General features: G+C 46.8%; 1 protein-coding gene across 1 annotated transcript; it reads left to right on the top strand.

Moving 5' to 3' along the window:
• Window positions 1–37440: 37440 nt before the first annotated feature.
• On the top strand, window positions 37441–62067 carry LOC144166430 (peptidase M20 domain-containing protein 2-like). The gene is made up of 6 exons (XM_077695956.1): window positions 37441–37736; window positions 39319–39464; window positions 52673–52822; window positions 60284–60425; window positions 61028–61270; window positions 61736–62067. The coding sequence occupies exons 1-6, from the start codon at window positions 37508–37510 to the stop codon at window positions 62065–62067; spliced, it is 1242 nt and encodes a 413-aa protein (XP_077552082.1). The 5' UTR covers window positions 37441–37507.
• The last annotated feature ends 10022 nt before the right edge of the window (window positions 62068–72089 follow it).

The raw sequence follows: 72089 nt of genomic DNA, 5'->3' as shown, positions 1-72089 counted from the left end.
CAACTCCACCAAGCTTCCTGAATCCCTGAAACTTGGCTATGTAGTCCATCGAGTCCGTCCATACATCCGAAACCCACGCCGGTGCTTTAAGTGCCAGAGGTTTGGTCACACACTGCAGAGCTGTCGGGGCAAAGAGACGTGCGCCAAGTGCGCGAGTACTGATCATCACGCGAACTCCTGCGCAGCGCAGGAAGTAAAGTGTGTCAATTGTGCAGGGCCACACCTTGCGTACTCACGGAAATTCCAGAAATTCCAAAATGAAAAAGAAATAATGTCTATCAAGGTAAAAGAAGGTCTGTCAATTCAAGAAGCGCGAAGACGCTTCTCGTTTGTACAAAAAGACACTTTCGCCGAGGTGGCGCGCCGGGGGGCCGGGCCGCCTCGGGCATCGGTAGGGACGCAGTTTAGCTCTGCTGACCTGGCCCTTGCCCAGTCTCCCCCCGTGCAGCAGCCAGCACAGCCACAGCCGACTGCACGCGCTCCGGCCCCCGAGGCTGTGCAACCACCGGCCCTCTCTGCTCCGGCTGAGGAGGCCATGGACGTTGTTCCCTCCACCTCGTCCCTTTCAGGGCCCCAAAGGGGCTCTGGAAGACACTCAACATCTCTCCTACCTGTGCCCTCTAAAGGTACTGGGAAGAACGCATCCAAGATCCCTGCAAGGAGTGAACCTCCTGCAAGGAAACCACCTGACAAAAAGTAAAAAAAAAGTAATTGTACCTCATCCAAAAAACTAAAATGCCGGTTCCCTTCATCCACTGGAACTGTAGAGGTTTAATTCACAACATTGACGACATACACAAGTTGTTAGATGAATATGAGCCCCAAGTGGTGGCATTGCAGGAGACAAATTTAACAAAAAGACACGATAAAATTCTTCGCAGTTATCACCTCCTCAGAAAGGACAGAGAAGAGAGCACCCGCGCTTCAGGGGGTGTGGCTTTGGTTGTGGCACAGGGCACAATTCTAAAGTCAATACAACTTGACACTACACTGGAGGCCGTTGCAGCACAAGTTTATGTCAACAAACTGGTCACTGTTGTCTCACTTTATCTGCCACCATCTGATAATGTGTCATTACAGGAACTTAATGATCTTATTGAGCAACTGCCTGCACCATTTGTTATTATGGGGGACTTTAATGCCCATCACTGCCTATGGGGAGGTGACAAAATCGACAGTCGGGGAAAACAAATCGAACAGTGGTTGATGAATAACAGTCTTTTTGTGTTCAATAATGGAGACAAGACATATTTTTCTGCGGGTACGGGAAACTTTTCTGCGATAGACCTTTTGTGTTGGGTCGCCAGAGCTCGAGATGGACTTTGAGTGGAGTGTAGTGAACGATCCACACGGAAGTGACCACTTTCCCGCCTTGTTGCGAGACGTGCAGCCACTTCCAGCCGTCAAAAACTGTCCACCCCGATGGAGGCTCGAGAGAGCAGACTGGGGAAAATTTAAGGATCTGGTCAGTTTTGAGGGAGTTGACATGAGCAGTATGTCCATAGATGAAGCAAATGCCTACATTTGCGAGGAACTTGTTAAAGCTGCTAAAGTAGCCGTCCCAGAATCATCTGGCCGAATCCATAAGCAGCCAAAGCCGTGGTGGAATGATGCCTGTCGCGAAGCCCGGAAAAAGCAAAACAAGGCCTGGGGTGTGTTCAGACGGTACCCTACCATGGACAACTGCTTGAGCTTTAAGGCTGCCCGAGCTGCTGCCAGAAAAATCAGAAAAGAAGCAAAAAGAAACTCATGGCAAAACTTTGTAAGCACAATAAACACTACCACTCCCGCAAAAAAAGTCTGGGACCATGTACGCAAAGTCAGAGGCATCTACAGACGGTTTACGGTACCACTTTTTTCTACCGACGGTGGGAACGATTTGTTGCAAACGCAAGCGGATGTTTTAGGTGCCCACTTTTCAGAGGTTTCTAGCGATACAAATTACACACAAGAGTTCATGAGAAATAAGGCTAGTGCTGAAAAGCTCAGGATTAAAAATACTAGCAACAACACTGAAGACTATAACCAAGAATTTACATTGTACGAACTTAAAAGAGCACTAGCTCAGTGCAAGGCTACTTCTGTTGGCCCTGACCTCATTCACTACGCTTTTCTACAACACCTAAATGATAGCTGCTTAGAAGTGCTTCTGAAGTTCTTTAATAAAATCTGGAAAACGGGTAGGCTGCGCAAAGCATGGAAAAAGGCTGTGGTAATTCCGTTACTGAAAGATGGCAAGCCACCCGACTGTCCATCAAGCTACCGACCCATAACGTTGACCAGTTGTCTGTGCAAGACATTCGAGCGGATAGTCAATTTTAGATTGGTCTTTGTTCTCGAACGTTCAGGTTAGTTAGACAGGTTTCAATGTGGTTTGCGGCAGTTTCGGTCTACAACTGACCACCTTGTTCGGCTTGAAACAATGATACGAGATGCTTTCGTTAACAACCAGTTTTGCCTTGCTGTCTTTTTTGATATGGCTAAGGTGTATGATACCACTTGGCGGTATGGAATTCTGCAGGATATGGCAGCAATGGGAATCAGAGGGCGAATGTTTTCATGTGTACAAGATTTTCTTCAAGAACGAACCTTTACTGTGAGACTGGGCAATGCAGTCTCCCGTTCTTTCAGCCAGGAAAATGGAGTACCTCAGGGCAGTGTGCTAAGTGCGACACTCTTCGCCATTAAAATAAATTCCTTGGCAAAGGTTATTCCTCGACCGGTTATGTACTCCCTTTACGTCGATGACCTGCAGATTGCCTTTTCATCATGTAACCAATCAGTCTGTGAAAGACAAATCCAGACTACGGTCAATCGGTTGCAACGATGGGCAGATGAAAACGGTTTTCGCTTTTCTCCTGAGAAGTGTGCATGTGTGTGCTTCGCGCAGAAACGAGGTATTCATGCCAAGCCTGAAATAAAAATCAGGGATATGCTCGTTCCAGTACACAGTGAGCACAAATTCTTGGGCATCATTTATGACTCCAAATTAACGTTTGGGGCTCACATAAAGACACTCAAAATGACCTGCATGAGGACACTTAACATTTTGAAAATTTTGTCGCACAAGTCATGGGGGGCCGACCGCGCATGTTTGCTCAGAATTTATGGCTCACTTGTACGGTCTCGTCTTGATTACGGCTGTATTGTTTATGGGTCAGCTCGCCAATCTGTTCTCACCTCACTCGATCCAGTGCACAACTTGGGCCTCAGACTTGCCTCGGGTGCATATCGTACCTCCCCTGTTGATAGTCTTTACGTTGAGTGCAATGAGTGGCCTCTGCAGTACCGTCGAGCCTAAGTGGAGTATATGCAGCCAAAATAGCATGCATAAATGACCATCCTTGTGCCGAAGAATTGTTTGAAAATAAGATCAAGAAGCTCTATGAGAACAAACCAAGAGTGGTCCGCCCTCTTGCCCTCCGTTTGGAGGAGTACATGACTCTGTACTCTTTCAAGATATGCCCGCCAACTCTTCTGAGTTTATCGGATGCTTTAGCCCCTTGGGACTATAGTGCTGTCAAATGTGACCTGTCGCTGTTAAAATACGACAAGAAAGATTTTCCACACCAGTTTTTGCGCCAAGAATTTCTTGCACTTAAGGATAAATATACTAGCTATTGCCACTACTTTACTGATGGTTCAAAAACTGCTGGTCATACTGGTTATGCTTTTGTAAACTCGTCGGCAGTTACTGTAGCTGAGAGGATAGCTGATGAGGGCAGTGTCTTCACTTCAGAGGTTTTTGGTATAACCTCAGCTATTGAAGACGTAATAGCAAATGGACTACAAAAAGTGGCGATTTTTACAGATTCCTTAAGCGCCATACGTGCTTTGACCTCCCTTGTCCCTTCAGAAAATGCGGCTGTAGGTATGTTAAAAAATCGACTGTGCCGCCTTACATCGGCAGGGGTTAGTGTCGTCTTTTGTTGGATACCAAGCCACATTGGCATTCCAGAAAATGAAACTGTCGATAGAGCAGCATACGATACTAAGCATTGTGCAATAACGAAGTCCAAGGTTCCTTACCAGGACCTTCGGAACACCATACGAAAGTCCATTACAATGTACTGGCAAACTGAATGGGACAGACAGACTGAAAATAAGTTACACCTAGTGAAACCATACCTATCTGAATGGAAAAGTTGCAGACACAGAAATCGTTTTTATGAGGTTATTTTATGCCGACTGCGAATAGGTAACACTGTGCTCACACACGGCTTCCTGATCCAGAAAGAACAGAAACCCGTGTGTGACCACTGTGGAGATCCTCTTACTGTACTCCATGTTTTAATAAGCTGCCCACACCTTGAAGCAGCACGCATTAGACATTTCCAAGCATTATACACCTTTTGCATCCCTTTACACCCCGCGCTTTTACTTAGTGATGAACCGTTGGTGGATTTTAGTAACGTTTTCAAATTTTTTGAGGACGCCGGCCTTCTACACCGGTTTTAGCTATGTGCATCTTTGAGTCCTTTTAAAATGTTTTTAATCTTCACAACACCTTGAATAACATCTTTTAACCGTTGCATAACAATTCTACCCTGCGTCTGGCGCATTATAACCGGAGGTTGCTGTGCCAAAAAACCACAACTTCTTCTTCTTCGTCAAAGCCGTCGATGGACAACTGGACGTCGGACGCCGCTTTCCTCGAGTTTCTGGTGCGTCGGGGCGTTGTATCTCGGCTTGTGCGTGTTGACGGTCGGGGACCATGCGTCGTCATTCTCGTCATCTTCTCAGCGGCAGGCTCTGTCGTTTCGGGTACGCGTCGCGTCGTGTCGTCGTCGGGTTCGGGAGTCACGTCCGGGTTAGATCGAGTCGTTGGGCTGCAGGTACGGTGTTCGGTGCGGCCATGCGTCGTTGGAGGGTTTTCGTTTTTTCGCCGTTCTGCAACTTCACCTCCAGAAGTTGCTGCTTTTAGTTTCCCCCGCGTGGGCTGGGGGACCTTCCACGTGAGAAGTCAGCGGTGTTATGGCAGTTTGGCGACTGGTACCGGTAGGGCGACGGCGAGCGGTTGAAGCGGGCAGGTCCTCGGTTCGTGTTGGACAGGTATTCGTCGATCTCAGTAGGGCGCTGGCCGGGTCGGGGGCATGGTGCGTCGACGGAGAAACCACGCAGTCCGAGTCTCCTGTAGGGGCAGCGACGGTAGATGTGGTCGGCCTCTCCGCAATGGTAGCACAGAAGACGGTTATCGGGAGTTCGCCATACGTCCGTCTTCCTCGGCATCTGGTTTCGGGCTACCGGGGGTCGGGCGGGTGACAGTGGGCGGCGGTACAGCGGGGCCTCTTGACGGCGTGTTGGAGCAGGGCGGGGTCGACGAACAGCCGCGGAGTATGTCATAGCTTGTGGCTCTCGGGGTACCTCGGATGGCGTAGAAGTTCCCAACGCTTGTTGCACTTCTTCTCTAATCACGTCGGTGAGGGAAGCGATTTGGGGCTGCGGCGGCGCTGGGAGAAGTTTCCGCAGCTCCTCTCTCACTATTGCGCGGATAGTCTCGCGTAGGCTGTCGGCCGGGATCCGCGTGCTGCCAAAGTCGTTCGCATTGGCCGCGCCAACAAACTTGCGGTCATTCTGCTTAGCACGCATTTCGAGAGCTTTCTCAATGGTGCTGGCTTCGGTCACGAATTCGGCGACGGTTTTGGGCGGATTTCGGACAAGTCCAGCAAACAGTTCCTCCTTCACTCCGCGCAATAAGAAGCGCAACTTCTTTTCTTCCGTCATTTCGGGGTCCGCGCGGCGAAATAGTTGCTTCATCTCCTCAACGAAGATCACGACCCCTTCGTTGGGGTGTTGTGTCCGAGTTTCAAGCAAAAGCGCAGCTGGCTCTTTTCTCACAACGGTAGTGAATGTCTTAAGGAACTCCCTTTTGAAGTGAGTCCAGTCGGTCAAAGAACTCTCTTGGTTCTCGAACCAAGTTCGAGCAGCATCTTCTAAGTAAAAGAAGACATGCCGGAAAGTTTCTTCGTCGTCCCACCTGTTGAAGATGCGGACGCGCTCCAGCTTCTCCAACCATTCTTCGGGGTCTTCAGCGGGGGCTCCCCGGAACGATGGCGGTTCCCGGGGCTGCTGCAGGACGATTGGCGACGTTGTTTCTTGCACCATGGTGTTGGTTGCAGCGTTCCTTTTCTTCTTTGTCTTCTCCGGTAGTAGACCGGACTCGGGTGGTAAATCTTGCAGGCGGAGGCTGGCTCTTGTTGGACTGGCTTGGCGGCTTCCCGAGGTTGTAGTGGGCATGAAGGGTGCGTACCCAGCACCTCCACCAGATGTCACGAAGACAAGGACGATGCAGTTGTCTTGAATGAGAGACACGTTTATTGGAGCGAACTTGTGCTCCCCTAACAACTCAAAAGAATACAGAGGCGGCGAAGCAGCGGGCAACAAAGTGACTTGCGTCGGCGAGCGTCGCAGATCGAATGCCCCGGCGTCTGCTCTGCAGGCTTTTTATCTTTCGGCGCGCGTGGTTCTCGAACCGTCGATTCACATCGAGAACATTGTAGATCCAAGAAGATTATCCCAGGCTGTTCACGTTAGATCGGAATGTTCTCCCTATCAGAACAGATAACACATGCGGCAAAGAAAGAAAGAATGGAACACGCGCTTCCCTGGGCACAGAGATAACACAGACCGGCGCCGCCGGGCGGTAAAAGCAAAACACAAATAAACAAACCCAACGCGGCAATATTTGGCAAAGCGGACGTTGCATAAATGATCGCCTCAGGGAGCACGATTTATCAATCAAGAAAGGCACTGGATCACACTTGCCCATGCATTGCCGTGATTGTGGTTGTACGCCGCGCCAAAAAGAAACCATTATCATTGACAGAAGCCATGACACTGTGGTGCGTGAGCTTTCAGAATCGTACTTCATACAAAAAAAATCGCAAGGGGTGCATCAGTGAACCATCATTATCACTTTATAGCAATGAATTTCGTTTTTTTAGACAGCAAGCGGTTGGCGTGCTCTGAGTATTGTGGTGTTGCTATCGATTTTACTATCTGCTTTTATGTGTTTTTTCTGTCTTGGAGAAGCCTATATAAGGCAACTTCTTTTCCTGCAAATAAATAGTTGTGAGTTGCGCATCGTCCGTCTTCCTTCGTCTGTGTATGTCTATTAAGCGCAAGTTTCGTGATACATGAAGTAGAGACTGTTCGGACATTCCATGTCGCCCATTAGCTGCCCGAGTGAGCATGCGACCGACCTGGGTGGCATGGACATCGAGCAGGCGAATGGTTTTGTAGTTGAGACTGTTCGCTTGAATGGTCATCCCCGATATCCGAATAACGACAACCTGAGGTATGGGCGTTCCCGTGTTGGAGAGTAACTGAATGCTCTGATGGGGTGGAGGGATGTGACGGCCTGGGTGGATAACTAGAAGCTCGGACTTCTGCGAGGAGCACCTTAGCCTCTTGCTGTTTGGCATAGCGTTCCACTTGTTCTAATTCCGGCTTGAAGGGCGCCCTGGATGTGTGGCCCCGCACACACGCACTGCTTCCGCAGAGGGCTGCGATTACTTCCTTGAATGTCACCAAGGCGGAGAAGGCTGTGTTTAGCCTCCCAAGCACAATTCCACAGCATAAGGATTTGGGTGGGCGCGGCGAGAATTTGTGTAGTCCTCAGCCACTGATTTCAATTTTAAGGTGCTTTTAGAAGCGCTGGTTAAGCTTTGTTTTTCATTGCAGCGATTCTAAGGCAGATCTCCGCCGCTCACGGTGATTCTGCCTCACATTACAGCGGACGAGAATACGGCATATTTGGTAACAAGCATCTGCTCCGAGAACGCGTCCTCCTACATTGTGTAAACACAAACCTCAAAAGATAAAGAATTTAAAGCGAAGGTTTCTATATCTCACCCATGGCGCCCAAAACCGTAAACGCACTGCAGGAAAGCCGATTTTACACAGTGGTTACCACAAAGCGATCATGATGATAAGGGAAGCTCAAGAAAAAGCTTTCGGGGGTCCGTATGGAACCTGGGTTCCTCACGTTATGCAGCCGATGTCTATACTATTGGGCCATTGGAGTTTAAACGTTGCCTACGACTTCGGTAGCATATGGGAGTAAGCTTGGCGTTCTAACCATCTTTTTCTAAACAAAGGGGCTTTGATTTTAGCTTGATCTGATGACGTCTTCTCACCGTCACGTGACTGTACCCTCAGTTTATCAATTTATTTATTTATTTACATACCTACTTCGCCCGGTGGGCATTATAGTAGGGAGCAGAGATAATCGATAACAAATACGAGATTGCACACTCTTTAAAAGGTGAAAAGGAAAAAAAATCAATTGCAAGACATTGCGGGTGATTGTTTTTCAATGTTGTTTTTGCTTTTGTGCGCCGGCGATATTGAAACTAATCCAGGGCCTGGAACTCGCTCCAGCAGCTTGCTAGCACCTGAGTCCTTGCCCACAGATCCGTCCGAGCAAATGGAAGTGGTGTTTCGCATCCTCAAAGACATACAGGCGCGTTCAGTAGAGTCATCTAAAAATCACAGCGAAGTGGTCTCCGAGCTTAAAGAAATCAAATCAAGTCAGAAAAAAATCGAGGACAAGATCGGTGCAATCGAGAAACGCTTGGACACGCTCGAAGAAAAAACGAAGGCAGTCGATCACTTCGAACAGGATATGACTACTATTCAAAGTTCTGTTGAAACATTGGGCACCCAACATGAGCTATTACAAGCTCGTCTCGATGACCTTGAAGATCGATCACGACGCAATAACCTAATTTTTCATGGTCTACCGGATTCAAAAGAAACATGGGAACAATCAGAACAGCACATTACAGAAATACTGTCTAGTGCAGCTATTAACGTGGCAGATAACGACGTTGAGCGCGCCCATCGTCTCGGTATTTACAAAGAAAACAAATGTCGCCCCATGATAGTGAAGTTTTCTCACTACAAAACTAAAGACAAAATTCTTTCTGTTCGTACTAAATTAAAAGAGCTAAACGTCGCCGTCACCGAAGATTTCTCTCCTGCTACGCGTCAGGCTCGAGGAAAGCTCGTGGCGTTTGCCAAAAGCCAACCCGGTTCACCGCATTTCAAGCTACACCATAGTAAGCTTATAATTAACAAAAAGCACTACACGTACGACCCTTCCAGCGATAGCATTAACGAAGTAGGTCCGCAAGAAAAACCTAATCAGGTGAACTGCGATTCAGCGTCACCACGTGCCCTAACATAGGAACGCGCGAGGGGAAGTGGAATAAAATCATCAAAAGTGTCCGTGCTTTTCACGAACATTCGGAGCATTATTAACAAACGGGATGCTTTATCATCTGTCATTGACACTTGTAACGCTGACATCATCGTACTAACTGAAACTTGGTTGCACCCACAAGTTCGTGATCACGAAATTCCACAACAAAGTCGTTTTTTGTTCCATCGATGTGACCGCACGTTACGGCGAGGCGGTGGCGTTTTGTTGGGTGTCTCCAAAGATTTTTCGTCGCAGCGCATCCACGTTATCAGTAATCTCGAGATTGTGTGCGCCCTTGTTGAAATAGGGTCCCGAAAGTTCATATTTGTGCCTGTTATCGACCCCCTACTGACTCATCTGATTTTGCAAACGAGCTACATGATGTTTTAAACATACTTATCTCCCGGTATCCCACGTCACCCCTGTTTTTGTTGGGGGATTTTAACTTGCCGAATGTACAATGGGCTGATGAACAACCTATTATTTTTCCATTCTCTACTTTCGCTCAAGAATTCCTAGATATGTGCTCTCTTTTTTCGCTAACTCAGTTAATTAAGGAACCAACAAGGATAACGAACGGAACAGCTAACACTCTTGATCTAGTACTTACAAACATGCCTGACCTGGTTTCTAACCTTGCACACTTACCAGGTTTGAGCGATCATTCCTTACTTACGTTCGATCTAAATTCATTACGTCCGAAAACAATGAAACAAAGTAAACCTGTCCGTAACTATAACCGTGCGAACTTCGAGGCCATTAACAACGAACTATGCGAATTTCTTGACACCTTCTTAGAAGATTTTGCAGATGAAACTGTGGAAAATAACTGGAGCCTATTTACGAAAAAAGTTAGCGAGCTCACGAACAAGTACATTCCTATTCACTTCATCACTTCAAGTCGTAACGCTCCATGGTATACAAATAACCTTAAACGTTTATCTAACAAGAAAAAACGTCTGTACAGATCCGCTAAACTTTCAAGGAATGATGCGCGTTGGGCGGCTTATAAAGTGGCTAATGATAACTATGTTGCTGCACTAAGATCAGCGAAAGAAACCTTTTTGCGTACCGTATTACCCAATATGCTAGTTACTGACACTAAAAAGTTTTGGCGTACTATCAATCCTCGTGATAACGATATCATTCACCTAACCGACAGCGATGGTGTTGCTATTTCTCCAGAGGCATGTGCTAACACTTTTAATGAAACCTTTGTGCGTAATTTTTCTTTGCCCGATAATGTTTGCTTACCCCGTACTGAAATTTTCAACTACCCCGATATGTTTCCAATATTTATAGAACCAAGTGGAGTAGCCAAGGTAATTAAATCGCTCAAACTTTCTTCCGCTCCTGGTTGTGACGATATCAGCCCTAAATTCTTGCAGAACACTTGCGCCTATTCATCCATCATTTTAACAAAGATTTTTCAGCAATCACTTGACAGCGGTTGTTTGCCTGCCGACTGGATGGTGGGGAAGGTGGTTCCGCTTCATAAATCAGGAAACAAAAACTCACCGCTTAATTACCGACCCATTTCACTTACTAGCATCCCTTGTAAAATACTTGAACATGTTCTTTTTTCCCACCTTGTTAATTTCTTAGAATCAAATTCATTTTTTACGCGATCACAGCATGGTTTTCGCAAAAGTTACTCATGTGAAACACAGTTGGTATCTTTCACACATAAGCTTCATGCCATACTTGATCGATCATCATCTGCTGATTGCATATATCTTGACTTCTCGAAAGCATTTGACAAGGTGTGCCATAAACTACTACTACACAAGTTACGTCAGCTTAACATTGAAACGAAACTTCTTGCATGGCTCGAGATGTTTCTCACTAATCGATCGCAGTTTGTTTCGATTAACAACCAAAATTCTAATAACACTGCTGTACAATCAGGTGTACCACAAGGTTCTGTTCTCGGCCCTCTGCTTTTTTTAATATACATTAACGATTTGACGTCGTGTGTTTCATCTAACATGAATTTGTTTGCCGACGATTGCGTAGTGTTCCGGGAAATAACTTGTGATGATGACCTAACTAACCTTCAAACTGACCTAAATTCTATTTCAGCTTGGTGCTTAAAGTGGCGGATGGAGCTTAACGTTAATATGTGTAAGTTCATGCGCGTATCGAGGAAAAATAACACATGACCTGTTTGCTATCTTGATGGCATCGCCCTAGACTCTGTTTCTTCTTATAAGTATCTCGGTGTTAACATCACTAACAATCTTACCTGGCCCGTTCACATAGAATATATTATTAACAATGCAAATCGCATGCTCGGTTACCTCAGACGTAATTTTTCAAAGGCACCATCATCCCTTAAATTACTGTTGTACAAAACGCTTATCCGGTCTAAATTAGAATACGCCTGTTCAGTTTGGGATCCTTCCTTTCACAATCTCATTAACAGACTTGAAATGGTTCAAAATAATTCTGCACGTTACATTTTGTCGAACTTTAACCGAACTGCTAGTGTAACTGCAATGAAATCTACCCTTAACCTTCCATCCCTAGCAGTTCGACGTAAAATTTTCCGACTTTCTTTGTTCCATAAAATATTTCATCACCAACACCTGCATGATGAACTCATTTTGCCTCCATTGTACGTTTCTTCTCGCATTGACCATACTCACAAGGTCGGCATAGCATCGAGCCGAACGAACGCATTTTCCCAGTCGTTTATTCCCCGGACATCATTAGAATGGAATCGCCTTCCCTCACCAATAGCAACCATTGTTAACCATACGCTTTTCAAAAATGCCATAGTCCACATTGTATGAACCATTTATTGTTGTGTGCATTTATGTTTGCTTGCTGCGTTTTTTTTTTTGCTTCTGCCTAATTTTGTGTAAAGATGTATTTTTATTGTATTACCTTTGCTGCTTCTTGTTGTTCTACTCATGATTGTAACCACTCCCCTCTATAATGCCATTGGCCTTGAGGGTATTGCTAATAAATAAATAAATAAATACAAGGTTTAAATTAGTAAGCTACACACTTCAGACCGTGAGTACAATACTAAGCATACATGTGGTACATTCGGAGCGCTAAAGAACAAAGTTTGGCCTAGGTAACCGGATACATCAATTAACATTATTCATTGTTCATTGTTGCCCTGTGTCAAAAGAAACTGTCCGAAAAGATCGCCTTCAGGGATAATCGTGACCACCAGACCACCCGCGGAAATTTTGCAGTCACGTACTGCCTCTGGTAGCTCGCTGAGTGCTTGGAAAGCGCCGCGACCAACTCCGCCTATTAAAGTAGTACTTACACGAAGTTTTCTTGTTACGTTTTTTTGCTGCTATGGGTGCCTACCAGCCAGATAATCATAGACTGGCACATTAGATGGTAGATCGAAGGGCAAGTAATTACTACTGCTTTCTTTATCCGTGTCGTAGTTTTGGTTGCGATGAAACAAACACCGTAGTGGCCGCAATGACAGGAGGGCGCTCTTGACGTCACTGTTCTCGTCACACCACGGCCGGTGTAAGCACGCGAGCTCGAATATCCAGACCGACCCGCCGCGGTGGCTCAGTGGCTAAAGCGTTGCGCTGCTGAGCACGAGGTCACGGGTTCGATTCCGGACTGCGGCGGCCAGCTTTTCTGATGGAGGCGAAAAAAAAAAGAATGCCCGTGTGTACGAGATTTCGGCACACTTTAAAGATCCCCAGGTGGTCAAAATAATTCTGAAGCCCTACACTACGGCGCGCTTCATCGCCTGCGTTGCGTCGGCGCGCTAAACCGTACAATGAATCGCGTATCCAGACCGGCCGTGGTCACCCGCGCCCGCCCGAAGCATGACGCCAATCCCAAACACTGTAACGTGTTGCACAAAGCAGAGCAACGTGCCAACAGCAGCAAATCGCCTTGGCTATGTCACGGTAATTTTGACGTCGGCACTTTGGTTCGAAGCGTTCAAAGTGTCATGCTGATTCCAATGTGAAAAGATATTCGTCCTGAGCTGTCTTCTTCGTGCCAACATTAAAATTCATTTAAAACTTTTTTACGGCACGGTTACAGCTTATACTTCCTGGGGGTATCTCCATATGCAAATAAAACGTTTTACACAGTTATTCGAGCTGTGAAAGTTCGTGTCAGTACTCCTTCAATGCAAAAATATTACTAGTTAACTCGGTACGTGGAAAATATGATTATCTGGGACACAAGTCCCACACAAATGCCTGACAGCTGCAGAAGAAAGACCAGTATAGTTGAGCAGAAAAGGAAGTAAAATTTGGGTCCCGGTGCGTTTGGAATCAGAGACCTCCAGAATGCGAAATGAGCGCGCGTACCCAACACCGCTCAAGTGCGGAAAACATAGTGGACTCAAGGCGGACCTAGGGGAATAGTATAGCAGCCTTTGACACCGCAAAAGTGTGTTGGAGACCTAACGCGAGGCACACATGACTACGTTGAACACATTTATTACAAAAGCGCCAGTTGAGCAAGCAATTACAGAATTCGAATTTAACAGGAGAGTATTTTAACACGAATCAAACATATTTTTTTTCGCATACGTGACATCTCTCCTGTCAGAATGAAGAAGCGGTTATAAATCGTCGTGTTCGAACTACCACAAGTGTCTGGAACTGTAATTGGAGAAAGTCCTCGTTGACGGAGACGCCATAGCTTACTGTGGCTAGACGAGCATACGCATAGCGTGCTAACAGACAATTGGCACACGGTGGTTTTAATCCTGTATCTCGGGTATTCAAAGCATAGAGCTCAGTCGACCCATTTGTATTTCAGTATCCTTGTAGGTGGAAAACGTAAAATGGAAGATGTGCTACCAGAGATGCTAAAGTCGTTCCAACAACCGCAAATCCCATTTTACGATGTTTTGCTAGATTTCGAAAAGTCTGTGCAAAAGCAGAGAGTAGACACGGCTCCCATAAAAATATCGATAAATAGGAATATTTTATATAGAACACTAGTAAGGAATAAGTTATGAAGAAGAGAACACCGCTCTTAATCGCTTCACACACCCGACAGCTGGATATATGATGCAAACAGGCTAACGTAGCATTCTCCCCCTGTATTCTTGAAATGTGGACATTACAAAAGGGCAAGATAAAGAAAATGGGGTTCGGTCGGCACCAGAATCCCGGGACGCTCGCCGCCGAGTCTGTACACAAGCAGCCGCGTCGGCGTATTGCCTCGAAAGCGCGTCATCCCTATTTCATATTTGCCGCGCTTTCGAGGCGCTTTTTCAAAGAAAGTGCTACGAGTTGTGCCGCGCCTCCGCCAGATGGCGCCACGGGTCCCGCGACCAAGAGAAGACGCAGTGAAACATCCCCCTCGCGAGGGGCACGATCAAATGCAGAGCATTTCCGGGGGCGCACGACGTTAAGTAGTTTGCGTTACGTTAATGTTGTTGCACTTGTGGAAACTGCTGACGAGAGAGCGCTCGTCAGCAGTAATTTGAATGAGTCAACGATATAAGGCGCGTTCGTAGCGTCCCATTTTGTGTCGGCTTTGTGGCGCAGTGGGTAGCGCACCATGTACATTGCGTTCCGCACGCAGGGTCGAGGGATCGAAACCGGGCGCCGGATAGTATTTTTTTTATATAGTAGGGAGGGGTGCGGTGCGGACTACGGACGTCAACGCGGGAGACATCGTGAGTTACCGAAATGCTCTGCATTTAATATAGATACTGAAGGATAAGAGCATTGTTTTGTGGAGAGGCTAGGTGGCACACAGCAGAAGAGGGCACCTGTCGATGTTCTTTTGCGAGAGGATCAGCATAAGGGATATGTTAACGACCGAAAAAAACAGACTGTATTGGTAAGACTGCAATTAACAGTATCCGGCCGCGCGGGTGCGGTACGGAATACAGAAACGAAATAAGCCACGGTTCTTTGCATTTCTAGAATTTCCTAAGCACTCTACGACACTCAGAAAAAGCCTCCTTCCGTAGCCCCATGGTTTTATTTTTCTTTCTTGCTTTCGAAGTTGCAGACGTCCCGGTTTACTTAGCAAATGCGTTTGCTTAATCAAACCTTTTTATTGAATGTTAGCCACTGCCTTCTATTTTCCAGAAACCATGGTTTTTCATGCTGAGGCTGACCAGCACGATGGGCCTTACTGGAGAGCATCGAATGAATTTAGACCACACTAGAGGCCTTTACCGGCCGCCAACGTCTCCTGCTGTAGGGAGTCTTGTTCTTAGATTCAGTAGATTAAAACAACACGTCTGCCGCTGCACACAGATTGACACTTGAGCTTTTCCTTTAAAGCGCAACGCATTATGCACTAACCCACAAGGGTGGGTATGCAGCTTTGTTCGAGCGCGCAGTACTTCTGAGCGTTTTGCACAGTTGAAGGCTTGTGTCGTTCGAATGTCATTTTCCTCCACTGAGTGCAAATACGCGATTGCATGCAGCCGCAAAATGGCCGCAACCAGGAAGTTTGTGCTCGCCGTGCCTATAGTTTTCTGTCCGCCGCCGTCATCGCCGTTCAGAATGCATCTAAAATCGCTTTGGCGAAATCAGAGGGGGAGGAAAAAACACCTTTGATGGTGAATATTGCCCTCCACTGTACCGTACGTTCACTGAAACCACCATTCTCTTTCCCTTAAGATATTAGCCGTTAATCATCTTGTGTGACTTCATGTTCAGTTACCTCAACAAGGGACGAGCGCATACTGCCAAATTCGCAAGTAAAGAATCAAAGCTGCCAGGCGCATCACGTACGCATTCCTCTTACGCAAGCCAGCACTTGGTGGCCCGCGTAAAGTTAATGCGTACTGATGGTTTATGCGATTGACGTTCATGCGTACTGATGGTTCGGACGGCTCCGAACCAACTGCGATCCGCCCCGCACCCTCCTCCATGCCATGTATTCAATGGAGTATCAAGCAACCTGTGTCGCTTCGGATACCATGATGGCTAAACCCATGATACCATGATGGCTAAACCCAAGTTTCGTTAAATAAAAAAATTGGCGCTGCTTGCACTTGGTACAAGGCTGTAGAAATGGCAGAGCTGGCGCCCCCTCTCCCTTAGTCAGAGAGCCGGCTATCGCGTCTCTCATTTGTTTCCGACCTGGCCGCTGAAACTTCTCGATGACTGGCAGGACCGGGTTGTTTCGTCCGCACGCTTCCACATCTCTTCCAAGGCGGACCGCGTTAGCACGCATTAGAAGCAACGGCGAAGTGAAAATACAACACCTGCGCTACGAACTAAAACACGTATGCGTCGACGATTCCTAGACTGGTTGTTGATCGGATGGGCAGTTTAAGTATCCTGGTCGCGCTCCCGCACGCACACACCACCACATTCCATCGCCGTCAAGCGAACGTGATCACCACACAATGCTTCGGGAACAGCCTTGGTTGATCTTGGAGATACAATCTTTTCGTCTGTGCGTTTTAAACCGCAGATTCGTCGTTTTTTGGAAAATGCACGCTACTGGCCACGTTTTTTATACGGAACTGGCTGTCTCCCTTGATGTCCACTGCGGCCAGCGGCCCTCTTGACGACTGCCTCCTTACACTGACTGCTAATCCTACATGGCAACCCCGGACGCCACCGACGGAGCCACCGACGAGGCGGCAGACGCAGCCGCTCGTACGAGAGCCACATCGGGATCCAGCACCCTCGCAAGAAATATGGAAGGCACCGAAATGGAAGGTGAGTCCCTCTCACCAGACGAATCCACTAGAGAAGCTGGCTGGATAGACAGCCACCACAGAAAAGGGAACCGATCAGCCCTCGCAAAGCTTGAACTAACGTCGCAGGAGGCCGCGCGCCAACATGGCACCGCCACCCACGCTGCAGCGGAGATGCAGTCGTCAAGCCAACCCAAGCGCCGCATTGTTTGAGGAAGCGGCTGAGGGAGCCCGAACTATTTAAAGAGGACATTAATATGATTCTTCTACGAGAGCATTGATTATACTTAAAGAAAAGCAGCCAAACACTCTTGAAGGACGGCGTTCGCCACGCCGCTCGAAAAACATCGAGGACGCAGCGGGGACATACTCCAGGCCGGCATTCTGAGAAGCGTAGTCGTCGTGAGCACGCCAGACTTAGATCGAGCAGCGCGCTACAAGAAGATCGAATAGATAATCATTAACAACCAGATCCATGCAATCAGCGCCTACGCGATCCCTCCAGAAGGCACGGCGAAGGGGCCGGAGAAAGAGAAGGAAGAAGAAATCAGGAGAAGCCTACTCAACATGCACAACCCAATGATATTGCAAGCTAGAAGACTGGGAACCATGAACTTCGCCAATATAGACTTCGAAGACAGCCAAGTCCCATGCGACGTCTACTACAGGGGAGCTGAATATAGATGTTACCTCCACAAGCAAAAAACGTAAGGTGTGTGACAACTGGGGACCCTACGGTCACAGTGTCGATGTGTGCCCGAGACCCGCCGTCACTAGCCTCAAAATGTGCCTCACATGTGGGCTTAAGAATAACCTCACCGAACATCCCCGGAAGCCACACTGCGCCATCTGTGTGTTGGAGCACAAGACTAGTGACAAGAGCTGCACACCACATATACTGCAAAAACGAAAGTGGAAATAAGAAAGACAAACAGCGGAAAACCGGCAACCACGCAGCTGAAGGAACGCCTGGCCTCGGGAGTCCTGAAGCAGCCGATGACGACAATTGATCGTCTATCACGTATTTGTCAATTTGTGGCATTTCGGTGAAATGATACGTCCAGGGGCTACCGAAATAAAAAAAAAGCCCGGAATTCATCGAGTGAAAACATGTTGAACTCATTTCCCCCAAAATATACTTTCCAGGGAGGCGAAGAGACGCCTAAACATCCGGTTGAACTCGCACGTATGCACAAACAGAAGGCGGGCGATATGGCGCGTGCTGCGGCGACAGCCCCCCGTAGCGTTTTTTCGGGTGTCTCCGCTAGGGGCGCCCCTCCGTTCAGGCAAAGGCCAATTGAAATAAAAATTAGGAGTGGCTTAGCTCGGCTATGCCAGGATGTATATAGCGCGAGCTAAGGTTCAGCTGGCTATTCTTAGCTTTCCTGTTTGTGTAGGATTAGCTGATTACCATGCTTACTGCTGCTAAAACGATTTCCAATCCAATCCAATCCAGTCACTGCTCCTCGCGCATGCGCAGCATGGCCTTGCAGGAGCCACGCGAAACAGCTATCAAGCGGCTCCGGCGTAGCGTCAAACTTGGCTACTGCTCAACGGAGGCGCATAGCTGGGCACGCACCGACACCAGTGCGTCTGCCGCGGCTATGACGACACTCCTCTGGAATGCGCAGGCCGGTGAATGTGCACACCCAATTCTCTACACACCCGTACTCCAATTGGATTGGATTTCCAATCGAATCCAATTAAATCCAATGCAATCCAAATCCATTCCAATGCTCCTCGCGCTTGCGCAGCACGGCCCTTCAGGGTACACGAGAAACTGCTCAACCTCGGCCAGTTTAGCTTACGCTAGAAAACCTCTATTGTATTCATGCTGGAGGGAGCAAGAGGGAATGTGTATAGGGTGGGCCCGGTGGAGGGTTGGGGCAAAGAATGAAGAACCACTTGCGGGGCAAAGGCGGCAGAAGCACACAGATGCCTCCAGCGTTTCACTGAAGCAAGCAGGTAGCCAGCTATATTTTTATTCATCACACTCTGGACCCACGCACATCTGACGCTAATTGCAGCGGCGTATGGGTACATTCATTCGGGCATGTAAGTGCACTCTGGAAATTCAGGGAGAATACACAATAAAAATAAACAATGAAAATTTAAATGAATTGAACATCAAAGAAAACGGCTTCCGAAATGCACTTAGCGTATTCTACCTAACCGTTAGATTTTTATTCAACTAGTATTTTTTTCAGAGGCTCTTAAAATAGCTGAGCGCTGCGGTAAGGGTAGGCGTTCACGTTGCTGAAGCTGGTGCATCACTTTTTTTGCAGAAAAATGTTAATGCGTAGGCTTTATTAAAGGTTAGGACCAAGAAGTGTCCTAGTGCGTTCCCTCTTCCTATACGGGAAAATTTCTCCGCGGCCCATCGCCCCGTCGGCTATACTCTCAGTGTGTCAGCTACTGCATGGATTGTTCAATTTGGGCTGGAAGTAGCACAGTAGCACCGTCATGATGACCCAACTCCGTATAATGACGACCTGCCATCTGCGGCAGTCTTTTTTTAATTAATGAGCGCAAACAGCTCTGGCCTGCGTTTTAGAATTGCCTTTAAAACAGCGTTTTAGAATTGCGTTTTAGAATTGCCTCTAAAACGGCGTTTTAGAATTGCCATCCTGACTAAGGCTGGATGCCGGCACCCCGCAATTTACAGTTTGGTTCCTCGACACTGCCTGAGAAACTCCCCAAAGTCACCTGCAGCCCCGTTATCCCTATCGGTCTCACGCACTGTGTCTGGACAGGGTGTGGTGAAATAGAATGATCTTTCTGGTTCAGTTTAGGCCACAGTTCGTAATGCACGCGCACCGTCTGCGCGGGCAGCGTGGTTCCCTTTGCCTGGCAGTGCGGAGCTGCCCCCTGGCAACCGGAAAATATACCTTTCGTTTTGTCCGCTTTGACGCGTGAAGGTGGCGCTTGATAGCCACATGAGCTGGCGGTCCACTACGTTTAAAATCAGACATTCCATCAAGCCTTGAAGTGAACCAAAGAACGGTAGGCCGTTTAGCCTTAGGAGCGCATGGTAAAACAACTAACGAAGTAAAACAACTAACGAAGCCGTGCAGGGGGACATGGGCTGGGCGTCGTTTGAAGTTCGAGAAGCTCAGATCAAAATATGTTTTGAGGGGAGGTTGAGAGCAATGGATCGACGTAGGTGTTGACAGCTAAAGTTTTTAGGTACTTATAGATGAAAACTGTGGACACGCAGTGGGTGAGGAAGACTAAAAGGTTAACCATGAATTACGTAAACAACAGTGGAGAATCCAAGACAGCCAAGAAAACCAAAAAAGAGGCATGGCATATAGAAACGAATAAATGGAGAGAAAAAATGGAAGCTAAAGTGTCGTTAGAGACGTACAGAGCTTCTTTGAGAAATTGGACATCATAAAGGAAAATTTCTAGAATAATTAGAAGGGAGTGCTTTGCTTTTTGAGGGTAGTGCAGGTTGCTTGCAAATTAAGAGCTTTGTGGGGAAGTATAGGCAAAATGATGGGATATGAGGGGTCTGCGGAAAAGAAACAGAAACTTTGTGGCACATAGTGTTGGTATGTGAGTGTATGCATCGAAATCAACATGAGGGAAATATTCAGCTTCCAGGGTTCTTAGGATTTAATGGTAGCACAGAAGGAGTTAACTTCAAAGCTGTCGAGGCTGCTAAAAGGGATTAGAATGCTGGTGGGAAAGCAGAGAGAAGAATATGGCCTACGACCGCTACCCCGTGTAATAGTAAAAAGATTTTGTGCTTGCCCTAGCAGCAGCGCTGGTATAAATTAAGGGTAGAAAACATATTATTCTTTATGGTGAGATGACACTTAGTTACCCTTTTACAATCAATCAATCAATCAATCAATCAATCAATCAATCAATCAATCAATCAATCAATCAATCAATCAATCAATCAATCAATCAATCAATCAATCAATCGATCGATCAATCAATCAATCAATCAATCAATCAATCGACCGATCAATCAATAAATCTATCAATCAATGAGCGGCCTGGATGGATTAAGCAAAAACTTGATAAGAAAGAATTTTGTGAGAGGCAGATAATTTATGAAACAAGGCCAGGTCAGTGCGAGAGGCCTTCGTTCTGCAGTAGACCTAAAGAGGCTATTGTTAAAGTCGATGATGTTCACCCGACCGTAGCTCTTAGTCATAATAAATCTAGGTTCAGCCTACGCCACCGTAATCCGTTTCAAACCAAAGCCAGGTGTATAACGAAGTGTCATCTTCGGATCGACCTTGCTTTAAGCATGCCGCCCCAAACTTTTAGTCGAAGCACACGGCCTAGTTCCGTTTAAACAGAACGGCGGCGTGGAATTTTCACTTGGTTGTTGTTACTTGTGAAGGTTTAAGCGTATCATGTGCCTCATGAGTTTCCCCGTGCCCGTGTTCAGCGAAGTCGGCCTAAGGCTAGACATGCCTTTGGGGTTTTGGGCGTTTTGGGAACTTGGTAACCCATGAGTAACGGAACGCAAACGGTATACTGGCACTCTCGCACGCTTTGTGTGTTGTGCTAAGACCCGCTTTGATTTTGCTGACGATGTTGCGGGGTATTCTGGCGGTTATTTTGTGAGGTTTTATACTTTTTCACGTCTCTTGTTCTCGTTCTGTTTTTACAGGTTCAAGATTGAGATCGTACAAGCTCAACACCTTTTAGCGGTGGTGGTATCCACTCACCCTCCACACAAAAGAAGAGATACAATATCGAGCTTCTTCCCCATAATTATCACTCCTGTGTATACGAAAAAAGATAACATATTCCAATTCAGAAACATTATCAGCACTAACTAAGGCCTCACTTCGTCCCATGAGAAAGTACGTTGAGAGTACTTTTCATCAACCCAAACTTAAAATTGCAGCAAAATTTACGGGTGTTCGACCAGGGAAGCCCGCTGTGAATTATAATTTTGCCGCTTAGAAGAACGGAATAAATTCACGGCCATTCCGAACGTATGATTGAATGTTTGAAGAGATTCTCTTGCTGTGATTGGGGATGCTTTATACTTCTACTTGCCTCCGAACCCAAAGGCTCGGTTGATTGACACTTCATTTTATTTTCTTACCCAATGTCCCTGAGCCTGACGAGAAAGCATGCAACTCTTCACATATTTTTTGATTGGGTCCCTGCTTGTGTCAGTCAGCATTATTTATGAACAAAACATTGTACCCTGACATATATTTATTTATTTCTTGTCGCATTTCAGGCGGAATGTTCCATCTAGGACAGGAAAGCCGATAACCGTCGTCGACATTGGACATTCTTTTAGCGAAGGGTACTAGAGAAAGGTATGTAATAATGCACTCTTTTCAGTCGCACCCCGTAGCGAGCATACAAGCGATCAGCCGGCCGCAGCTATCAAGCGTGGAAATTTATTGTAAGTAGCTACATTTTTATAAGATATACCCGAACGGTTGACGTTAATATTTATTAACCACAGCAGCTTTACATTCATTTTTGTTAGTAATGAGGGAAAACAAAACGTCCAATAAATATAGTTGTCCTATATTTATTGAAATTTTCGTTTCAGTTAGACAACTAGGCCTTCGCTTGTATTATATTATTCAGAAGGAAATCTTGAGAAGCGACAATCCACTCATGCGCGTTTGGAGTAACCTTTATGTGTAGCTATGAGTAACATTGAAGTCGCAATACGAGAAAGAGCCGATAACGACTAGCTTCTGCAGCAATGCTTTCGTGTGCACCAAATATCCCTGTACATACGCGAAATCGATCTTTACACTTTCAAAACAACAACAAAATCGGTTCATGCGCATCAACGTCTAAAAAACAGACTGCCGCTGCAGCACGTGTAACGCATTTCGGGTTAAATATTGCGAAAATAAATATAAAATGATTCATTGCTGCCCATCCGCGATGTTACATTAAACTCACCCAAAAATATCGCTCGGTTTCCAAAAAACAATGAGATGCCGGATTGGTTTTATTGTTGACGGCCGTCTTAAGAGCGATTTGAACACGGCACTTAACGCCGCTGAACCGAGGTCCGCAACGTGCAATAAAACTTTATAGACTGTGAAAGAAGTTGACATCGTAAAAGAATCTGAAAAGCGTGCGCAAAATCTAGTTTTTTGTTAAGTAATACGTTATTTTTCTTCTGAATCAGGTGCGAGTAAACGACGCTGTGATATTTTTTTAAAACACGGGTGTTCGAGCCCCAAGCCCACGTTTACGCGAAGGCATATCTGTCATACCGAAACTTCTGTGCTGCGCGTACACAGACACGTCAGAAGTACTTCACGCATTAGAAGCATGTCTCGATTTTTCATACTGTATGGACGGCGAACTAAACTATATATGGGAAAGTGTGCCATCAACAACGGCGGTGGGGGACACCCGAAGGCAGCATTACTTAGAGAATACCTATTTTCTGAGCTCATTTGTCAGAAAGTCTCAAAGGAAAAGACGATGAACTGTTTTTTTCGAACACAGAACGTGATTGTTCTCCTGCCTGGCCACAAAAAATACCAAATGGTCATATACAAAGCTACTTTGCCGACTTTGCACCGTCACATATTCACCGTTAGGTAACCAAGTGTCATGTTTATATTTAAAATACAGCTAACGAAGTCAGCTGTTTTCCAATTTGAATTTCAAGAACGTTAGCTCCTAGATGTAGCAAAATGATTTTAAAACGGGGAAATGTTGGCAGGAAAAGAAAGTTAATGCAGTAACAGGGCTGGCAGATTTAGCTACATTACACTTCCTCAATATATATAAGTGGACGCAATATTGAGGGATTTCACAGCACCATGGGCTAGGTAGAAGCGGGTACCAGGGGCCTCGAAAAGAAGTTGACAGGGGGCGAGAAAATACACTCAGAGAGATTACAGACAAACCATTACTGAAGTTCCAAACCACTGCACGCCATATTCCAGGATGACTAGAATTTTTATAGCACACGCTGCATCTAAGAGGCGGACCTATACCATATGGATGGGCTTGGGAAACCAATGTGGAGTACCTAACACCAAATACCCGATGTTTAAGTGGAAGTAGCTAATTCTTTCCAGAGCTGACCCTAATGTGCTGCAGGAATGCGCTGATTGAAAATGCAAGAGCTGCAGCAAAACTGGGCCCCAGCAACAGGAGGACCGACCCCCAATTGTAGAGACAAATACGGAATTTTATCATTGTGTAAAAAAAGGCTTATAAATCTTGTTGTTACGCTTACTGACCCGCTAAGCAACGTCCAATGCATGGCACTTCGAGCTTTGAGTACCGCTTGACCACTTCCTACCTTAAAGAGCCATTTTAGGCGTAACTGTAGTGCGGAACAAAAGCGCATAACTCCTCCTGTCGCGCCACCTGCAGATTCGCTAGCAGATTAGCGACCTTGATGCCGTTGCTAATTCTTCCGCTCACATTCGCAAAATCTACGCATATAAGTAAAAATGGTTACGTCTAAAACGTGAGCTATCGTCTTACAAATACGAAAAACTACGTAGCCACAGAGCGAAGTTTGCCTCACTTACCGAGTTTGTGGGGACTGGTTTTCTAAGAAGTGTGCATGAAGAATCGTACCTCCTTACCGCGATGGGACGATCCCCTGTACCACACTGCCGTTTTACGAACAACTGCGGTCATGCTCCACCTCAGGCGCGGATATGTGTGCCGTAGGATTTTCGCCCTTGAGCTTCTGCGGGCACCCAATGAAGACAGACGGAAAGAGGTTGCTAAGCACGCTGAATGCCTTTCGAGAAAGCCATAAATGGCTAACAAAGTTAGGAGATCTTTCAACGTACTTTGGTTCAATTTCGATGAGATGTTACACTTGATAATACTTCTCAGCACTCAACAGCACGACTGCGGGGTTGCCAATGTTTTCTAGCAATGTAGGTGTTCGTTAACATTCGCTATCTGTGAATCTTCTAGAACGACCATATATTAAGCCATGTACTGTTTCGAAACGCATTCAATTCATTTAAAAACATGAAATGCACGTTTACTGCTTTTTAGCTCAGAAGTGGAGGTTTTTGCTTGCGGGACGCTGCTGAACATACGCCATTCGCCGGTCTTGTGTGTGTAAGTTCTGGATGCGTGCCCCAAACAAATTTGTTCCGTATCTTTTCTCAACTTCTATGTTGCCACCTAAAATATTTCATTCTTCAGGTACGTTTTCTAGCGCGTTCCGAAATTTGTATAGGTTTGCCCACAAAGCTAACTACTTCACTGATATATGTAAGTAAAGTAGTTATACATATATACATCTCTGTATGTGTGTATCTCTATTTATACTGCGTGCTCATATGGATGAATGTAGGTTTCTACGCTTGGGGGCATGGATGTGTAGACCATAGGATTTTATCCCCAAGGTAAGGCTAGCATAGTCATGCTGCGAATTTTGGGAGAACTTTCCAGGGCAGAGCTGAAATTTTATGTAATAATTACAGAGTAATGGTGCCTTGGTATAGCTTCTTACGAAAAATAATGTAGTTTCGATTTGTTGTGGCTGCAGAAAAAATTTAGAACTGAGAATTGATGGGAGTACATTTACGGTTAGCATTGCAAAATCCCTTTAGGGCTGTGAGATACACAAGACTGGGATTTGCTGCTATGTTCTGAGGCCTGTAGCTAGTATTTTGCACTGCCTTCTATGTTTTAAACGTATAGCGCAACTGTGACGCATTGAAGGTCAAGCTTATTCTACACTACTTCAGCACAATAGCTACGACAGTACGAACTAGGAATGTCGGTGTTTGAAAGTGAGCAAGAAAGCCGAAAATGTAGGCAAAACCTTCGCGAAAGAACTATTTCTCAGTGACCTATTCAATAAATTTCTCGCCTTTTTTGTGTACGTCAAAGTTTAAAATTAAGTTACGCCTTAATTTGCAGAAAAATGGCAAGGCAATTGAGAATATCAAGGAAGAGTTTGCGAGAGGCCACTTTCTTAACTGTAACATTCTCTTTTCTTCAACTGTAACTTTGATGATGAATAGCCTGTTCTGCTGCTGCATTTCGATGGGTCTCTGTCAACACATTTCTCCAAATGTCGACATTTTTTTGGCTACCTTTGATGAGAACAAGCCATCAACTTGTTTTGTGAATTTTCAACGGGGAGTGGTTCTCGCTCTTACGGCTGCCAAAATAAGCATAGACTAAATATGTAAAAGACAGAAAAGAAAGGATATATCTCCCGTGCGCTTTGACGACAGGAGACGTTTTACAATCTTTACATTGTAATCGCTACAAAGGCGCACTTCACCTGTCCCTGAGGGCCAAATTGCAATATTAGGGCCTAGCGCGACTAGCTATGCCTATTGTCCGCATATAAAGTAGAAACACCCAGATTTCCTAGATGTTACACGGTGAAAAACTCCTGGCGTATCTCTGTGTTCCGCTTAAAATGTGGTAGGAAGATGAGTCTTCAGCCGTTCCGTCCCCTAACGCTCTCATCTCCATTCCACCCCTCACGTTGTTCTCCCCTATGCCTCTCCCTTTCAGCGGAAGCTGTAGAAATTCACTCAATTTGATTTATTTGACCACGTTTACATTTCTGGCGCACCACAGTTGTGGACGTTTTACTTCTACTATTCTTGCAGACGGCATATTTTTTTTATAATCGCTTTTGTCACTTGTCTTCGACACCATTCTTATCTTGAGTTATTAAAACCAATGTTATCGCTATCTTCAATAAAACATAATGCTGCATCTGGTTGTCATGTTACGCGTCATTTTGTTTTTCGCTGAGCAACCTGGATGTGTACATAAATCTGGCCGGATGTACCTGCACTTCTAACGTTTTTTCTTGAGTTTACTGCCATTAAAGCACTTTCGAACATCGCGGTCGGTGATTGAACGGAGCGACTCACGGCAACAACGTTTTCACGCTTAAAGTTGCCCTCAAACCCCCATGATAGTAAAAGTCGGCTTCGAGAATTCGACCACGCGGAAGCCGTTGCAAACCGCTTCTCTTCAAGGACCAAAGCTTGCAACGCAGCTGTAGAAACCTTGTAAATGAGTTTAGGAAGCTAAAGCGCTCCTGGCATGGGTATTCCCATGAAAAGGCATGCATTCTAGGTAAAAAGAATGTAATCCTAGAGCACATTCGTTCCATACCCATATTCTCGAGGAAATGTGTACACAGGCTCTGCTCCGCGCCATTCATAACGAATTTTCACCCGCTTGGGGCGTGGTGGCTTCAGGCTATGCCACGTATAACTTCGCCCAACGTGGCGGGAAGAAAATATATGCTGCACGCCAGCAGGTCGAAATGAGCGCACTGGCCCCATCACCTCACCGAATCACGAGTGACAGCGCCCCTACTCGCCACTGACGCGCCTGCGTCACGACTGCCACTGCCACATGTCCTTAATATTGGTTTTTATTTTCGGAAAAACTGGTTTTGTTTTCAATTTAAAACCTGCGTCAACAGCTTGACAAATGCCGGAAACCACATACAATGCAATAGCCGTGAGCATATAAAGTTCCACACATAGGCGCGATTACTAATTCTTGTAAGGGACAAACAAAATACAAACACAAAGTAGAATGTAGTTTTCCAAAAGGTGCATATAATACAGTGCACCTACATTTCCTATACACGTAGAATAGGTAGAAACAATTACAATAATGCTTTCTAGCATACGTTGAAACATAGAAACGTATAGACATTGACTAACACTTTACAGACACGACAAACATAAATTGCAACACACTGAAAAAAAAAATGGCAACAATTTCGATTGCAGCATAACAAAACCATGAACTGCATGAGATAGGAACCGTGCAAATTAAACTTATCCCATCCGAGGGAAATCACCGTGCAGTTTTCTTTGGTTGGATATCTTTGTATGCGCACGTTCTTTCAAGAAAGTATTTTTAGGTACGTAAGGGCCGACTTCTCTATTTATATTTTTGGTGTTTAACGCATCGAAGCTGCACGTCAGCTTCAAGGCATGCCATAGTCGGAGGTTCCGGAATAATTTTTACCACGTGGTCAGCTGCAACCTGCGCCGAAATCTCGACAAACGCAGGGCTTTTCGCTTTTCGCATGCCTGACCCTTTATTTCTATTGGAACATTCCCAGCACTCTGACCACATGCACTTTGCTATCGCGCTCTTTTCCGTTTACCTTGGGCTGTCACATTTGCGGCTACCAAGGACACTAACATTGGAACGTAAATATAAAGATACAAGGCTTAGGATTTTATTTGCCTGAACCTGTATTTTTATCAAAGCTCTGAAGGACACCCCTCGTTCATGTCAAATTCCATTATCTAAAAAGTGCGCCGGCGAACAGAAAAAAGAAAGAAACAATTGCTGTTACGAGCATAGACATATGCCTTCTTCCCCATACAGCCTAGACTAGAAAGCTGAGAATTCGAAGAGGCCGTAGAGCCTGATTTTTCTAATTCAGTGTTTCCAGAAGAGATATATTGGCGGTGCTTCAAATACTATAGATACGCTTCTGAAGGCACATACGTCGTACACGCGGGCTTCGATGGCGGACAGTGTTTGAGACAAACTGACTAATAAAGCTATCGCTCTACAAGGAATGAAGTAAAATACACCTTGTTTCTGTGCAAAGAACCCGCGTTATGGGAGATAGTTATGCATATTTATATACCACCCAACCCGGAAATGTCAAACCTTTTCCACCGCATTATCCTGCACCACAATAGAAAAGTTGTGCTAGTTGGTGTAAGTTCACTTTAGCGGGAAAAGTGCTTCAACATTACAAACAAAAGCTGATGCGCCGTGTTGCCTACTTTTTTTGCATCACGGTTGTCTAAGCGCTTTTTCCATAGAGTCAAAGTCAAACGATCTCTCGTAATGAACAATGTCTGTGCGATTTAGTGTTCGAGTGAGAATATAGGCGAAATGTACGGTTATATGGAATAAATGTAGCAGCAGGTTCGGATATATCGAAATTCAGCAAGCGCGAAACCACCCTAGAAACTGGCTTTCCCGCGCAACCCTTTCGGTCGATCTGCCAACGCCTTCTGCACCTTTTAGAAAAAAAAGCTTAGACCAACTGCAAGCATGCGGCTCTCTCTGGTTGAGACAGCCCCTCCCCTACGAAAAGTACTTATATTCGCTCACACTCTTTCTCGCACAGCCGCATGGCTGTGCGCTCCCTGGGTCCCCTCAGTTCCCGCTTGTAGGAAAGTGTGACTTGCCAACACTTACGTACGACGTGTTCGTCTGCTCCCTGAGCTGAGGAATGGCTGCCGTTAAACGGAAGAACCTGGTAATTTCCAGAAAGCTGGAGACAAAGGAGTGGAACGTGGAGAAAAGGGGCCCTAAGAGCATGCTGTTGGCGATACAGTAAAATAAAGCAGACTTTAAGGGTAAGCGGGCTTGCTCCTACCAGTGGCAGAGATCATTTGCCTATATACCGTATTTACTCGCGTAATGATCGCACTTTTTTCCAACAATGGAAATTGACGGGTGCGTTCATTACGCGGGGAAACTTTTTTGCGAAAAACTTTTGAGCACAAAAAAGGCAATCAAATTGCGGGTCAAAATTTTTACCATAGGGCTCAAGAATATAATAAAAAACATAAAAAAACATAATAGAAACTCTGCACACCGCTTCCAGCCGCTTTGCAAAGTGACGCAAAATGCAGTGTTTTCATGAATTACGGAACGCGCCAGAACAAGTTTGCTTCGAAGTGACAACAGGGCGACCAATAAGTGGCTGCCGCTGTCACGTTGCGCGACATTAAAACAGACATGAGGCCCGACGCAGCAAGCTGAGCGCATTTTTTCTTTGTCTTGCGAGTACATTATCTGCATTTAGTGAGAGAAATCTCTTCCTCATCAATATTGAACGCACGCTTGCCGATATCGCTAATATCGGCAAGTCTGCGGCATTAACGTAGCCATGTGTGCTTTGAGAGGGAAGGAAACAGAGGTAAGTACGATCATCATCAGCTAGACTTGTCACACATACGATATACTGCTGCGGCAAGTTCGGGGTGCGTTCATTGCGGGGGAAATGAAAAAAATAATCGAATTTTGGCGACAAACTTCAGGGGTGCGATCATTACGCGAGTGCGATCATTATGCAAGTGAATACGGTATCGATGAACGCCTCAAGAAATTGGAAGATTTGTTAAGGGTGTTGTGCAGGATGCCGTTTGTGACGGGACTGCAGTACCACTTCTTGCATGACGACGACAGTGTCGGGACTACAGGAGAGCTCTTTTATGAAGACATCGTTGCCGCTATGGCTCGGTATCTCGCCGACGACGGCAAGTTTGAGGACTTGCGTGTTCTGAACCGCTCACGTGCTGCGATTCTGTTAATGCGCTGAGCATTGTTCACGGCCACACGCAGCTGTTGGTGCAGTTGCTGCGGATCACTCGACGGCATTGGAAAGCATAGGCTGCCCAATGTTTTGATAAAAAAAAAACAGAGATCCCAGACTGTCACCGAAATATGCCCGAAGTACACGTACTTAGTAAAGATCCCTCTTATTAGGTTACGCTTTTGCATTGTGAAATTCCGTAAACTTTATTGAAATACGGGATGCGCAACTAATTCCCATTTTTGGTCAGTTTGATATAAGCTGGTTCGGATAATATATGCGGGTTAAGTAGAATGAATAAAAGCAAGCCGCCCTATTTTGACGCAAAAACTAAATCTCATTACTAATTTCAACAGGTTCTGGAGACACGGCTATGAAAATCTCGTGCCCCTGAATAACATAGAAAGGAAAAACCTGTCCTGTTTGTCCACCAAAAACGAAGCCATTCCCCTGCTAAACTACTATTCGCGGTATTAAACTCGTACCATTAATAACTGAACAGAAATACGTTGTATCTGCCAGACTTTTTCACATTTGATTAGAGTATATATGAGCAGAGCGCAGGGACCACCTACAACCCAGTCCGCGCACACTTTAAGCGGTTGAAGTCACAAGCAGTTGGATGTCTTGCGTTCACCTTCGATATGTACGGGCGTTGTTTTCATCATTCACTCATATCAGCCAGGGGTCTGTACCATTTATAACGTGCTGGTGGGGCCTACTGCATCTTGCCTTGAATGATGTTGAAAGATATTACGTTGAAGTTTGCGCACTGGAAAAGCCCGACGGGCTGTTTACCTAACACATACTAACTGCACATTACAGTTGAATCCCTGGGGTCTCATTTCGGAATGCTGATTTTCAATTGCACAGGAATGCATGTCACTGTAAGAGTGTATTGCTCTTTCTTAACAATTTTCGGGAAAGAAAACAATGCCATCTCAGTGTCGCTCTTAATATTCAGCGCTTCCTACAGGCAGGTGTTAGCGCAGGGCTGTGTCTGCGTGGTGACAATCGAACTTGTATTGCCCAGACGACCACGGTACGACCACGATTGCTATGTTAACGAAGAGAGAATGTAGAAGCACTATCAGTGCTCCAGTGCAGAGGGTTGCTGTTTTTACAATATCGCAGATGCCAGCACAGCGAGGCAGCCTAGGTATGTCATCACTTAGAAGAACCGGCGATGTCCCCTCGAAAGAGGTTCAATTATGATAACATAGGTATTTATAGGCATGATCGTTAGAGACTGCTAAGAAATCATCCCACCTAAATGGGCTTAATTGGGAAAATCTGACATTTTGCCGACTAAACACCAAGGTGTTCCGCTGCGAAAGAAAAGCCCAATGAAGACGTCGACGAGCAAATTAGGTCGTTGAGTGCACTTCAAGCAACGTAGTCTGAATATCGTGCCAGTTCATTGGAAATTAACTGAAATTTGATCACAGTTAGGCGTATAATGGTAAGAATGACGAATTATGGTAAGAATTGGCGGACTGTTACCGAAACAGCGCCATCCAATAGGGACCGGGCAGCTCGACGGGTGGCGCCACGACTCGGTGCTTCCCTCGTCAGTGGAATGAGCCGGTGCATTGGACTACACAGCCTCCCGTTGTTTTTGTCGTGTTTGCTTCGGTGCTTTGAATGTTTTGGTGGTGTTTTGAGCGGACATGTGAGATGAAACGAAGTCTAGACAGATGTGTTGGGTTCTTAGATGCAGTAACGATTACGTAAACTTGTCGGACGCTTCAAAAGTTGGGTATCGGCTGCAATGGCATGAGCGCTTTTCGCAGCAATTTGCGCTTGGCTCCACCCGTTCTGAGTACGAATAAAACTACTATTATTAGTATTCATTTCTTCTTAAATGCACTAGCGGCTACGCAAACTTATTGGATGCTTCTAAGGTTGGGAATGGGCTACATTGACATGAGCGCTTTTTGCAACGCTCTGCGCCCATGGCTCCACGCGATCTGAGTAGGAATAAAACTATTAGGAATATTAGTATTCATTTCTACCACTCTAAATTGTCTTCACTGGTTTCAATGACTACGGTTTCCGCGCCAGCCTTAGCGCTGGGATACCTCGATACGTGTGCTTTGAAGAGAAAGGCTCTTGCGTACGATATGGATTACCGTGTAGCCGTAGAAACATTGCGGTAGTTTACACTTTCTGAAACCGTGAGCTTTGTGCCTTCGGTTTTGGTGAGCGACACTGTGACAGCATGGGAGCCTAAAAGCCGAAGTGGAACTCCCACGTTTGTGGTGGTCATTTTTTCAAGAGCTAAGGTTATTCAACCACCCAACAGCCCAAGCCGCAAACCGTTCCTCCTCCCCTTTCCGTTATACCACCTGCGTGGAATAAAAGCTGGCACCGATAATTAAACAAATGTGGCAGTGTTAACGTCAGCCGGTGTTGCTTAATGCTGAAGTATTCTTTACGGAGTAGCTTAAAAGTCGTGTAATGCCTTGTGAAGACACCAAAAACGCGCGATTAGTTGCCTCAAATATGGGTCCATCAATCCGAGTCCTCCAGCACAGACACATTTTCGACATGCTGGAGAAAGTTTAGATTTGGAGAAGGGTGCATGGAAGTTCAAAATTAAACAGCAAAATCATCTAACCCCTCGTCTGATGATTGCGATGGTTGAACGCAAAGCTTTCTTCGTGCGAAATGAATGGGAAATGGTCAAACAAAGACGCTGCGATCAAAAGACCAAACTGCGTGCTGGTCAAACTCGAAGCTCAACTAGTCAAAGTTTAACTCCAGAAGGCAACCAAGAAAATCCATACGAGAAAGCTTTGCGATAAACCATCATCGTCGTTAGACGGAGGAGTGCATGCTTTTTCAAGCGTAGGTGGCAGCTTGTAAACCGACCGCAGCATTTAGTTGTGAAGCTGAGTACAGGCTTCGGGTACCCTCCTTTCTTGCGTCCTTCAGCCACGTAGGAATTGGTTATTGAAAAACCATTTACCAACTAGCCAGCAACCATTGAAATTCTTATAAATCAATGCTTCTCCACGACAAGCAATAACGTTCTACTATCATGCGGTATTTATTCTATAAGCGGTTCCCGATGGCTGTAGTAAGAGCATTTCTGTGAAATTAAACACGTTTCAGCCGTAGGTAATGAAGATACGGAAGCGTCGTCTCTTTCTGTTTTGAGGTAAATCTTAGAAGGCACCCCCAACTTTGTCTTTCGCTTGTGCACGACGTCGACGCCGTTTTGTCATTAACTGCCAAATGCCAGCGCCGCAGCATTCCTGGATCGGTTGCACACACCGGCTTTGTGGGAGCATTTAGCTGCAATATACTCCTCGATGCGCGACACTACAGGCAGGCATGAAAAAATTACATGAATGAACGGACTTTCACTTCCAGCTTGACTTCCAGCTGGGCGCATTGAGCGTCGTCTGCTATTTGTAAATACTGAGTTTTGGCGTAAATCACACACGTGGCATGCCTCGTAAAGGTCACATCCACGCTCAAGATTTACCGATCTGAAAAAAAGTCCTTGTGGTTATGTACGCTTTGCAAGCAGCACCGCAGCAGAACGAAAGAAAGCCATGCACAATAACGCTGCGCTGACCGCCACCGGCATTCCACTGACGAGCGGTTCGCCACGGGAGGCGCTGTTCGCTGAAGCGACGGTGGTGCCATAGAACGGCTGCCCGGTCCCTATAGCCACCTTTTTATCGCGCAAGAGACTCGGTTTTCTCCTTTTCGAGTTAACTATGAATGAAGGTGTACCTCAAAAGCTGGTAAATGAGTTTAACACGGTGAACAACTAAGTTTTTATAGCGGTTATCGAATAGAATAAAGTTTGCACGCTTTGTGGGGGGGGGGGGGGGGAGGAGCATCAAAATCCGCTCATCAACACTATTTCACTCATAGTATGCTGAAACACCATCTTTTCGTCAATTATTAATAGCTTAAAAGCCTCTTGCTTATTTTTTTGCTTGTTGTGGTGCGTGTAGGCGAACGTCATTACGTGGCGTGTTCAACACATGTAATTTGAAGACATAACGATAAACGGTTGCATTAAGGTGAGTGCCAAATTTTCGGAAAGTACTCTGAAGTGGCATAATTTGTCACGTAAAGCCACTGGCTGTTCTTGCTCCAGTCTGGTTAAGGAATACATCCATGACACTGCTAACGTCTAAACGTAACACAAGAAGCCGTGATATGTTAGTAATAAAACTTTTTCGCAATGTCATTAGGAACAGCCGTTGATAAAAAAGACCACCTGATCGAAAAACCGAAGCATCATCGGAAAGAGAGCTTAGCCTAGAAAACGCCTTATCAATGGATCCTTTCCGCTGTATTTTCACAACATGATATACGCCATGAGCGCTGCCTGTAGGGGCGCCACTGATACCCATTAGCGGCCCGTTTCAGAAGCAGTTGCGGGACGCTCTGGTCCGCTTCCCACTGGCTCCGGTGCTTGTGGGGCACTTTAACGACTGAGGTTTACCGTATGTATGCGTTGTAAATACATATTCATGTGGAACAGTCACTCTGTTCGCAAATGTGGTGTATTTACGAGAGTGTAAATGTTTCTTGCACGACCTCAGTGTAGTACATCGGTCTGAAGAATCGCCAGGTGTGTGTCACAAACCGGCGTCACGAAACCGGCCTATGCATGGCGCTTATTGTAATTCCACTGCCATGAAATGTACTAACAGTGTATTCGTAAGCACCGTTTAGTCAGATGGTTATGCTGTGGCTACAGACAATGATGACAATAGGCTTTTTGCGCTTACATCACCTAGCACAGCACTGATACTTGACAGCACGCTAGCTTCAATTGCCAATATCATACTTCTCGTATTGATAACTTACATGAACAAGCCAATCTGGCATAAACTTTTGGAATACACTACGAAAAAAAGCACGGTGAATAAAAACAAATTATATCCGGCGATTAGCATAGCACAAAAAAATTTCATGCTGGCTCGTCTTGTCCTGATGCGAGCGCCCGCAAGCATTCCCCAGCAACCAGTGCGGCGACGGGCTTATAGAGTAAGCCACGTCCGGAACAAAACGCTTATTCGAAATATCGCCAAATGGCACAGGAAGCCTGCAGAATCTAGTACAATCTAAAATCGGAGAGCCGCATTAGATACCAAACTCCACCAACGGTATCTTGTATCGCTTGCGAACTGCCTACCCTATACTTTAAAAAACGCGTCCTCCGAGTGTTCAGCTGTTCGTTGAAGTGGACAAATATAAGGAAAGCCAGCGCGCAGCTTGTGACGCGTGATTACTAAAACGTTCATTCCTTGATTTCGTTCTGCGTTCCGACGCAACGACAGTTACCCGTCATCCCCCTCGCTCGCCCCCCCCCCCCCCTGTCCTTGGAAATAGTCACGCATTTCGCATCTAGTTGGGTCTGATGACTCCTACCTAAGTTAAAGGGGCCTGGCAGAAAAAATGCAAATTTAGTTCAACAGAAAAAATCCCTCTTTAGAATCATACTGGCACCACTTTTAACACTTACTTCGCTCAAATAAGCTATATATCTATGAAAAAAGGATCTGGTGATGCGACCCACTAGCTCCTTTCCGGCAACAGTATCTACGATGTCACATGCCCAGATGTGCGATTGGCTGAAGAAGGCAAAAGCAAACGCAAATTAGGCAGGGCTAATAGGTTTGCCGAACGATCTATTTGAGCTTAAATGTAATGCATATTCATTTTACAATCGTAAGAATGGTGGGATAAGTTATGAATGTAGCGAAAATACACATAAACACGTACGTACCGATGCCCACTGCTGTTGCTACAGGGCACACTACGCTTGTTTTGGTTGCACAGCAGTCCGCCACTTTGGAGTGGTTTTAAGCGACACTGGCCAATTGTCCTAAGCGACGTTGTCTTACATGACCCTTTTGTCGAGCATACCCCATGTTTCACGAAACCACTAAGCGAAAACAAGCCATGTGTAAATACGGTAAAAAAAAATCAACGGCGGACAACGGTTCACGGCTCCGTACGGTAGCGTAACTGAGAGGATTGCAGAGCCTAATGACGCACTGGAAGTTCCTTTGATACCCCTCCCCTGTGACGTCATTGGAGACGTCACGAAAACACACGATTAGGCGGGAGAATAAAAATTTTAAGTTAAATTGATTAATTTCTTAGTGAATACGGCATCGCTTGCTGCCGGACAAGCGCTGGGGGCACTATAAAACACGAAACCTTTCGAATAAAACAAACTTGCATTTTGCCTGCGTGGCGCTCTTCAGTATAGACAAACGTCTTTAGCCTTTCTAAAACCGCACTAGGATTTTTATTAGTGTTGGAGCTGTAGCGACTACATCGCCATCGTCCCCATCATCACCACGATCATCATCAGCGGTCCTGGTGCTGACCCCTGAGCCGTTCCACTCGACACAAGATGGAACGTCGAGTCAACAGCTGGGCGGCCACTCGTTCTGGCCGGGCCTACGCGACCTAAATTAATGTAGGAAATCGCATCAGCGCCCCAACCGAGTCTGCTTCCTACAGAGCTATAGGGTTTCTTCGCCACTTGTAGACCATTTATTTTTCAGTGGTTTCCTTAACTTTCCTTGGTTCTTGCTGTGACGTGTGAGTATGCACGTACACAAAGATGAAGAGCCTTCAACCATGCTTAACATATTCGCGTGGCCTGCTTATATTCCCACAAAAGTTACATGTGGTTGTCAGCTAATGAGTAATCACACCCCCGAAACATATTTTTCTGCGACGTATGTATTCGAAGCGGAGCCCCATTACGCGCTGCAAAACGAAAACAGCCTTTCACGGTGCAATTATCAGGTCTAAACGAGGCGATAACAGAATTCACTCGTGCCCGACGTGTTTGGAGGCGAGACTGGTGTTATGCTGGTGCCATCGCTGACTCTGTAAGAGGGGGTTGGAAACGCGCAAAACCACGCTCTCTCTTTTTTTCTTTTGGCGTTCCAGCACTCTACCAAGCCGCAGCTGCTTTTGAAGTACCCTAAACGTACTCTTTGCTTACAGACATGACTATAAGAAGTTGTTTAGGGCGTTAGGGCGCGGAAAGGTGACAAGAAATGAAAGAGAACCAAAACACTACATGAGCCCCTATCAAACACGGAGCGCTCATCCTGTAGACGCCGCGGAGAAGCGGCGGCAGGCGGCGCAGCCATCGCGAAGTTCGAGATATCAAATATTAATTTTGACACTGCTCTGCGACAACTTTATAATAAGAACAGCGCTTCGTGATTAGACGTGTTAAAGTTGTATTAATCTTGAGATGCGTAGCTTTTTCAAGATTTCTGCACGTTTGGCGTGGGGTGTAAGGAAAACTTTGGTGAAAAACTGCGGATAGCAGCAAATCAACACCAGGGCTCGATTGCTGTTAACCAGGTTGCTCTCCTGAAGGACGATGACAGCTGACTTTAAAGAATTGGTCGATGAGGCCATCGAGTGCCACTCTGACAACTTCGAACAGCTGAGTTCCTTCTTGTGGTCACACCCGGAGCTCGCCCTGCAAGAGACGCAAGCACACGAGATGCTGACGGACTTTTTAGAGCGAGAAGGCTTCAGTGTGGTGCGTCGGTACCTTCTGGAGACGGCATTCAAGGCGGAGTTTCATACCCCGGGGGGATCTGACGGTACGGTAAACTTTATTTCAAAATTTCAACTTGTTACAGAAGTATTACTAAGCTGTGTGTATCGTTTTAACCGCATGTCTGAAACGCTTGTGGATGCTGAGTAGGGAGCTTAAAATGAGAGAACTATCTCACAAAACAAGACTAACACTCTAGTCATGATTGATGACCTCAGTCAAAAGCAATTTTGTGATCTCATTCGGAAAGGCTGTAGAATTTGTGCCGGTTTTGGTGCCCTTAAAAAAATCATAAAAACGAAATGGCCATCACGTCAGCAAAATTTATGCAACAACCAAGACATCTTTACTGTCTCCAACTCATCATAGTCCTGAGTATTAGAGTAGCCATAGTGTCCAAAGCAGTTTGTATTTTAATCAGACATTTCTGAGGCAAAGAATTTCTCTGTATAAAGAAACGTATTCGCGGCATGAACTTGGTATGTTCCCACGAAAAAGAATATCACCGAAAATTTCAGGAAAATGACGGCTGCAACAGTTTAGGGCAGTGCAATGGATGCGCAGCCGTCGAACGGAACCAGTCCAGTTTTGTGTCTAAGACCATGCACGATAGTGCTCCTTTGTTATTAGAGAGGAAGAAGTCTTGAACCTTCTGTACAAATGCATTCACCCCCGATATACCGATTGCCGCAGTTCAACTGCCCTCAGCTCTGCCCTCACATCTTCCCTACGCAAGATCACTGTACTACTAAAATTGAAAATATAATCACCAGATGTTTTTTTTTATTTTTTCTAGTCCTCAGTTAAATACATCGTTAGTATCGTCTATAGAACTCCTGCTCTTGTTGCTTTTCTGAATAAAAAAAAAACATTGCATAAAACAAGAACAAAAATTAAACCAATGGGAAGAAAGTTTGTTGTGTAATTTTTTGCAAACTCCACAGGAAGGATTGAATCACCTTAACACGCGTTAACATTTCTTAAAAATCAACGCCCTACTTCCCATAGACGAGGAATGGAACTCCACCCACTTCAGAAAACCGAAAGCTGTGTGTAAAATTACGCTGGGTTGTCCTGCGTACCCTGAGTATATTTCACCATTCATTGTATACATTTCCTATCGAGTCGAGGGCCATAAAATTCAGCAGACATCTTATATCTCTTTTAGCACATCACCGACAGCATACCATTAAAAAAAGGAGCGTTTATCTACACCTTGAAGTCGAAGTAGTTTAAAAAGTGCTTTTGCTAGACTGATCCGCTACTGTTGGCGTGGTGGAATTAAATTCCGGTTGATGGTGTTGTCACGAGCGCGTAATTGAATATATGTGCGGAGCCCCTGACATTGGCCGTAAGAGGTGGAACGAATGCGCAAGTGATCGAAACTTGCACCTATGTAGTAGCTCTGACCATTTAAATGTGGCAATGGATGTAGCCTCTCCAAGGAACTGCCATGTAGCGTGACGTACCATAACTGACATTTGTTTACTAGTTTATAAACATTGAGTTCACATAGCGTTAAGGTGTTGGTGATGCCAAATTGTAATATATCTTATAATTTTATTATCACAATCGCGTCCTTCAAGCCGTTAATATTTTATTTTATGCGCATGTGGATCTTAACGCAGGGCCCTGCATTGCGCTGCTGTGTGAATATGACGCACTTCCAGACATTGGCCATGGCTGCGGCCACAATTTGATCGCCGAGGCGTCAGTTGGCGCCGCTCTTGCGGTTAAAGCGGCAATGACAAAGCACAAATATATACGTGGAAAGGTAAGTTTCAGGAAGCTTTTGGCGTAGGTCAAGCATGCCAGTTCCTTACGGGATATTTATTGTGCAAAATCAACACGCATCCATTTTCCTTTATCCGTGGCTTGTTCTTTGGCTCGGAACATATTTTCACGCGGCTCAATAGGGCTACTGTTAACTCTCGTCTTATTTTGTGAATTCATAAGATGAATATCCCAGCAGTGGTCCGGCTTTATTAGTGGAATACAGAAATCATAAAAGAAACCGTCGTGTACATTTTACATGCGAGGAAGCAGGACATGCTCTTGCAACGTTCCGACACACTTTCTGCTTGTGAGTACGAAGTGTTTTTGGTTGCTTAAAATGTGAAATGCTTAGAATGTAAAAAAAAACATTACGTAAAATGCATGATAATGTCCTAGCGTGACGCTACGCTTCCTCATAATCAGGTGGTATCATCAGTAGTACAACCAAGGGTACAGATGAAGCCTTCGGGTAAAAAAGGAAGGGGTGTACTCTCCCGCAGAAAGGTATACTGAAGGGCTTGTTGGTGCTTTGGGCTTCGAAAGAGAGCGGAGAAGATGGTAGTAAGCAAGAAGCCCACAACACCGGCGCTCTCAAACAACTGACCGCGTTTTAATTAGGCCAGAAAATGTACGTGAAAACGCAAGGAAAAAAGACAAAAAAAACTACAAAATTTGACATAAACGTGTTACTAAAGGATTCGTTAATATAGCCACAACCCTTTCATCCGCCGCGTAAATATTTATTGACGAGAACTTATGTCAGGTGCACTATCTCCTTATCGAGAAATGAAACGAGCGTTTCACTGATACACAAGCTCCCGCTCCTGTTGATGTCGAAAGCTTCGAAAATGTTCTCTCACCTCACTTAGGCCACGTAAGTAGTGAGGGGGTCACATTCACTGAACAGGAGCTGCAGCCACAGGAGGTGCAGTGCGCTGACAGCGGCCACCAGCGGACGACCTGACCTGCTTTCAGGCAGCGATCTGTATATCCTATGCACGAGCGTTTAAACGAAAACAGAATCTCATAGGCGACGTTGTCCACACAGGTGACATAGCGCGTCTAGTGTTTTTTACGCTCGCGCGCTGTTCGGAATTTCCTGTATTTAAACGCTTACACAGGCGGCTCAGTTGCTTGGGAGAGAAAGACAGAGTAATTTATTGAATGGAAGCAAAACACAGAGAGGTCGGCCTGATCGTATATGCTCTTGCCTGTTACTCTGTGTGAGGGAAGTGGAAGGTGGAAAAAGCCTAGATAGATGGTGACACGTATGATCGTAGAGATTCAGGTGAGGGTATGAATATATACAAATGCTCCATACTATATATAACTATACACGTGTACATTACATGCTCAATAGTTCACCCCAGCGGGATAGGGCTAAAACCTAGCTGCCAAATCCCTGCTTATTAAGAATGCCAGCACTGCCTTGAAGGCCTTGTTTAAACACTGCGGGTCTGGCCAGGATCCCAGCAGGGCGTACTCAGACAATGCCCGATTGTCTAACCGAGCCATCGACGTGGCTAACTCTCTACGGTGATGCGTGTAGCAGGGAAGGTTGCACAGTAGATATTCAATAGTTGGCCATATGTGACACTATTCACAGTCAGTATCACTCGAACCACTGATGAGGTGTTGGTAGGGATAAGGAACAGCTACGCCGAGACGCCGCTGATGGAAAAGCGACGAGTAGCTTCGCTGAGTCTCTGGGGGCATCCGCAACCTGCAATCAGGGTACCGTAGATAAAGCCAGTTGTGGCGGTGGTCACGGTGGGCCAAGTAATTCGTTGTGGTGCAGCGGACTATACCGGTGAGAAGAGCGGGTGTTTCCGGTATTGCGAAGGGAAGGCGCACGACTTCTGCGCCTACTGAATCCTTTTTCCCCTCCTCGACAGCCCATTCATTGCCCGCCAACCCACAGTGATCTGGACCCCACTGAATTGTCAAAACAGGGTCTTGGTGCACCAAAAAAGACCATAGCTCCACCCCTTCTATGGCAAGTGGATATAAGGTCCTTGCCTCAATACCATTGCGGACCTGGAGCGCTCGCTTGGCATCACAGATCATGATCCAGGCTTGGGGTGGTTCACAAGAGGCTAAGCAAGTTGCCTCCCGGATGGCTATAAGTTCTACAGCAGTAGAGGATGCCCTGTGGTCAAGTGTGGAACGTCTGTTTACTCCCATGCTTGGAATCACCCCAGCCACGGTTGGCCTGGACAGAGCCACAAAACCATCGGCGTTGACATCTGTAGTTCTACCATATCAGCTTGTCAACAACGCCAAAGTCAACTGTTTGAGAGCCGCTGAGGGCAAACAAGACTTCTTGATTATTCCCGAGATGGAAAGGCGGATTGATGTTCTTGAATGCACCCATAGAGGATTCTGTGAAAGAACCATTGGAGCGCAACCAGAGGGAATTATGCGTTGATGACGCGAAAGTGCTGCTGGAAAACTGGTTCTGAGCACGTGGTGGGAACCATAGGCAATTGGTGGCGTGCATGCAAGGTCAGACAACGGAGGTAGAATGAAGTGGTTCGCACAAAAGGAGTGCATCTACCGGACAGACACGCGCCCCGGCAGAGTAGATGTACATCGCGGTAGACACAGACATACCCGTACGGCTTGTGCTTGCATGCTTTCCTATGTGCCTAGGCATGAAGTGGGCAAGTTGGACATAGCCGGGAGGCTATAACGAAGTTGTTTTAAAAAAAGAGCTCGGTATAACTGCAGAAGGGCGTTTTCGTTTCGGATGGGCCATATCTCATTCCTTCCACAAAACGGAGAACGTGCAGAATGCTTGTAAGTTTAGTCTTTAGCATCGTGATATGGTTTGTCCATCACAGCCCGCGGTGCGCTACAACTCCCAGAAATATGTGGTGCGTAACGTACGGTATTAAAGTGCCACCAATGGTGACGGTATTTTTTACCACTATTTTCTGATGAAGGGGAGAACAGCACGTTTCGCTGGGGTAAACGGTGTCCTTGGCGGCGAAGTACGAACAGGTTATTGTTGCAGCTCACTGTATACGTGTTCACAACTCTTGTCCAGTTGTACCAGCAGCCTAGATGCATATATCGTCAGCTTACATAGATACTCGCATAGTTTCAGGCACTTCGATCGCGAGGCCGGGGAGTGCAATATTAAACAGGGAGCTCAGTATTCCATCCTGCGGAACACCATCACAGATCTGTTGGCACACTGCCTCGCCAGAAGCCGTGTACATGAAGATTAGGTAACTCAATATCTACGTGTAAAGTCGGCTTCCCACATCCATGCTTTCTAGAGCATCCATAATACCATCGTGGGCAACATTATATTCTGCGGCCTTGATGTTGAAAAACAGTGCACCCACGATTCGGCGGCGGTTTCTTTCTTGCTCTAGACATGACACCAGCTCGATGACAATTGGTACGGGGGATCGGCCTCTTCAGAAAAGGGTCATAATATCTGGATAACTATTACTTCGGTCTGTATGAGGAGAGTGTAGTGGCGGCGTGTGCCGCCGATGAATGAACGACTAGACAACTTGAGTGCCCATCGGAACAAAAGACCCTTTATTCCAACTTGCGCATGCTTATATACTTAAACACCACTGGCGCCACCTGCGGCAGTGATCGGAGAACCGAAACCAAATTGACAAATATACAACACATTTCCTTCCTTAAAAACAGCTATATGGATTAGTAATGTAGCAGGTTACTATGTTAGTACATATGCAAAAATACTATTCAAAAATACAACTGTACAATGAACATAGCTATATAGTACTACAAAATCCCATCATTTACAAAAGAAATCCACCACACTGGATATGTCCGTTCCATTCGCTTTAGCACAACTTCACTTGCTACACGTTGTAGCCATAACGCTCTGGTGGTAGTCTCTTTCTTGGTGGTTGCACCCTGCGTTGCTGTGTGACTGCTCCTGGAGACTTGGCCGACTGCGTCGCAGCAGGCGACCTGTGCGCCTGCGCAGCCGACGGAGACGTGGGCGCCTGCGCAGCGTGCTCAGGAGTCGTGGGCGCCTGCGCAGCCGAAGGAGACGTGGGTGCCTGCGCAGCCGAAGGAGCAGCAGCTGAAGTTGTAGTTATCTCTGGGGTGGGGCCCTCACATGTAGGCCGAGATCCTCCTCCCCTAGCTGTGCCGTTTCCTCCCCACGTGTAAAGGGCGGCAGAGGCTCGTGGCACCTTTGAGAACTTCGATGCATTCCACGTTTTGCCGTCAGCCAGGCGGAAAGAGGATGGTCCCTTCCTGGTGATCACTTCTCTTGGGCGGCTGAATTCGAGGTCGCCTTTAAATCTAGTAGTGGGTTTCTTCACTCTGACGAAGTCACCAACGTCAACTCTGGTTTCTCTTGCCGCCCTCCGAGCGTCCGTGTATCGTTTGCTGCTCTGTTGCTTTTGCTTCACCCGCTCACGTAAACGCCGGAGTTCCAAGTGAGGATCTTCAAAGAAGGTGACCGACGGATGCCCGACGACATCCAACCTAGTTCTTGGCAGCCGCCCGTGTAGCAGAATAGCTGGAGCCCTTGCCGTTGTAGCATGCGGTGTGCATCGGTAAACACCCAGGTACTCTGTTACCGCCTGGCGCAAGGGTCGCTGCTCAAGAACCGCCACTTGAATGAAGCTTTTTAATACTCTGTTAAAGCGCTCCACTTGGCCGTTCGCTTGTGGATAGTATACTGACGAATGTTTGACCTGGATGCCACGATCTTGAAGAAATGCCTCAAACTCCCGAGATGCAAACTGTGGACCGTTATCGCAAATAATCTCTTCTGGGTAGCCTTCGCCTGCGAACACGGATACCAAGAAGCGTATTACTGTGCTGGTTGTTGTCTCGCTACAGAAATGCATTTCAGGCCATTTGGAATAATAATCGACAAGCGTGATTGCATAGCTGCAATCGTAGGGCGCCCTCTCAAATGGGCCTACAATATCCATGCCTAGTTTGAGCCACGGCTGCTCTGGAAAGGGGACCGGTTGCAAGGGTGTAGCTCGCACCTTGACGCTCTTGTCTGCTTCCTGGCATATGCTACACATCTGGATAGCTAGCTCGACTTGGCGGTCCATGCCCGGCCACCAATACTTTTCTCGCAGCCGCGCTTTTGTTCGCACCACGCCGGGATGCGACTCATGTGCTGCAGCGATTACCTGCTGCGTGAGTGACGTGGGAACCACAAGCCGTTCGCCACGCAAGATCAGATTGTCTACCACAGAAAGTTCGTCACGTACTTTGAAGAAAGGCTGAAGCTCGGCCGATAAGGATTTATGTGCCGGCCACGACGATTGCACATAGATTTTGCTTTGTTGCAGTGTGCTATCTTGCAACTGGGACTGCTCAAACTGTTCTCTGGTAATGCAGGAAGAAATTTCGAGAACTGATACAACCTCGTCAAATAGCGTTTCTTCTTCCTGGAAAGACGACGGGGGCAAGCGTGAAAGTGCGTCCGCCACTTGGTTTTGCGACCCCTTACGGTACTCGACGGTATAGTTGTACCGTAGTAGGCATTCTGTCCATCACGCTACCCGCAAGGGGCGCCTTCCTGTTCCTTGTGTTGAAAGCAATGCCACCAAGGCTTGATGATCAGTGAACAACGTGAAGTGGCGTCCCCACAAGTACACGTGCCACCGCTCACACGCCCAAACACAGGCCAACGCTTCTCGTTCTCCTACCGAATATTTCCTCTCAGCTGGCGAAAGAGCTCGAGACGCGAAAGCGACAGTGTGCAGTTTATGTCCGTCCACCTGCTGTAGGACCGCTCCAAGTCCGCACTCTGATGCGTCCGTCGACACTAAGACTGGAAGAGATGCATCGAACATTCTCAGTATAGTACTAGCTGCCAGCGCGTCTTTGGTCTTTCTGAAACTAGCGTCTATCTCGTCAGACCAAACGAATCACTGCCCCTTTCTTAGCAGGACACGCATTGGTTCAACCATGTCAGCGAAGTTGGGAATAAACCTGGAATAATATTCGACCAATCCCAGAAATGATCGAAGGCTGGCTGGATCAGTGGGCGCTGGAGTGTCTCGGATGGAAGCAACCTTTTCCTTCAACGGCACAATACCGTTTGCGGTGATCCTGTGGCCCAAGAACGCAAGCTCCGGCGTATCGATGACGCATTTTGTGTTCAGTTTGAGTCCTGCCTCTTTTATGCACCTCAGAACTGCGGTAAGATTCGCCATGTGCTCCTCTCTCCCCTTCCCAAACACAATGATGTCATCGATATAGAACAGGACGCCGCTGCAACCCTGCAGAATTTTCGACATCATACTTTGAAAAGCAGATGGTGCTGAAGCGAGCCCAAAACACACGCGCTTAAAACGGAAGAGGCCGTCGTGTGTTATAAAAGCCGTTAAATCGCGGCTCTCGGGGTGAAGCATGAGCTGATGGTAAGCTGATGCAAGGTCAAGCTTGGAAAAGTGGGTTGCCCCCACTAGACTACGCAATAGCTCTTCTGTATGAGGGAGGGGAAAGCTATCTGCTACGACGGCTTTGTTTACCTGTCGAAGATCTACACAAATGCAGATACCTCCATCTTTCTTTTCAACCACGACAATGGGGGATACCCACTCGGATGCCTCTATTCGCTCTATCACGTCCATTTTTTCTAAGCGGTGGAGTTCTTCCGAGACTCGTGGCCGGAGTGAGAGCGGAAGGCGCCTGAGTTTTGAAGCAACTGGCTGAACTGTGGACCGTGTTTTGACGCGGTGAACAAAATCTTTCGCGATGCCGAGTCCTGGATCGAAAATAGCACCAAACTCTTTAACTAATTCTGATGGAAGGTGAATGGACTCCTCGTCGCCAATGTAGTGGCGGCGTGTGCCGCCGATGAATGAACGACTAGACAACTTGAGTGCCCATCGGAACAAAAGATCCTTTATTCCAACTTGCGCATGCTTATATACTTAAACAACACTGGCGCCACCTGCGGCAGTGATCGGAGAACCGAAACCAAATTGACAAATATACAACAGAGAGCTCCTAGGGAGAGTTTCCTGGCTAGAGTAAGGCAACTACACGATTAAATTTCCAGTGGTTTGGAACACAACCAGAGGTCCCAATTGCGTTTAACCATGATACGAGGGCTTTTCAACCTTGGCTGCCAAGGCTTCTTTAAACGCAGTAAAGGAGGCTATCGGGTCCTGGAGCAGATGAACCGCGCGATGATGAAAGAGCGCCATCAAGCTCTTGCATCGTGAAAGAGACGTTTAGACGATTGTCTGTTGCCTGCGGCGTGTGCCTTTCGCTGGTATCCACGGTGTGGAATGAATAAACAAACCTTTTGCATTATGCCTCAGCTACTTTCACTTCACTTTGACCGAGATGGAGAGCCAAAGCCCGAAATGGGTAAGATTGTTTCGGGTCATGCTGAACCATTCGCTTTACTTGCCAGATACTTGAAAGGGTCTTTCCCGGATCTAACGGCGAGCGAAACCTCTGCAAACGCCCTTTTTCCAGTTTTTCTATATGACGCCGTATTTTTCGCTGGGTGCGGCAACGTTCTGATAGATCTGCTGCAGCTTGGATCCTTCTGTACTTCCTGTCTGCGGGGCATCGGATGGCACGTTGTCGTTCGTGCAAGGTATCAATGAACATTCGACGTATAGAAGTACTGACATACTTAGTGCTGGCTCCCGTTGCAGACAGCATAATGCCTTCCACATTTGACGCCGACATAATATTTGCACATGACTCTTCAACTTTGAGCCTCGTGCAGTCAGTATAACGGACCCTAGGAGGAACCACCGAAGTTGTACGTAAGTTGGTATGTGGTCACTTCCATGTATTTCCACACCAGAGAACCAACTGAAAGTTGGTGGTTGGCTCCTTGATACCACTGCTAGGCCCAAAAAACTGATGTTTGAGAGTCAACGAAGAAAGGTAAAGGAACCGTACTTTATAGCAGTTAAGTTCTTGCTCTGCACAAGGTCCACCAGGTCAGTTCTTTTAATTGTGGGGGGGTCTGCATTCAAATTGCCGACTATCAAGAGTGGTCAAGGGCAGGTGTGGTGTGCACAACTGTGCCCAGGTACATGCAGTCAATGTCCACGCGGGGATGAATGTAAGCGCTGATGACCGAAACGACCCAACGCTTGCCAGTTACAGACACACAGATATATTTATCGGAGGCGTGCGCGGAAATCGTATGTCGTATGTAGGCTGTGTCCCGACGTAAGCACATTAGCACCGTGCTGGGTATTTCATCAGTTTGCGACAACAGGAGATACGTAACGCGGAAGAAACATTTGGCTCGCATACTACGACTACAAGGAATTGTTCTTAAACAAACGCCGCCGAAAATCGGACATCTTTCTTTGTAGTCCTCTTGCGTTCCACTGCATCACAAAAAAAGTGTTACGTGTTTCCTCAAATAATTGTGTGCTTGTTTGTTGCGCCATGAGAACTCACTGAAGTACTTCAATGAGCGGCTCCAATGCATCTAGCACCTGCACCACCATTCTGGCGGTTTGCCTTTTCAGGCTAGAGATCATTCTTCGCATAGTATTTAGCAGCTAGTTAAGAAGGCGTAAAGCCTTCTCATGGGCGAGCCTCTCTTGACCACTATGATGAACATGTAAAGCTCTGGTTTCACTGGCCGACTTGTCCAATGCATAACGTAGTTGTGGCAACGCAAGCCCCTCTTCTGTGGGTACATTTTTAGATGCAGATTTCGCCCCCCCCCAGGAGTAGGAGGTGATCGGGATTCCTCCTGAGTCGGCACTGGTGGTGGTGCTGGTGGTGGTAACGGTGGCGCCGGTATGGCATGCAAGTGATTGCGACCGGATGTACTGCGTAACTGTAGACGTCTCCGACGGGAGCTTCGAAGACGTCGCCAAACGAACGCTGCAACCTCTCTGTGAAAAGAGTTTTCTGTGACCATAGTACGCAGGATTCGACGCTCATGCATCATTTTTGGGCATTCATTACAAGTTTCCTCGTGAGGGTTCGACCATTTTCCACACTTTAGCGTGCCCTTGAAGCCAACGTGACCATGGGCTTCACCACACCGCTTGCATGCGACGGCATTCTTCCAAGCAGCACTCACATGGCCTAGCTTCTGACACTTGTGGCATTGCCAGGCCGGTCGCACATACGGACGCACACGGTGTCGTCGTAGCCTACTTCACAGACGCCGGCAGCGAATCACACTGAAACACCACTTTTACACCCCACGAGCGACCTGTGGAATAAGAAGACCAAGGGCCGAGACGTCCCGGTGATGCGATGGTGGTGTTCTATTTTACAACATGGCGATGAGATGAAGACAAAGCAGCTCGAGCGAGAGCCGCTCACGCGACTACGGGCACCGATGATGGTGATCACATCGGTGCAGCAATAATAACACCCATAATGTTTTTACATCTTCCCCACCCACAACAAACCGTGGTCAGTCCGCTTCCATAAACTAACATAGGCTCGTTCCGGTCCGATCCGGTAGGGCAGTCAGACGACGAAATCGTCCATGTGGCCGTCTTCTGAGTACACGCCGAGTCTGTAGATTCAGTGCACGTAGCCAGGTGAAAATCCGTAGCCCGTCTTCGACAGTCCTATACTCCGACGCGAGCTCTTCACGTTTCTTTGCTGCCATCTCAAAACAGTGTCTTGGAGGCTGACGCTTCTTTCTGTAGCTATGGACTCTAGTAATTCTATTGTCGTTGTCAGCTGCCTTGTTCTTCAAATGGTGTCTGTAGTGCATTGATTTCTTTAGATTGCATTGCCGACTACGGGCCGCGGCAATCTTCCTTCCATATCTTACAAGAACGTCTTCATCTCGCTCTTCAGTTCCGTGTATCGCTTGTATGTAGGTCGATAATATGTATATGCCATCTTGCCCTTTCAACATTGCCAGTGGTGGAACATTCATAGCCTCGTGTTGTGCCAACGTCATTGGAGTCGATGAGCCGGTTATCTTACTCGCGGTCACACTGGCGCACTCTTCAAGTTCACCCGAATGTTGGGCGTCTTCTCCTTGAAGTTCAGAGGCAGCCAACAAAGGGGTCAGATTCTGAATTTCTCTCTGAGGCAACAAATCTGACAGAGGTGACTTTTCTGGCAGCAAGGCAGGTTAACCAATGGTTTTAAAATCAGGTGTTCCGTCGCATAGTTCAGTAAGGGCAAGAAACTCATTCAAGTCTTTTGAAGAATACAAGTTCTCGATTTTCTCGCACTGTTCGATGGTTTCAAGTTTCTTCACTTTCAATTGGTAGTATAATCGGATCATAATATGCGTGATTTCGTCTTCATGGTCAATGTTGGTAGCAAATTCCTCATCCAAGTGGTCGATGTCAACAGGTGGTTCAATTTCCTCATTCAAGAGTCTCGGCTCCACTACAATTTTCCGCAGCTGCCGCAGCAAGCTCGTCAACACATCGCGAACATCACTGATCTGTATAGGTAAGTCTAACGTTGCTTTAGCGTCTCGGCACAGTTCTCGAGCGATAAACCGCGTTTTTTTCTCTTTGCATCTTCAGTTTGCCAACGCGGATCGTAGGAAGGGGAATACGTTGTCCGTGCATATAACGTGCTGAATCTTCCATTGCGCAATAAGCAGCGGAGTTCTCCTCACCGTTTAGAATATCGCTGCCAGAAGGTCATCGGGGAAAATCGTCGCAGGTGAGGAGTCACCACCATCTCGTCCGCCCATCGCGTTGTTCGGCTTCGGGCAGCACCGTCGACCTGGCCATCACTAGGGTCCGTAATCGGTATCGAGGGGTTCTCCTTTTAATAGGCCAAAGTTCGGATGCCTCCGAATCGCAGAGGTCCTTCTCCCCGGGTTTGGGCACCAAAATGTGGAAAAGAGGACCAAGGGCCGAGACGTCCCGGTGATGCGATGGTGGTGTTCTATTTTACAACATGGCGATGAGATGAAGACAAAGCAGCTCGAGCGAGAGCTGCTCACTCCATTACGGGCACCGATGATGGTGATCACATCGGTGCAGCAATAATGACACCTATAATGTTTCTACACGACCAATGCGATAAATGTCCAGGCTGCGGTCAGTTGACAAAAGAAGCTGCCCTAGGCCACCGTCGTTGAACTCCAGGTCTAAATCAGAGATGACAGGAGTCATTGTTTCCTTCTCGTGCCCCGGTGTTTCTTTAGCGCGCGTTACGTTCTAGCGCGAGGCATATATGAGTGTCCCGGAGTTTTAGTACCGTGACTACATGAAACATTACTAAAGAGCATACGGAATATACGGGTGATGGTTGTCACTTCTTTTTGAGATGGTGAACATGGGGTGATGAGGAGAGACACTTGTCGAATGTCACCCCCAAAAGATATATCGTATGAGATGCCTCCAACAGTGAGCACGTAGTGCGTGCGGTACCCCTTCCGAAAAGGCATCGGCTTTATATGTAGCAGCATGCCCATCGCACCTGGTAACAAGGAAAACCACAGTTTCAAAATTTTTCGTGTAGGACCGGTGTCAAAAAAGAACGCACCTGGATGTTTCCTAAGACTGTGATGGCCTTCAACGTGTCTATGATGCCTTCAGTGCTCACATCATCTGTCAACACGTTCATTCGGGCATTGATCTGGATTTATTTAGGCTGGTTAATCGCAACTCGGCGGAAATATTATGTAAGATTCTGACGGTCAAGAAATTTTGGCTATCGGCTTCCTTGACGGGTACATTACCAACAGTGAATTGATTCTGGGCAGGGGTGCAGGCGCCAATCACCTAACTTGACATGCAGGTATGGCGGAGTTTTCTCTTCATATGACGCTCTCTGACGACGGTGAATTCACAACGCGAATCTATTTCCTCAGTCATGGACTATTATGAGGATTTTTGGCAGACAGCGGGTTCCATGTTGTCGGCTCGTGACAGCAGTGATGGCACCGACCATTGTGCAGGGTCTGGCGGACGCGAAGGAACTTCCTCCCCCATCCTTGAAGGTATATTGTCGAAAACACAGTTGTTTAGAGAGTTAGACTTGCCAAGAAAACTAGAGCTAAGAGCAGCTCACGGAACAGGAGGTTACTACTCAGTTACTTGGGAGAATAAAACACATGCCGTACGCCCTACTTGCCCACAATTTTCTTCAAAAACAAGGCAACGTTCAAGAACCACATCTGGCTGCCCGTAGGCAATTCCATCGTCAAAGTGCTAGCTTTCAACCCCAGGTGAAAGCTTCAGGGATATGTCATATGACCTGTGCTGGGTGTTTCTTGCTGATTCCTGTCTTCTGCACTGTTTTTTTGAAGCTGCACTGCACTTGATGAACTACCTTTACGACTTCAGCAGTTCTCAATTTCTGTTTGACTCGTTTGAAAAATAGAACCGCTAAATGCAACTCGAGATTTTATTTCCATAGCAAGTATATGTTTACGGCTAGTACCATTGCGCTATCTTGATCCCCTAAATAAAAAAAGTTAATGTAACCTGCACCGCTACCGTAAGTCGCGATTCCAAGTCAAAGCATAGTGGGAAATAAACTGTTTTCTTTAAGGTAGAGTAATCCCTTGTTTCCTCCAACTGGGATTTCTCAAAACATCGGTTAAGTGAAAATTTTTTGGCCGTTACCTCCCATAGGCACTATATTTGCCCCCTTTATCTCGAAACTGTTTTTCGGGGAACATGGTTGTTTAGAAATGCTGACAGAGAGGACACAAGCCAATCTCCCCTACACAATGCTGACAAGGTCTCCGTTCGAACGCTTAGCTCCCACTACGCGCCGAACAAGGAAGTGAACTGTAAATTTACGCGGAGTACGCGCTGCATGAGGGTGATGTACTCGTTACCGAAATTCTCTCCGACACCCAAATCGGCAAGATAGCTGTGGACGGTGCAGATGACCACGCGGGCGACGAGGAGGCTCCAAAAGGCCCACAACGGCACAAAAATAACATGGCGCCGCGAAACCACTGTACCGGGTTCCAAAGTGATGCGCACTGAAATTGTGGTGCCCGCCGATACAATACTTCTTTATTCAATCACACTGCTTGTGATACCGAAACTGACATGCGCAAAATGTTCGTGTTTTGATGATATCAGGCTCAATCATTTCACTAAAGTGGTGAAGCACGCCGCACACATGTTATATCTTTAGATGCTAAAGAGACATTTCCTAAGGTGTCCTATTATAAAGGGTGTCAATATGTCCTGTCATATTCATTTTTCTTGGCGCGGGAATTAACTGTCGCCCAGGTGACAATGGCAGATGTTTGGGTTATTTTACACACCTTGTAATTGTTCCCAGGTCATTGTGCTTGGTACTCCAGCCGAAGAAAGCTTTTGCGGCAAGGAGCTTCTGATCCAGAAGGGGGCTCTCAACGGAATAGACGCCGCAATTATGGCACATCCGTGCCCACGTGACATCTTATCCGTTCCTTTTTCAGCTTTGAAACAGGTGAGCTTTTGCTGTGTACCTTCGACCATTCGTATTACTCTGTTCAGTGGTTAACAGGGGTTTTTCTAATAACCCCGAGAACGCAGTATTCTAACGGGCACATATCATACACTGCCTAGAATTTCGATCATGGTAGGTCACTTTTTCTAAGCAAAACGTGGCGTCGGAAGAAAAGGGTAAACGCTTTTCATTATGCGAGCGGGAAAATTGAGAACCGCTGGATATTACTCTTGGAACGAGTGAAATACTCCATTCCGATGCCTGTGATTGAACCATGGCTGCAAAATTTTTTAAGGCACTTGCACTTCGAATTTAAGCGAGAACACAGTTGCATTATCAGCGCCCCCTGATATGGCATACAAACTTTCAGCTTGGTAAAACCAAACTTTCTGCTACCGGACGAGGTCTCGCTGTTGCAGTGGGCCCCGAAATGGTGTGCTTCTGAATTTTGGAAGGACGGCAGTTCTCGTCTCACGGGGAATGCCCCCGCCGACAACGCCGGCTTTTCTTCGACACGGCACCGAAAATACTACGCATTAGGGTGACCATTGCAACCCCTTACTGGCAGATCCTCCTTACATGCGAAGCATTGTTTAGCGTGCGTAAATCACGCTTACTTAAATCCTCTGCGCAGTTGAGAAATCTTTAATAAGGAATGTAGTGTTGCTTCTGCACAAAGGGTTCCAAAGCAATATTGAACAGTTGAGGCGCTAGTACAGAAATTTGCGGGCGCCCCATGATTCGATGTTGTGAGGAGGCGCGTTTAAGAGCCAGGAGCCGGAGTGAGAAATGAAGACAACGAAGCGCTCGTGCTGGGGGCGCTTCGAAAGAAAAAAAGAGCACGCCGGGAAGGAGGAGAAAGAAGAGGAACAGGAGGCGGAACGGAGGTAGCAAGTTGAAGGCAGGAGGAACGCGGCTCTCGGCGAGTTCTCTGCTGGACGCGAACGCCCAGGAGACTCAGAGCCGAGCCACATTTCCCTCCTGGCCTTGTGGACTGGCAGCGCACGGGCAACAGCGCCGTGTCATCATTTGGGAGTGAAGAAGAAGACGGTTGTGGTACGAACGAGCAGGAAGAACGAGGTTCGGGGAGCGACCTGCCGGACGCTAACGTTCGGGGGAACTCCGCTTCGAGCCGCACCTTCCCCGTTGACTACCAGAAACTTTCAACCGAAGCCGACGTGTCTTCTATCGGCCGGAGCACCGACCTCAACAGGAACACCGTAGCAGCGCACCGAGCCCGGCGCACCGGGACAGCTCACCGACAGAGACCAACACGTGAGCGCGAACTATTTTGGGGCGTGAACTTGGTTGCGTAGGACATTCACTGTCTTGTCTTGATTAGGTTAATGTTGATTTATCTTTTTTGTCAGTTTTTGTTGCGTAAATACACGTTGTCCTTGTCCGCAGCCAACAGGCTCGTCCTTCTCCGCCTGGTCAGATTAACACCTCCCGTCTAAAAAAACAACCTGCATCACAAAAATGGCGTCCGCGACAGGACTCTCTGAATATTTTACAGAGAGTTGAGGAGGTTGTACTTTTGGTGGAGAGGAGAGTATTTGGCAGCCGACATGGAATTAGAAAATTTGCTCAAGATCGGCAAAGGGCTAGGACTGGCGGGTGCTGAGCTCAGGGAATGGTTGGAGAGAGAGGCAGACGCTGCTCGCGAAAGAAGGGCACGCGCGAGAGACGCAAAAGTGCGAAGACTCCAACTCGAACTGGCCGCACTAGACCGCAAATTAGAGCTCGTGAAGAATTCATCGAGGCTCTCAATTGCAGAGTTTGACCTTGAATTCTTTGAGATAGATAGTCGCCTCGAGGAGAACGGAGAAAGCATTGAGCTATGGGCACGGGAGAGAGAAGTCTCGTGGGTCGCAGTCGGCGAGGAGGCCACACGGAAAAAAGAGGATAAAGGAAAGGATTTTGAAAAGCCAGCCGCAGAGGTGGAAGCTGTGTTCCAGGCACGAGAAGTTGAACGTGCTGAGTGTGGCACGCAGGCAGACGAACCGCGTGCTGGCATGCCTACTGTAAATGCGCCGAGTGAGGTCAGCGGTGTACACCTAAATGGCGAGTCATCCGAGCCGTTTGGAACGCGCTCTCTCTCGGAACGCTTCGCTGTCGGACGACAGGCACGAAGTAATGAATCGGGCAGGGATGTCCTGCAAAAGTTCTTGGTCCCGGGCAAAAAGCTGTTGCTAGCCGAGAATGACCAAGCTGTGACACATTGCTTCGAGGAGAAGCGATCACGTTCTTTCAAGAAAGTTCCCACACACGAAGGGATTAAAGTTGTGCCGCACTCAGTGAGAGCTCAAGTAACTGGGCCGAAGAGCGCGCGCACACGCAGAGCTGCGGGTGCAGTCAAAAGGTACCGATCTTTCAAGATGCGGTTGCGGGAGTCATCATGCGGCACCATTGCGATTGACAGAATCCCTTGGAGAAGCCAACCCGACCATGTAGCCAAAGGCGTCCAATGGACGCGTCGGAAGAAGGTGAAGATGAAGGTACATGTGAAGTAACCGGGCTGAAGAAACTAATTCGACTTGGCTAGCAATCTCATGCCTAAGGGAAAGGGACACATTGAAAATACGTTGTTTTATGAAAGGAAAGTGCTAGATTGCTGTGTAATACCTTAAAAGGTTGTTCTCTGTCAAATGGGTGCGGGCTACTTGACCCCGCTTGAACCAACGCCAATCGTCTGGAGTGTGGAATATTTTCGCACAGCGGTAAATTTGTTGTGTGATATAGTTAAAAAATATGTTAGTTGGTTTGCTTAGCACAATCATGGTTCTGTTAATTCTTAGGTGATACTTTTGTGAAAGGCGCGGTTTAAAGTGTTAGCAGGTTTTTGCATTCTTAAGCAGCTGTATTTTTAGAACCTCGTTCTTCCTGCTCGTTCGTACCACAACCGTCTTCTTCTTCACTCTCAAATGATGACACGGCGCTGTTGCCCGTGCGCTGCCAGTCCACAAGGCCAGGAGGGAAATGTGGCTCGGCTCTGAGTCTCCTGGGCGTTCGCGTCCAGCAGAGAACTCGCCGAGAGCCGCGTTCCTCCTGCCTTCAACTTGCTACCTCCGTTCCGCCTCCTGTTCCTCTTTTTTCTCCTCCTTCCCGGCGTGCTCTTTTTTTCTTTCGAAGCGCCCCCAGCACGAGCGCTTCGTTGTCTTCGTTTCTCACTCCGGCTCCTGGCTCTTAATCGCGCCTCCTCACAGATGTAAATAGGCCGAGAGCTTACCTGTTCACCCGTACTAAAAAACTTCCTTAAGCAAGGGAGGAGTTTACTACAAGCAGAGACCTCTAGCCATTTACAATTTGCCGCAAGCATCGTGTGCGTTTAATGCGTTTGCGCAAGCAGACCGTTTGGAAATGTCCGGTGAGAAATTTTGCCTAGCACAAGCGGCTAGAAAGGCAGGATGGAAGTTAGCCTCAAAAACTAACTTACAAATTAAAATTGCATCAGCCGCCATTCTAGTGAAGGAAGCGGTGCGGGAGCTCGGACTTCAGATCCACCTGTCGCATTCAGGTATCCACTGGCTTCGAAAGGCCCGGAATGACTCTTCGACAACCTTGCACTTCGTACGCGAGATCTCAACGCGGACATGAAAAGCCCGCAGAGGTGTGGCGGGACGACTCGCGTGCGCTGTTATCCATCTGCGCCTACTCTGACAGGCACGATTCCACGGTCGCGTAGTGTAACAATGGGTGAAACGCGGGGCTATTAACAGAAAGGTCGTGGGCACCCACATGACCATTCCTTGTCTCACCCCGTAGTCATGTTGCTGAAGCTAGCCCGGCTCAATACCACCACGGTGCTTTTAAACCTGCTTGAGAAAGTTAGGAAGCTCAAGCGTTTTATATTCTGTGATGAGCTTTAGAGAGAAGTCCTAGAAGTAGGCGCACAAAATAAAGCAAACGGAGGGAAAGGTCAATCACCAGCGTATTGTTTTGCGCCACAAGATAAAACAGTGTGCGACAAGTTAAGAAGACGAGGAACGAGAGCGAGAGAATTTTGATGAACGCGAATGTGAGAGTGAAACCGTAGTGCGGGAATCCATGCGTTGTCCTTGTTGTCTGCACCCGTGTCAACAGGAGAGTCTGGTGCTCCAGTTGACAGCTGGTCAACAGTGTCTCCCCCAGCTTTGGAAAAGAATGGGTGAAGAAGGACGATAGGGCTGAATTGTGAGCGCATTGCCCAATCAATTGTATTCTGGACGGTACCTAGCTGTGGATAATATTTATATAGAGCGGTGTACTGTATAGGAAACAAATTAATTCGAGCTCACTGTACGTAAGTGCCTGTTTGCAATTGTCTGAGTGTTGTTTCCCAAGTTTTGATGAGGGATGGGTGAGGGCACGAGAATATTTGTCTAGTGGTCAAGTAAAATTATCCTAATATGTCCAGTAATGTAGTTGAAATTACGTGGCAGGATCGATAAGATCGATGTTGATGATGATGTTGAAGATGGCTCGCTGATCGAAGGCACATAGCTGACGACGGTCTACTCCACGATATTTACACTTTATTACACTCTTTACAAAGAAGTTACAACTGACATCGCAGTTCCGAGCTAGAGACGAGCTCCGGACGAGCCCGCATCACGCGGGGCTCTCTCCTCCCCTTCTACAACCAACACCTTGGTTTTATTAAAAAAACCACGCCTCCAAGGAAGGCGGTACCCAAGAAAGAGAGGAGGGCACATAATTAACAGTTCTGGCCGTTTAGACGCTGCACAGCCACCCACAGGCGGAGCTCATAATTAGGCAATTGGCCCACCCCTTGTCCAAAACTCCTTTCCCGTTCCCACGAAAACTAGACGTCAATTCTCAGAAAGGATTCGCACCGGAAGCCGAGACACTAACAACCAACAAACTACCCAAATCTGACGCGTAGTTACCTGATTTAGGAGTAGCCTCACAGAGACCGAAAGCAATAAATCCCGAACCGTCGTTCCAATGCACATCTGTGTCGTGTTGGCGCAGTTTGTTTACGCGGATCGCCGCAATCGCTTCATCCCCGCTTCCCAGCGGCCACCTGCAGCTGCTTCCGGTCATTCCCCGAATTCCCCATTTCAAAACAGACCGGCACAGTGTCGTGATTTGTTTAAAGAAAGTTGCCGCGGCCGCATTGACATGTCGCATCTTTGCGTCGAGTCTGGCCAGCGATTTACGACCGGCCGCTTCCCGTCCGCTCCCGAACTTGACACGGACGTGCCCGGTGCGAGCAATGCACCACATGGCCTCGCCCCTCTCCCGCTTCTGAGAATTAGCGGCAAACGGTTCCTTTCCGCTGCCGACGCGTTGAGCGGGGTCCGCGGCCCCCGACCACGAAAGAAGAACTAACAACAAAAAAAAAACGGCACTCGAAAGGCTGCTCCAACCTCCGGCGCGCATAGCCAAAACAAACAAAGAAAAAAAAACCCTCTCCGGCCAGTCTTCGTAATAACTCGATGCAACCCCTCGATCTTAACAAATGTCCTGATAGGTAAGAAGTGGTGTCGGAGCTGCGGTGACCTCGGTGGCTCGGGGAGGCCGATTCTCGACCCTCTTGGTGAGAGAAGGGCGTTCAGAGGCATGGGCAGGTTCCAACACTATCGCCACTCGGTGGGTTGAGCGTTTGTGTTGAAGCACCCTAGGGTCTTTGATGCCAAGCTCACTGACAGGATCCTGCGGAATGCTGCTTGAGAATCAGTGATGAGGATTTTGCTGGAGCACTCGATGAGGGATAAGGCAATGGCGAGTTCTTCGGCGTCTGAAGTAGAGTTCGTCCGGATGGACGCGAATGCAGTTAGATGGTTCCTGGATGTTGTCATTCTAACCATGGCTTTGTTGTCAGTGTAACTCTCCGCGTCGGTGTAAGACACGGCTGACCGATTGCCATATACGCATTCGTTGGCTTTGCTGTGGGCGGACCTACGGTCGGGATGGAGGTCTGGGTTCATATTCTTCGGTATGGGTGTCACCGACATATGCTTATGCCACTCGTCTGATAGAGAAGCCAGGTGGATTTGTTCTCATAGGGCCAGTTGATGCATTGAAGAACAAAGCGGCCAGCTAACAGTGTGTGTAAAACGAAGGCGCTTACTTGCTAGATGACTTTCAAGGAGTGTCTGGGTGGTATTGTGAAGACCCATTTGAACAAGCTGCGTTTTCAAGGTACTTATGGGGAGCCCGAGGGCTTCTTTGAATAATTTTTTAACTGATCCCGGTAAGTGTTTCGAATTCAGAGTCGGGTGTGTACGGGGCGACATTGTCGAGGCGAGATATACCAAAAGCTTGAGTTACCACTGTGGTTCCATTTTTTTTTAATTGAAAATGACTTGGACAATTGGAATATGTCCTGGACAAGCAGAACTCCAGTAGGCGACATAGCTAGTCTACAGTAAGGGGTGTCTTTTTTTTAGGGTTGATTCATTTTCTAGGGCCGCTCGGGCAGGGGATACAGCCAAAGGTAAAGGCATATTGGTGCACAAAACAAAAGCACGATGACGAACGAGACCAAGCTCTTGTTTTCGTCAATGCGCAACTGTGATGCAAGTTGCCCAAAGGGGCTGGAGCTGCGGACATGGGTTGGCGTCTTCCCGGCGAGGGGGGGGGGGGGGGAGAGAGGGGGGAGCGCGAGGATGCGGTGCAGGAAATTTGGAATGGTTCGGCACGTGGTGGAGGTGAAGTCTACAATCTGACGAGGGGGGGGGGGGGGCGCCATGTTTGTGGAACTTCGGTAACAAGGGCACTTTGCTACCTTCATGATAATCGTTCGTATTTTGCAGAGTTGGCCTATTCCCACTGAAGAATTGGTGTTCAAAGAAACTGAAAAAGTGTGTCAATAAGGATAACTTGTTCATATCAGTATGAACTGTGGTATCACAAAAAGCCTGTCCGAGAAGCACGCGCTCACAAAAGAGATCTCGTCTTCGTCTTCTCAGTTAAGCGTTGGGCGTGGATGAAGATGACAGAGGGCTGCGGGGCACGCGCGCCGTGGGCGTTGGTGCTGCCGACGAGACAACGCCGCATCAGCTTCGTGTGTGCTCTGATATGGGTTGAGCCAGGGACAATAATTTGGAAGGCTATTCGGGTAAAATAGCCGCGCTGTTGCTAGGCACGGTGCTTGAAAATAAGGCGAACCAGGGTATATTTTTAAGAAGGTGGATGGGCATAACCCTTTAAATAGCACTGGTAACGATAATCGCTGTAAGCAAGATTACTTTTTCGTATAGAAGCTCCCTGAACTGCACGGTGTTTGGAGCGTGCATTTGGCGCTTCAGTTCAAAGCGAGGAGCATAACGGAGAACAAGCCATCGCTTGCCGCTAATAGCTCTCGATTTCATAAAAGTCATACCATCCCTTCAACCCCGTACCCTGAACACTCGCAATCCACCCTCGGAAGCTGAATCTCTTTCGTGTTTTTTTTAATACTTTATTTGTGAGCCGTGTGCACCATTACGCAACCTTTTACAACGTCCGCCGCAGTTGGTGGTGCACTTCAAAGGAAAAGCGGCACACGCCGCAGCCACCCCTTGGCAAGGCGTGAACGCCCTGGACGCCGCCGTTGCTGCCTACAACAACATCAGCCTTCTCCGACAACAACTCCAACCGTCTGCGAGAATTCACGGTACTCATTCCATCCTGCCTTTTGGTACTGTCGACCCTTTCCGTTAACCATTACCTGGTGGGGCTTCTCAGGCCGATATCCTGAGGTACACCTTGGGTATGTTGTGCAGGTCAAGCGCTAACACGGTCCTGACTATCTTGTCAAACAGAGACCATTACAAAACACTTCGTATGGCATACTCATTCTTACTGCTTAATGAAATTACATGTCACAAAATGAGATGGAGGAGCGATTTTGTACAAGCCCAGCAGTTCAGATTATACGGCAATCTACAGTACATGTGGTCACCCTGCGTGTCCCAGCCTGCATGCCTGGACCAATCAAGCAAACGGCCAAATCGGCGTGCACACAGACTAACGCATATAAACACACAGGGGTGCATACATGTTTTCTTCTTGAGTATCTTTCCTCAGGCAGATAAGGCACTGCTGTGGAGGAAAATGAGTAGGAGCGAGCCGGATCTTCCTTCCAACCTGGCTGGCATTTAAAGCGTACTTTGCTGATTGCAACAACTACTGAGGAAAAGCAACATTTCTTTCCGTTCTGTAAGGCAAAATGACCCCTAAACCTATAGATGTCAAGGACCACGCACTTTTTCGCAGGTGTGATTAATGAAGGCGGCAAGTGCCCGAACGTCATTCCTGATGAGACAGAGATGCGGTTCCTGGTGCGGTCGCCGTCGGCGGAGGAGCTAGTAGAAATCTTGGGGAAAGTTGAAGCTTGCTTCCATGGTGCTGCCGAGGGAACCGGCTGCACAGTGAAAATCGAGAAGATGGAGACGTACATGCAGGTTATCTACAACGCCTGTATCAACAAGGCTTACCGCAAGCACGCCCATTCCCTAGGTGTGTTTATCGGCCTTTAAACACGAAGGGCTGTTTGGTTGTTTTTCTGCAAACACCTCCTTGCAGACGTTTGAACTTGAAATTTGAACTCGCTAGGAAGTGTCCACATGAGCTTATTTACTTGTATTACTTTTTACATGTAACTGTTGTCATTAGTGATGTAAATGTGTACTTATATTGCTCATGTAACACACACCGTAAAATACTTGGCAAAAAAATGTATTACCCTTTGCGCGAACGGCACTGTCTGGACAAAAGGCCCTAAATTGTCGGATGGGTTTTTCGCCTTGAACAAGGAGATTTTGATATTCACGCCCAAACATCGTCAAGCTATGCCGAAATCCTCATTTTGCACTAAAATCAGTTCTCTGACTCCTTTGGACGATTATTTGTGATGTTTGACTGCGCGGCAGAACAATTCCTATAGGGAGCGGCTCAACTTTGCTTCGTCTGATCTTGCTGCAGGTGTGTCTTTCCTGGACGACTTCATAAAGAACATGCCGACGGCTGGGGCATCAACTGATTGTGGCAACGTGTCTCATCGTATTCCTACCGTGCACCCCATGTTCAGTTTGGGACCAACCGTGGCTGCCAGAGGACCAATGAATCACACCCGGGAGTTCGCCGACTTGGCGGGGAAAGCAGCGCCACAGGCGCCTACTTTGAGGGCTGCCAAGATCATGGCGCTTACGGTGCTAGACCTTTTCACTGATCCCGACCTACTGCGGGAAGCTAAGCCAGAGTTTTCCTCTGTGAGCGTTACTCCGCACGAGGAAGTCCAAGCGCTTGTTTCTTAGGGGTACTTGCATTCTACCCTGGCACCAAATACCTCCCTAGAATTACTCTGGAACACCTAAGAAAACTGTTTTTTATTCTCTGAAAGTAGGGTTTTTCCTCTATGACGAAGGATTCTTGGTGTTTCAATAAAAATTTCACGGTGTGTTTTTACCAAAATATAAATTTTGACAGTTCTTTGACTCAGCGTTTCTTGTTCCTCCGCAGATTCCTCGTACCGACGGGATAGATACATTGGTCTGGACGCTTTAGCATCACTATTTCATTGGAATGAAATATAAATTGAACAAAAGGCTAACCTGCGTTTAGAATTTTTGTTGTCTTCTGTAGTGTTCAGGATCAGAATGATGACATAGCGGATGTTTTTCAGCTAATGTTCAAAAGGTAATTGTAGAGTGGGCAGTGCATTAAAAATAAGCGACAAATCTGCAGGAATGAGGGTGTTACGAATCGGCCAGCGCCGCAGTACTTCCCCGCATCACTCCTCGGCTGTGCGGCGGAGCCACTACGTGCGCCTTTGAAAACAGGCGCCACAATGTCGGTGACAAGTTGCGACAAGCCGCGTCAGACTCAGACGCTTCGCTTTCTGCGCATTTCAAAACTTCGGCGGCTGCCAGCGAGGCTCGTCTCCACGCTCTTCAAGGACACAGAGGCCCCGCGAACTCAGCGGAGTCCTGCTCTCTCCCCTCTCCCGGACTCAACGTGCGCCGAGCATAGGCTATGAACGGCTTACGCACTCTGGAAAGAGCGGTGTGTGTGTCTGTGACGTTCGTGGCGTGTTGCCGTTTGTTGGCGTTTAACCGTTACCGCTTTTGGGTATAAATAGAAGCACCGCAAGCGCTATAACCCATTCCTGTTTGAGCAGCGCATCCATGCTGTCGCTCTGCTCGAGTCCTGTATTGTAACCTCGCCCGTCGGGGCATTGTTGTTTGGCTTCGGCTCACCTCTCGCTATGAAGTAAACAGTTACGTTAGCCTACGGCTTCTGGACTTCTTCACGGCTGCAACAGCGGCTGGCCGCTCGCATCATACACGCTACCACTCGTTGTGTCGGAGGCCACGGAGCTCGGATCGGGTGCCCCCGCCCGGTCGCAACAAGGGACACGCGCCGCCAAAACCTGATTGCGCCCTCTTACGGTGATTCGCTCATCCAGGGCGTAACTGCATTGTGGCAGAAACACAAAGGAGAGCCGTTTGATAACGGAGACAGCTAAGAAAATTCCATTTAGGATATTCATAGCATGGCTCTAGCGGTACCCTGTGAAAAAAGTTTATGCTTGCACGACAACCCTGCGAGGTTCCCAAGGCGTCTAAACATTTTTGGCTTCTGCCATGAGAATAGGTTCGATTTAAGGTTGGGCCACTCTGGCGAGGCCAAATTGTAGGGCTTGAAAAAAAATGAAAGATAATTCTCGCGTTTGAGTTTTTCATTGTAGATTTCTGTTATTGTAGATTTCTGTTATTGTAGAGCAGTTATTGTAGATTTCTGGCCCCATACTTTGTGTACGTTCCCTGCACCACTTTTAATGGCCGGGATTAGGCGCATCACGACAAGCTTCGCACACCCGGTTTTAAAGCAACCACAAGCATTTTCATGCGCTCGCAAATCCCCCCTCGCATATTGCATTCCCCTGATGAAACGAATCCAGCCAGGCAGCCATCAACTGATATGGAGAGCCTAAAAGTTACGGTACCGATGTAATTGGTCTGTGTAAATACACCGCAACAAAATAATAATTATTGGGAATTAACTGTTTGCTGAGTGTGCATTATTCATGTGCAGCTTTCCCGCTCATGGCAGTCCTTTCAACAGGGATTACTCTGTAGTTATTTAGCAAAATGTCAAGTTTTCTGCGCAGCTAATATTTTGGGTGAAAACGTGCTTTATGCACAGTTTCAAGTCTCGCACGTTGCGCGACTAGGTTCCTGAGCCATAGAAACTATCCCACAGAAATGCATGGGGAGTAAGGTTTGACAGCGAATTACAAACAAAATATTCAGAATCCTGGAGACTTCTTTTAGTGTTTTCATCTTCACGTTGACTTCTTGCTTTATGCTAAATATCACTTTCCTGAAGTCGTTTTGCTAGGTTCCTGAGAGGTCGGAATTTTTTTCGAGAAAGCTGGGTATGCCTGAAAAATATATTCTGCCATTGTATGACTTAAATAAAAATTATGACTACATATGTCAGCGACATCAATTACCCGAAAACGCGAATATATAGCGCCCCCAAATAACAGAAAAACAGACTAGTTTCGTATCTCTGCGATGATCGATATTGGTTTAATAAGGAGCCTGATCTTATCGCCCTTGGCCCTTAGCTCCCGCAACTACAAACTCGTATGGTGATTACAGTGAGGCGCAAATATTGAAGGCGGTCAGCTCATCCACGTAATGGAATACACCTGCACAATCAATGCTGTGAAGAGTGACAGCTACCTTTACTGGAGTGAACAGACCTTTAAAATCATGGCCCAGTGGCTCTCCCCGTTCCTACAGAATGCGTTCTAAGCACCGGCACTTAACGTTTCGCGAAGCCAGAGGCTCTTTCGTCCCTCTCGATTGTTTCGTCGTTCTGTGTACTATCAGTGACATTAGTGACTACCCAACGATTATTTTTTATGTGTTAATAGCGGGACCATAAACAATCTTTAAAATAACAGACTCATCAGCCTACTGTAAATTCTTTAAAAGATTTTTACCACGGTAGTAGTAACCGCATCAGTGATAGCTCAGATTTTCAACAACCTAGCTGACAGGCTGGGTGTAGAAAATTATACTCTACAATGAATCACATTCATGTCATCGATAAAGTAATTGAAAAATCTGGAGAGCGCGTTGACACCATTACATAGAATCTATGGACTATGAAAACTTGTTTTATTCAATAGAAACCAGATTGGTGTGGGTAGGGTTAAAAATATCGGCGAATAGAATAGGCCTATATAAGACTCCTAGGCGACATATATGAGGAAAGTACGGGCAGAATAATTTTTCACAACCAAAGCGCAAAGTTCCTGATCCAAAAGGGAGTGCGAAAGACCCTCTCACCAAAATTGTCCACAGCATGTCTGGAGAGGGTGTCAAGGAAGCTTGACTGGGAAAAATGCAGGTTTGCGGATAAACAGGGAATGCTTCAGTCATCTTAGGTTTGCTGACGACATAGTCCTACTCAGTGAATACGCGGAACAACTTCAAAGAATGATTGAAGATCGGCAATCAGAAAGACTCACAGTGGGGTTACAAATGAATGAGTGCATCTAAAGTAATGATAATGACGAGGCTATGTCATCCGCAAACCTGAAATGTCTCAAGTATTCCCCGGGTATCTTCAAAGCTGGTTTCCAAGTCACAATTTCTTAATGCCCCTCCAGATATGCTGTGAAAACTTTTGGAGAGATGGTATCTGCCTGTCTTGCTTCCTTTGGGATCGGAAATTTATCGCTTTGCTCTTGGAGGATTATCCTACCTGTGCACCCCTTTTCTATGTCTTCGAGAAGTATTATGGTTTACTCTATTCCCTGGTTGTTTCTGAAACGGCTGTGGTAAGTATGAAATCAGACGCGTTCTCGTAATCTATAATTGCAATATAAAGGGATTAAGTGTACTATGCGGATTTTTCGATCACTTGGTTGATGAAATGAATGTGATCCATGGTTGAGTACCGTTTTCTAAACCCAGCTGGCTCTCTGGGTTGTTGGGAATCCAGGCGGCCACCTATGCCGCTAACTATAACTTTTGGTAAACAGCTTGTAAAAAACTGAGTAGGCAGATGGGTCTGTAATTTTTTAGCTACTTGGGATCTCCCTTCTTATGAATCGCAGTACTGTTGGCGTTTTTCCAGAGTGGGGGCATTTTTTCAGTCTTAATGCATTCCGAAAATAGTACAGGAAGATTTCTCAGTACAATATCTCCTCCCGCCTTCAAAAGATTTGCGGTTATGCCGTGGTCACCTGCAGCTTTTCCTATTTTCATGCTTTTGAGAGCCTTTTTAACTTCTTTTTTATTCACTAGTGGAACTTGCATGTTGAGCTTGTACTCTTGGTAGTTTCCCGTAGTCTGGCGCGACTATTATACAGCCTGGTGTAGAATCGGTCTTGTACCTTTATTATCTCGGCTAAGTTGTGCGTAATGTTTACGTGCTAATCTCTGAGTGCATACATCCTGCCATTGCCGATGGCTTGGTTTCTCTTAGTGGCTTTCAAGCTTCCTGCGGTTTGCAGTGTTTCCTCGATCACTGCGATGTTGTATGCACGAATGTTGTTTGTTGTGCTTCTGTTCGACAGCTCAGCTAATTCAATCTGGTCTGCCGTACATGCCACTGATGTTCTTTTGTCCGGAAATTATTTCCTTCGTTTTCTTAGTTAGCTTTGCAATTTGCTTCCTACATGTTGCTTCTCCCACCGCTGCTGCTTATCCACAAAGTGCCGAAATAAGGCTGTCATTTACCCTGTCTACACTGACCTCGTCGTGCTGGCCCAAAAACGAGAATTTGTTTCGAGAAGTGATTTTAAACGCTTGCGCTCTGGCTCTGGTCGATTCCATGGGGGGTTTCTTAGTTTCTTGACAATCCTTGGATCGCTGCTCCAGCTCTTACTTACCCCCGCTACGTCTCGCACGATACCAGGGTTGTCACTTAAAATGAAGCCAATTTTGTTTTTGCTTGCACCATCGAAACGTTTTCGAGTACATTTCCTATTCCCCCGTTTGTAGAAGAAAGTGTTCATCAACCTCAGGCTATTTCTCTCTGCAAATCCCGCCAGTGTATCTCCTCGACTACTGTGGCTGTCTATTCCGAAGTTTCCGAGTGACCTTCCTCACATTTGATTCTTACCTACCTTTGCGTGAAAGTATCCCATCACAATTTTCAGCTGAGTTGTTGCTTCTTCATTGCTGGTTCGACATCTTCGTAGAAACTATCTACAGCTTCGTCAGCATAGCCAGTTGCTGGCGCATAAACCTGCACTATCTTTAACCTGTACCGCTTGTCTTGCTTGATTACAACAGCCCTGACTCTCTGGCTATCGCTGAAAAACTCCTCCACGTTTCCTGCTATTTCTCTGTGGATTGAAAATCCCGCCCCGTGTTCAGTCTACTCTTGGAGTCCACTGCAGCATAGTATATGCCCGCTTGTGAGCTCCATGAAGTTTTCTCCTGTCTTTCTAACTTTGTTTAGCACTATATTATCCCACATAACGTCCGAGAGCTCCTCTGCTAGTACAGCTAAGTTTGCCTCACTAGACAGGGTGCATGCGTTGAACGTTGCAAGGGTCAATCTCGAAAGGCGACCTGTCCGTACCCAGAGATTTTTAGCACCCCCTGCTGTATCTCTGTTCGGACTGCCGCCGTGGACAGGTGCGGTATGGCTGCTGAGGACTGAGGTACGTGAGTTGAGTTTGTCAGTAATGGGAGGTGGCGGTCCACTACTACAACAGAGCGGCCAGATGCTTCTCTGATGGGGGAGAACCGTTTGTGTCCCTAAGAGCCTTTCTACAATTGATGAACCTTCCTAGTGTAGCCGCTTAAGTATCCGGGATGATGGTTACTTCTGAAGCAGGCATCACTCCATACCTGCATGTGTTGGCCATAGAGAGGCAGACAAAAAAGGACGAGAGAGCAAGATACGTTTTTTTGCTGACGACATTGCCGCCTAGGCCTGTAGTCACATTGAGCCAACGTTCGTCGGTTTCACTTGTTATAAGCGTGGTTCTGAAGGAATAGGCTGGCACGCTGGCTTACTGATGAGATTAACTGACGTCTGGCCGTTGGTAAGTTAAGCCACTGCCATGCTCAATTGTGTAGCTACGAAAAAATGGCTAGTTTGAAGCTCAGCTGGCCGAAACATCCGCTTATTTGGCTTTTTAATACTATTCTGAGCCGAAAAAGTGTTTATCGCGCACTCCCCCACCAACGGTGACTTTACAAAGCAAAGTTTCTGGTGAAAATTTGAAAGTTCGCGTAGCTCTGTAAATACGTGTCCACCATGACTGGAAGCTTCTAGAACATAAGGGGGCCTGGTTGTGTACATTAGGGCTTTTGGCTGTAACTTTGCCATAAATGCGCCTAGAGGGATTTTTGAACGTGAAACTTTCGGAACAGCAACGTGATGTCGCGAGTGTGGCTTTTAATCGGTCATCCTTCCGCGGAAGTTAACTAGCTTGGTTTTACTTACGTGCTACTCAATGTGCGCTGCCACCCCTCGGCGAGAAAATCAAAACGTTTATATCTATGAAAATTTTGGTGCTAGAAGGTTCAAATGTAGTACAAAGTGCTCTAGGACTTCCTTAAAGAGGAGTCCGAAACGATCAGAACTTCAATGGCACATTTCCTGAAGAAAATTTCAAAGTTTGCGCACCTTTACAGAAACGCGTCTGCCATGACTGGAAGCCTCTAGAACATCGATTACGGCAAACGTACAAGTGATTACGAGGTGCTCACATTTGGAAATAAAACCAGGAAATTTGCGTTTTATGTCGTCCGCCACATGAAAATATTACATTTGTCATTTTTCTTAATCCGTCTTGGACTGTTTGTCTTAATAGCTGCTTTCTCCTTTCTAGGTGCGACTTCAATATAAATATTTTAGAATACTGAAATGATACCTGCGAATTTCACTTGAAATTGAATTCCTTGGGTATTGTAAATATAATTACACCCCCAGCGTGTGCGAGAAGCCGTAGATAATCAGTGCTGAATATTTTATTGTAAGCAATATTTAAACGACTGTTTACAGCACTGGGATTATTGCATCTCGGATTATCATGTTACACAAGGAATACACCGTATGCTAAAACGCGATTCTTGAGGTGTGTATTCTTTATACCAGGACCCGACTGGGCACATGGGCATGCGTTGCGGTAGGGTGGGTTAGTGCCGCTGACCGGCCGCCCCGCCTCTCCATGAGCGCGCATTCGGTCCGGTGGGGTGCGGTCCTCCTCCGTGCCCGCGGGCCCAGGAACACTTATGTCCCGGTACGCACTGTACATACAGAACGTACGGAACACACAAAATGCTAACACTCTTTACTGGCGATCCATGTTTGTGCTCAACACCTAGCGGCCGTCGCGAGAATCACCCTCATCAGGTCCGGTTGCGGTCTTCACAATGGCGCAGCACGCTTTCTTGGCGTCTTAACTGCGGAGTTGTCGTGATACCGCCCAAAAGAAGACCCAAAGTCAATAAGGCGGACCTGTAAGTAGCTTTATTGCATCCCCTTCGGTGTGATGGCACGATTGAAGTACAGCAATGCATACTTTTCCCCGCTTCCCGCGAGGAGCAGATGACGCACCTCGCAAGACGCTGTGGACCCAGCAACTACGGATTGGAAAAAGGGGACGCCCACCCATGCAAGTTTGCCCAAAAGCACTTCGCTCAAAAAAACAACTACCTTTCAGGTCAGCAGCTACTTGCTTTTTCATTGTGCCGCATTGCATGCGCGTGGCGTACTTTCTGTCGGCGCTCTTCTCTCGTGTGCTCTGTTCGAACATGTACCTGCCCTCTTAATACATCTGTTAAGTGCTAAAGATATCTTTGAGGTACTAATAGGGTCAAGATAGATGTTTGAAATGAAGCGTTGATTTCAATTAGCTTGGACTATATTTTTTTACTTCGAGCTGGAATCAGTGCCTCGAATGCGCATCTGCGCGGCCGCCTCACGTGCAGGTCGACGTATACTTGACGCTCAAGTCACTGAATGGCAGGACTCCCACAGCTTCGACAGCTCCAAGCAGCAAGCGCACGAAGTTATCTTATCGGCGCACGCTGTGTCGCCTATTTGTTTACTCTTTCCGTGCGTGAGATTCCAGTTTAGTCGCTTCCCCGAAGCAAGTTGTGCATGTTCCAGACGCCCGCAGTGATCCGCGCTCCTGTCAGCCAAGTAGAACGACTTTGTACTTATTAATAAATAGCGAACGTTGCGAGCGGCTGCAAATCAAAATAGTCCAACTTGCGTCTCAAATAGGAGAATCACTACATCTGGAGAAAAAAAATGTATCGGAAATTTAACGTGCGCCCCGAATGTAGAGCAACTTAAAACACTGCCCGTTGGCCTGGAACCTGACTTTACCCGCAGCTATCCAACACCCTAAAGAATACACCACGGCTTATGATATTCGCGTCATCAGTTTATCCAGCACCTGTAAGTTGAATGCTGTCATGACAAGCCGAATATTGTCTGCAAAACGTTTACAGCAATTCGATATACACCAAGTTGTTCTAAACAGACGTTTTTCAACACTACTGATTTTCATTTAAATTTGCGTGTTGTCGTGGCATGCCAACGATATTTTAAACTGGTTTTCATGCTATGAATCAACGAGAAAGATACTAAAGAAGATAGCAGTTTCAAGTCAGGGCCTGCCAAAATCAACAACCCGTGATCCATTAAAAGCTGCCCAATATGAACAGCTGAGCACAGAAAGGCAGCTAAGGATGCAACGGTCAACCATCCACCACTGTAAGCATAAGTTGAAAACCCCCCTCTAGAAATGTACATAGTACCCGCCTTATTCTACCTTTCTTGAAATGAGGGCAGGTAGACGTCTACAGCCTTATCATGTAGCTGAGGGATTCTTGACACGCCGCTGATGACCACAGCTGGCACTTGTGCTGTTCAGGTCGCGCAACAGTGCTCATTTGCTAACCATTTTCACGAACACGATTGTTCGAGCCTATCAGAAATATTACCATTTTCCAAGAGCAAGGAGGGTGCAGCTCCAATTTCTTCCAGCTTGTGTCCAAGTTAGTCACCACATCCAACAGCAAGCGTTACGAGTCATGGCATCAAAAGAGCGGACACCTTTCTACACATTAGGTCTTTGGCAGCTTCGAGCTTCGAGCCAACAATTCCGACTGCAGAACCAGCAAGGCAAACAAATTTAGGCAATTACACCATGGTGATATGACCAACAGTAACATCTGTTGGCATGCTGCTATGATGTTTCTCCGGGGGCAAAATCGTCTTTAGCACACCCTAAACTTGACGCTTTAAAATGATTAGGAGAATCCGGGGCACGGAAATCGCCCATGTCAAAAAAAGTGTGTATTGTCCTGGGGCATTTGACCGTTCAGACCTCCTAGTAAGACATTGCCATACCTTCGTTGTCTGTGTGAATATGTCACATACGTGTCAGCATAGGTTTTAAGCAGCAACAGCACGTATTTTTGCATTGCTGTTTCCAGTTATAGTGAAATATCCCAGACAAGATAAATATTTATATTTACATGTTATTAGCATAAGCTTGTGGGTGTGGGCGGACGGTCACGTTTGCTGCTGAGAAGCAGAGGGACCTGAATTCGAAACCCAAAATTCTCGAGCTGCCAAAAGCACATTTTTTTAAACCCGGCCAGCCAAGTGTAACACATAATTTAATATTTGATACAGACATATCGTGATACCCACATACAAGCCGAGAAACGAAGGCCCTCTCATAACATGCTACCGACGGTTGTCACAAAAATGAACAGACACGCACTCATCCAGGTTGGCTATTCCAGCCATGTCATCATTATGCTTTGTATATACAATGAGATCACTCCTTGCGAAAAATAGGTTGCCACTAAGCTTCTGTCCTGACATTTTCCGCGTGCAGCACTTTAGGGTCCCGTCCTGTCGTTGTAGCTCGTAAGGGGGCACAGAGCTCGTACGGGGTCACGGCGTGTCCCACACAAACAGAGGCTCCGAAAAGAAAACCGCTTCCGCTGGTCGAGATATAACCTGGGTTCTTCACGTTATGAAGCTGATGTCTATCCTATTGCACCACAAAAATGTTTGAAATAACACAATGAGCAAATAGCGCCTGCTGTTTTCTTACAATGGTACTGAGGGTTCAGACCAACTCATATAATCCAGACTATTCGTCCATCCGACATAGCTCATTGCTACACCATTGCAGAGCAACACATAAAAAGACTTGCAGAGTTTTCTTAGGTCTGGTCAGTGCTCCCAATCTTCCGGTTTTCTCATTACGGTACGTCCAGTAACTGTTGGTGTTCTGACTGCTAATATTTTGTTGCGCCCTCAAATA

The sequence above is a fragment of the Haemaphysalis longicornis genome, unplaced genomic scaffold, assembly GCF_048455015.1.
Source record: "Haemaphysalis longicornis isolate Haplotype H1 unplaced genomic scaffold, Haemaphysalis longicornis Haplotype H1 scaffold_17, whole genome shotgun sequence".
Lineage (NCBI taxonomy): Eukaryota > Metazoa > Arthropoda > Arachnida > Ixodida > Ixodidae > Haemaphysalis > Haemaphysalis longicornis.
Note: the sequence above shows the minus strand (reverse complement) of the source record. Positions and strands in the feature narration are given on the sequence as shown.

What these genes read in the sequence shown, in the direction of transcription:
- LOC144166430 (XM_077695956.1), top strand. Translation starts at nt 37,508, where the DNA reads ATGACAGCTGACTTTAAAGAATTGGTCGATGAGGCCATCGAGTGCCAC. An exon ending in TACCCCGGGGGGATCTGACG is followed by an intron (nt 37,737 to 39,318) that starts GTACGGTAAACT and finishes ATCTTAACGCAG; the next exon opens with GGCCCTGCATTGCGCTGCTG. An exon ending in CTTTTTCAGCTTTGAAACAG is followed by an intron (nt 52,823 to 60,283) that starts GTGAGCTTTTGC and finishes CGTCCGCCGCAG; the next exon opens with TTGGTGGTGCACTTCAAAGG.